The following is a 71853-nucleotide window of genomic DNA, read 5'->3' on the forward strand; positions in this document are numbered from 1 at the left end:
GGTAACAGCACCACCTTGGAGGTAGAGGCTTTCAATGTCAAATCTCTCATTGCCTTTGCGCGCATAAAAAATCCCCTCAAATACGACGATGAACGTACCTTTATTGGTTATCAATTCTATCATATGGAAGATCCCTATGGCAATGCCACAAAATATGCCTATAAACCATGTGATGATGAGTATGTATCCAATGTTTAGACATTTTCTTGGCTTGGTATTAAATTCCCCCTTTTTTTTACATATTTTCCTTACTAGTTGGATTGTGGGTGAACCTACCAAGGATCCCGTCTACATTTTCAGTAAACTCAAACCGTACACCCAGTACGCCTTCTATGTCAAAACGATGACAATTTCCACGGAGCGTCGCAGCGGTCAAAGTGATATTAAACATTTCACCACACTATCGTCGCGGCCATCGAGAGTGCGCAATTTGAAATTGTATGCCAATTCGAGTTCTGATATTGTCATTAGATGGTCACCACCGGCTACAGCCAATGGCAAATTGGTTGAATATAAAATACGTGCCATCTATGAAACGCCGGTAACACAATTGGAATCGCGTAATTATTGCAAAGATCGTAAGTATTGGAATTGAAGAAATTTTAGAAAATTTCCAATATCTGTATCTGTAAAGTTAGGGTCGATCGAATGTGGTGTCTGATGATGGTTCTAAAAATTGTTATGAACTAATATAAAACAACAACAATTTATCGAATTCTCATTTTCACAGCCCTCAAGGTTGCCAACACTGAAGATATCATTCCAAAGACTACAATAACAGAGAAGCCACTACATATATCGGACGATTGTAAATGTCCCAAAGGTGGCCAGAAGGGGCCAATAATTACCGATGAAACAGAAATACATGCCGATATCGAATTGGAAAATGCCTTACAGAATTTCATTTATGTTAAGTGAGTTGTAACATGCCCCCTCTCTCTCTCTCTCTATATATATATATATATATATCCCATTATTATAATCAAAATTGTTTCCCACCATTTTATTTTTTTTTTTAGAAAACAAACTAACAATACCACAAACAATAATAGCACGGGCACAAACAGTAATAGCAAGGGCACCAAGAATAATATCATGGACACCAAGAATAATATCATGGACACCACTGAAATGGATCTATTAAATCGAAGTCGTCGTGATGTTATTGAAACCTTGGAAGCGGATGATAGTTTTATATTACGTCACATACGTGAAGCACCCATTAAAACAACCAGCAGCAATGATACCCAAGTCGCGGCAAATAAACCACGTATGGATCCAACCGGATCATATTATGAATATTTTACAACTTCTGTGAATGCGACCACTTTCGAATATACCCTGACCAAATTGAAACATTTCACCTACTATAAAGTGGAAATCGAGGCATGTCGTGAAAGTGAAATAAATAATGATTCGGAAAATTGTAGTGTCATTGTGAATGAAAGTAAACGAACACTTAAATTGGGTAAGTTCAAAAGAGAGAATATTTTAATTGATTTTCATCTAAAAAAAAAAAACAAAATCTTTTTCCGATCTTCATACAGCCGATGTTGATCGTGTGGAGAGCTTATGGTGCAGTACAGAATCCACAAATTCGTCACGCACAAACGTAAGGCTATTTTGGAAACAACCAAAGAGACCAAACGGTGCTGTAGTATCCTATATCATCTACTATGTACTTAAGACGCGCGATGAATACGAAGAAAAGAAATGTGTTACCGAGGGGGATTTCATCAAATATGATTATGAACATAATGGCTATGTGCTGAGTGATTTGCATAGCGGCAATTATAGTATTCGCATTAAAACGAACACCTTGGCGGGTGAAGGTTTGGATTCCGAAACGATATATGTTTTCATACCGGTAATTAGAATTTGATTTTTTGTGGATGAAATATTTTCTATCATCATGGTTGTTTTTTCTTTCTTTTTCGTCTTCTTTTCAGGACAAGACCTTGGATCCAAGCATTATAGCTGGCATAGTAGTGGGATGTTTTGCCCTTATTGGTCTAATCACCGTAATTGTATATCTAATATTACGCAAACGTATTCTACCGCCAACCGACCTGAAACCGTTCCCCCCCTCTATGAATCCACATTATATAAGTGTAGAATATATACCCGATGAGTGGGAAGTGGCCAGAGAAACTGTCATACAATTAAATGCTTTGGGCCAGGGTTCGTTCGGTATGGTCTATGAGGGTATACTGAAGAGTAGCAAAGGTGACACTCCATGTGCCATTAAGACGGTCAACGATAATGCCACCGATCGTGAGCGAATTAATTTCCTAAAGGAGGCCGGTGTTATGAAAAAATTTGATACATATCATGTGGTGCGTCTTCTCGGTGTATGTTCGAGTGGTCAACCGGCTCTGGTCATAATGGAGCTAATGAAAAATGGTGATTTGAAAACATATTTACGTGCTCATCGTCCGGACGATAGAGATGAAGTGGCTGCGAGAAATCTAAGACATCGCGGTGCCATGTCGTCACAGCCACCACCGCTAAGTCGTATCTATCAAATGGCCATTGAAATTGCTGACGGAATGGCATATTTGGCGGCCATGAAATTTGTACATCGAGATTTGGCGGCCAGAAATTGTATGGTTGCCGCTGATTTAACAGTGAAAATTGGTGATTTTGGTATGACTCGAGATATTTATGAAAATGATTATTATCGCAAGGGTTCAAAGGGTGAGCATCGTATTCTATGGTTCCGAGGTAAAATAACTGAATTTAATGTGATCATTGCTTTTATTATTAGGTTTGCTTCCTGTACGCTGGATGTCACCAGAAAGTTTAAAGGATGGCGTTTATTCAAGTGCCAGTGATGTTTTCAGTTATGGTGTGGTATTATGGGAAATGGCCACATTAGCTTCCCAGCCATATCAGGTAAGTGTTACTTTTTTATACCTTTTTTATACTTTGTGCATATGTTTGTAGCAGGCAAAAGGAGAGGAGATATACACATGATTCCTTTTGTCATGAATTTGCTAAACGAATTGCGCTTTTTTTCATCTTTTAGGGCTTTTCAAACGATCAAGTCTTACGTTATGTTATCGATGGTGGAGTAATGGAAAGGCCAGAAAATTGCCCCGACAAATTGTATATGTTAATGCAAAAATGTTGGCAGCATCGAGCGACAGCACGTCCAACATTTATTGAGATCATACGCTACCTTTATGATCTTGCGGATCCGCATTTTCGTGAGGTATCATTCTATAACTCACCCGAGGGGCAAACCATATTGGAGAAAGAATTGGCTGGTGAGTTAAAAGAAAAAGAAAGATGTTTTTTGTTCTTAGAATGACAATAAAAACATTTTTCTCTCCCCCACGTCCCTCATTTACAGAACGCAATCAAAGATCTGGTGATGTTTTCGATGATCTCGACAATGATATGGAAGATGTAACAACACCATTACGTCTCGAAGAATACCGATTAAATACCGATAATAATTCTTCAATAGACCATCGAGGCGACTCTTCAATGGTCATCGACGATGATGCAGCCCATTCACCATACAGGTATGTTTCGCTTTCCTTCACATTTTGTTTCCTTTGATGTTTTGTCCTCTACAATGTCTATAGCATTGAATCGCCAATGGTAATCAGCAGTACACCAGATGAACAATCACGCAGTAGTTACAATGTACCGGGTAATTTATATCCAAATCGTCATTTACTCAATTCGGCACCATCTACATCGGCCGGCATACGAAAACTGGGATCTAGTTCGACTAGTCACAGTCAGTTGACACACCCGCACACACATCCACATCATCGTAATCTCTATCAACCGACAAAGTTCTTGCAACAACAACAGTCGAGAGTACATCGTGACTCGGAGGATGGCGATGCCTATGTTCAACCAGATTTTGATCCGCTCAATGAGGAGAAACGAGATTCCGATGAACAGGGTTATGAGATGTACGATCCCAGTCCAAATTATAGTGAACATGTACCGCATGGTGGTAGTGGTGCGGCGGGTGATGTGGATGATGATGAAGATGATTTTGGTAATCAATCGACGGCGGGACAAAATCTCTTGCAACGTCCCAGAGGCGGGAAACAAAAGCAACCGACCATTATGCCATTGTCCACATCAATGCCAGACGATGTTATTGCCCAACAGCAGGTACCATCATCGTTACACCCCTCAACTGCATCGGCAGCTTCCTCGAATGCATCATCGAAAGCCACAACGACCGGTGGCGGTAAGTACCCCAGCCTCAGAGCTGTGGCTGATTCGGCACGCAATCGTGTAATGAACATGAACAAACATATCTTTCACAAACGTTCCGGTAGTAATGCCAGCCACAAAAGTACAAATTCCAATCCGACAACGGGAGGGGCGGGCGGTAGTATTAGTAATTTGGCACGTACAGGTCGTGGCAAGAGTATGAGCGGCCAAAATCTGGGCACCATTGAAAGTGGTGGTAGTGGCAGCACGGGTAGCTATACTGGACATCCGCGTTTCTTTTCCACCTCCTCGGGTACCAGTGATAATACCAATTATCGACGTTTGGATGACGATGATACAAGTCGTATACGACCACGCCTACACTCGGCCTCGGCATTTATGATGGGATCATCACAACCGACCTATAAAATGTTGGATGAATCCCTTAACACCTCGGGCACAACATCAACCCTAAATACCACCCTGGGTGGTGGAGATACTACCAATTATGAAATAATGCAACCTGGTGGTAGTGCTACACCACTAATAGAGAATGAGACTGGATCCACGTATGTTATGATGAATGAACCTTCGTCGCAAAAGAAAATAGCTGATGCAGGTGGTGGCGGAGGAATGGGTGGTGGCATTATGGACATTGGCGATGTGGCAAACTATCAAATAATGTCACCGCTAATGCCAGGGAACTCTAGTAGCAACCCAGTATTACCAAGATCAGGATCAACGGCAGGCCAGCTAACACGACCTGTACTTGGCGATCGCCTTAATACCTTTGCCAATATGGCGACAACAGCAGCATCTTCATTAAATTATGACAGGCATCATAATGATGAGAGTAGTTTCATCAATAATGATTATGATGCAAATCCTCCCAGAACAAGAACAGCATCAAACGACATACCCATGGATGATTTATCATTAGTGAGACGTAACAGTAGTAGTAATAGTAATAATAGTAATAGTAATGACAGGACAACGAAAACCGATCGAAGTCGTAGCCAAAGTAGTAGTAGTGGCAAAAGTGCAACAAACACTGCCTCCCTATCGGTAACGCCTACACCAACATCACAACAACAACCGCCACTAACAAAGCCGTTAATTGATACATCGGCGACAGCAACAAACGCCGCACCATTGTCCTCGAAATTTTCACGTAAAGAACAATGGTTTAAAGAACAACAGCAACCAACGACCACAACACCAACTTCACAGCTACCCCCACAACCACCACCAAATGGTTTTGTGGGCCGTGAATCGTAAAATATAAATAACAACAACAACGAAAAAACATGATTAACCTTTTTAATCATTATTACAAATGAAAAAAAAACGAGATCAAGACTCGCGAATAATTTAAGGCCGGATTTTGTTACAAAATTGTTATGTTTTTGTTTTAGGCTTTAGAAAATACAAGGTCGTCCAACACATTTCTAAGAATTCCCTATACGCAACACATATAAGGGTATGTAATTATAAATACATTTGTGTGCTCGATATTTTTAAAGAATTTTTACAACCTCGACATAACCTCACATTTTTAGGTAATACAACAATTACCTATAAATGTGAGGTTATGTCAAAGAAAGAGTTTAAGAGATTTATAAATTACTCTTCAAAATAAATAGTTCAAAAATAGAAAAGTCATAGAGATGAAAAATCACACGGATAACTTAAAGTGCCTTTCCGACATCAGACAATTTAATTCGTAAAATCTCACAAAATTAAACGACACGAAAAATAAAATGTTAAAAAGGGAAAGCTAAACAAATTTCCACAAATACCCAGAAAGTAATTCCATATTCATAATCTTAAACAAAGAGTTATGTTATGTGGCAAATAACAATTGAAAATATTTTATTTTATAAACTCTTTCCTTAAGAAATGGTTATCCTTTAACAAGAATATACAAATTACTAAAAATATATCCAATGAGATCCCTCTCCAGTCTTCGAAAATGCGTACTGTTGGTTGGATACTTTCGAAACAAGCTACTAATTGTTTTATTGTTCGATTTTAAATTGATTCAGATGCCTAGCAAAACACATTAAAAACACGTTACAAAGTCCGGCTAAGAATAAACCAAATATGTATTTATACACACACACACACATAAAATCCATACAAGCAAACAAACATACATACGAATTCATTCACTTCTTATAGGAACAATAACAACAACCACAACAATTTAAACTACTGACTTAGTTGAATATACAACTGCGTTTGTAAATAATTGTGAAAATATAAAAATAAAACAACAACAAATGCCCTAAAATACTATAAAAAAGAATAATAAAATATTATATAGAAATATAAAGAATACGGAAATTTATGTACATATACCCATATACATATGTATATATATTAATATATACTAACAATAATTGCATTATTAAATTTATATATATTTTATATTTAAAGATAGGGGAAACAACAAAAACACAACATTTTGAATGTTTATATATTTAATAAAAAAAACAACAAAACAAAAATATAGAATATATTTCAAAATATACATACGTACATTATATATTACACACACACATACAATACATATTAAGAAGAAACCTAACAGTAACATCAACTTAATTATACGCTTACCATTATAAAGAAAAACCAACAAACGAAATATATTAAAAAAAAAAAACATAAAAAAAGAAAACGAAACAAAAAATATCTTTGGATGTAACAATAAGCAAGAAATAGGAAAAACAAACATACATACATAAACAGAAACACTACTAAGAAATTAAAAAATAAATAAATGCAAAATATACAAAACAAAGTGTTTAGGAGAAGAAAAAAGCAAAAGAACTATATATAATTGAATATACCAATAGGTTTATATATAACATTAAAAAAAATGAACCCTTCAAAAATATATTTATATATACATTTCTATATATAAATATATTTATACCTATATATACATAGTAATTATTTATATACAAACAAAAAAATCTGAATATATTTTATACAATTACAAATTAAATGCCAAAAACAAACACAAACAGAAATAATAAAAAAACACTACACATACACACACAACCGCAGAAGAGGAGACATTAACAAAAAACAAATATATCATTATTGGATATAAAAACAAACAAAATCTTATATATAAATCAATTTATATATATATATATATATATATATATATAGTAGTACCAAGAAATCTCCTCAAGGGAAAGATTATATACTCTTTATACAAAACAAAAATAAATATATATACTATATAAATAGCAGAAAAACAAGAAGAAGCAAACAATTCCATAACAAGTTCAAATGTTTTTTTTTTTTAACAAATAATTGATTTTGATTCTATAGAATAAAAATTTTGAAGTTTTTGTTATACAACATTTACAGAATACAGGAATAAATTATTGAAAGCTGACATTAAAAACAAAACTTTTAATAATAGAGAATAAGACACAAAAATGTGGGAAAACAACTGAAGGAAGACTTTATAGACGATCCGAGGCAGGCAGTATTGATTGGTGAACTTTTGCCTGTTTTTATATACCATATACCAGCTGATGAAAGTAGACTTTGAAGGCGAACTAAAGTTTGCCTTTAAATACAATCTGAAGGTTGCCATTAAAAACGTGGGAAATCATTTAGTCTTCATAGACAAATTTTAACCGGTAGTGTCTTTATAGACCGACTGAAGAAAATCTTTATAGCCACCTATGTATTTTCTGATTAAGAATCTGATAATTTCTTCAGCATTGATTTCATTTTAAACTTTGAAAGAGGCATGAGATCACTGACCCCATGGAGTTGTTACATCCTGGTGCCTTTATTTCAACGTAGGTTTTATGAGCCACTTCAAAAGACTCATCAACTGATTGCTAAATCTACTGTGTGACCACCGCTTCTATTTTTATGTCCCCAACTAAGACTAACACAATATATTTCTAAAGAAAAATTTGTCCCCTAGAAACATTTTAATAAAATTCCTAAAAATTAAAAACAAAGAATTAAGTACAAGGTTGTTCTACAATAATCTCCCTTTTAAAAAAATTAAATTTAATTTCCAAATGTCATTAAACCTAACCTAGAAAACCTATTGGAATCAAAATCAAGTTCTTTTATATAATAAAAACTATGTAAAAAAAGAAAAACTTTTGAGCTTGTTCTACTACTTACAGTGCAATTCATGTGTTCTTTAATACTACTATATTGTTAAAACTACAACAACAACAAGAAAAAACAGTTATATATATTTATTCTGGAATTTGTTAACAATACTCGTAAATAGCTTGATCTATATAAATATTAAAAAATATATCTGATATCTAGAAAAAAATCTAACAACAACAATTTAATAATGATGTCTTCGTCTCATATATAAAAAAAATAATACATAAATAAACAGACACACACACACGTATACATTCTCAGACATAGCCACAAGTCATATACAACACCTAAAATACGTAGAGTATAAAAAAAAACAAACTAAACAAAGTTGGGGTTGGAGTTAAACAACACACGTATGCTTGTATATAGAATAGCTAACATATTTTTGGAAAATTGAATTTTTTTAAAGTGCAATATCTATTACTACAACATTTTTTTAAGGGGACCCGATATATAGCGTTTTTCTCGAAACGGTTGTTTTTTTTACGAATGGCGGCGGGCACGATCATTCAAAAACTATTAATCTAATCCGTTCCAAATTTTCAAACACGTTATTATGTACATGCATAGCTATCATATGAACCAGGATACATTTAATCGCTCAAGATCTTCCTTAATTTCTAATTTCATTTGTAGTCAAAAATATTGAATTTTCCAAAAAATCCAATTTCATAGGCCCTCTATTTTGTTAATTTTTTGCGACGTTAGTAAGAATGTAATTTTCTTTAGTTAGAAAAACCAAAAACAACAACAAAAATGATGTCCAATAATTTGCTTATCCTTTGCCAGCCGTTTTAAAATTGGGGAGGTTCCTCAAGGGAATAGAAAAGTCCTTATTTTGAATGCCGGGCATGATATCGGAATCCAAACATCGGAATCCAAAAATTCCAACGGTGTTACAAAGGGTACATGTCTGGTTCTCGTATGAACTAGGATTATTGGCTTCGCTCAAAAATCAGCAAAATGGCGGACCTTTAAAAAATATATTTTTGAAAAATCGCCTATTCTTTAACACAAACGAAGTTAAAAAATAAGGAAGATGTTGACCGATTGCATTTATCCTAGTTATTACGATAGCTATACACTCACAGGGAAACGTTGCAAAATTTGGAATCGATCGGATTAATAGTTTTAGAGTTACTGGCCCGCTATTCGCAAAAACGCTGTTTGGAGAAAAATGCGTTTAAAGTTTGAGAAGCCCTCTTGCCGCCACTTCATGCTTACACAATAAGTCGGCTATATCTTCTAGAGTTGTTGAGATTTTCACTTCATTCTTAAATTAGTGTAGATTCGAATTAAATCAAAATAAAAAATTAATTTGTTTTTAATCGAGAATGGGTTTTTTTTTTTTGTTTTAAAATTGCGTTGCCTTCCTAGAAATATGTATACAATTATTAGTCAAATTGTTTCTGTTTTATTTTTTCAAATTGTTATAGAAAACTGAGATCATAATCGTATTTAAAATTATATTTCGAATGCAAGCCTATTTCAATATAATTTTATTTGTAGTGTACATTTTGTAAATATCATATGAACTTATGGGGTATTCGATTTGATCCACATTTCGCAACAATTAATTTGTTTATAAAACCTAGATCCAATCCGAATTCCGTTTGAAGTGAATGGAATTTCTGAAATGATACATTGCTCATTGTAAAAATTAAAAAAAAACCTAGATCGAGTTCTATAATGAGTTCACTCTATGATAATACATGGGTCCACAAATTGCCAACATTAAAAAAAAAAAAAAAAACATTTAAATTTCATATGGAGAGCATCATTGAGCATCGGACTTAGTCCAAATATTTGCACACCGTAATATAGTACTGGTAAAAATTATTGCAGTATAGAGTTATTAGGATAAATGTTGTTAATATCTTCCATAGGCTGAGGGTATATAAGTTTTTCGGCAACACACACTGATGCTTTTTAGCAAGGTTTAGTTCATTCCAATAGGACCAGTTTTAAATGCCTCTTTATTTCTTTTTTACAACACCCTAAATTCTAAAATATAATGCATATAGCTATTCGTTTAACTCCATTAACTCCCCAATCAAATAAAAAATGGAACAACTAACCTGTCTCTCATCAAATACATACAACCCATATACGTACATGATATCAAATTTTGAGTTTGTTTTAAAACAAGCAAAACAAAAATAATATATATAATTTTATATAACAATTTTATAGTTTATTATTATTTAATGTTTAATATTTTACAGTAATAATAATTTGTTTTGTTTTTACGCATTATTACCATCTAATATATAGTACATCAATATTATATTGTATGTATGTGTTTTGCCTTTGTTTTTGTCGTTTCTTTTTTTTTTAGCTACAAATACAACACATTTTTTATTACATTAGTTATATTAATTAAGGATGCTTATAAAACTAATAAGATAATTATTAATATATAATAATAATTATTTTTTAGTTGAATACTAGTACTAATTAAAGTAAAATACGTAATTATTATTATAACACGAATAATAATAATAGTAAGTTAAACTAATTAACAAAACTACAACTAAACAAACCTAACCTAACCTACTACATACATAACATTACCAAATACAATTTATACAAGATTTCTACTACTACAGCAGCATACACATACAGTTTTCTTTAGTAAAATTTGTTTTTTTTTTATTACATACATAACAAAAACAACTAAAAATGCCAACTACAATAAACAAAAAAAGAAAATACAAATCAAAGTTTGTTGTTATATCCTACAAAATAATCCAAAAATTTCACAATTTAGTAATTGTAACGGTTTTACTGGCAAGTTCTCGAACAACATTAAAATATATATTTTATTAATTTGCTATATTTTTCTTTTTTTTTCTATTATTATTATTATTTTTTGCAAGCAAAAACTGCAAAGAATATTTGTTAAAATTACTCTTAAACTATTTTTAAAGTGTCACTTAAAGTGACAATAAATTGTAAATTTTGTATAATTGAAGATTTGGGAAGAAAGCTGCTAAAATTAATATTTATTTTTTATAATATTTTATTTTTTTCTGTTAAGTTATTTAACCCGTTCCAATATAAACCGTTTCAAAAACTTTGTTTAAATATATTTCTTTAGTTTTTTTTTAATAAATAAACCAAACACATAATTTTAAATATTGTTTTTGTAGTTGAGACTATTGTGGAATTTTTATTTTGTTTTTTCCCTTTTTTTATTTCTATAACAACAAACTTTTCCAAATAGCATAATTATTTTAATTTGCAATATTTATTATTAAATAAATATTTTACTTTCTTTTTGTACAGTTTAATTACCAAACTCGAATATAAACTATTTATAGAAACAAAAAAAAAACTATAGCCATAAACTAACAAATTTGTATAATGTTTATGTGTGTGAATTTTGAAATTAAAATATTTATTAAAAATCCTTGGGGAACTAGTTTCTTAATTTAAAAGAAAAAAATCTGTCCTGTTTTTGGAAAACTTGGAAACTTAATTTTCTATTCAGAGTTCATGGGAGCATATTTCCTATTCGTATGCCATAAAGTAGGAAATATATTGGCCATTTTGAATGAATACTTTTGTCTAACTATATAAGATTACAGTTTCTGATGTAGATTTGTTTCTGCAAGACATTTTTTCGGATTAAATTCCGAGGGTAATTGTCAAAACCTATTTCCTATTCGTATGCCATAGAGTAGGAAATATATTGACCATTTTGAATGAATAATTTTGTCTAACAATATAAGATTACAGTTTCTGATGTAGATTTTTTCTGCATGATGTAGATTTGTTTCTGAAAGACATTTTTTCGGATTAAATTCCGAGGGTAATTGTCAAAACCTATTCGTTTTTTTACATCTAGTTTCCATTCATTTTAATTTTTTTTCTGCACACATAAACATTCTATACAACTAAAATGCCAATACAACCAATATATATATATACAATATTTAACTAATTATTAGAAAGAAACAACAGCAACAACAACAAAACAAAATCAAATCCAATAGTAAAACAACATTAATGAAACAACTACAACAAAAATACAGCAACAATTCAGAGTACAAACAAACAAATTATTTTTGATATGTATGTAGATATCCTTTTTTATTATTATTTACACCGAACAATATAACTCCGCTAACAACAACAAACAAACCGCAGCAATTTATTTAAAAAAATATATATAAATTTATTAATTTTATTTACATTGAAAAAAATCATATAATCCATTTGTGCATATAACTTTCATTTGTATATAGAAATAAGCTTTTTTGTACATATATATATATATATATATATATATATATATATGTACATAAACACAAATCACTCACACACTTTCTCTCTCAAATTCACATAATAAACATTCTCCCTAACCACATTATTGTAAAAACAAATTTTGAAAATCAACTCTACGCCATTTTTGGGTTATATTCATTCGAAAGTTTTCAATATTTAATGCCAACAAGGTGTTCAACAGATTTACCTAAATTTTGTTGTTGTTATAAATAATTGCAGGATATTTTTTTAGTTTCATAAAATATATGAATAAAGATGAGGTACACACTTTGGTCTACGACCATAATCGATTATCGATTGGCAGTTGCCTTCACTCGGAGACCTTTAAACAATGGAATAATTTCATATTTTTCTGGAAAATAAGATTAAACCGTAACCAAGAATACAAATCTTTCACATTGGAGCATTTTTTTTTTTTTTTATTCAAATTTATTATTTTCAAATCCTCCCAAAGAAACTGAAGACTCTGTCTGAATAGGAGGTATTGCTAATTTTTTTAAACCCTTAATCAATTTAATAATCGGAAATCCTTTGTATGGAAGGTCTTTTGTACATAGATAAATATATTCTGTATCTGGAAAAACCTGCACGCTGTTTGACCTGATACCAATATTTGTACGATTGGCTTTAAATAGATATTTTAGTTTTTCATTGAGTGGCAAATTTCCCTGTTAAAAAATATCTATGTCGATCCACGTCTCCTATAGAATATCATCTATAGATAAAAATCATTCGTCTATACATTGAAGGACCTTTTTAGGCTCTCAATTTCTATATTGTGAATTATATCTAGAAAAGAAATACGACCTTTTCTTTTTTATGTATACATGGCCCTCTAAAGATTTTTTCTTTTTTATACCCTTCACCACACTGATTGCGACAAAATTTTGCACAGCGCACTGAATCAGGTCCATAATTATGTATGCGAAGTTTTGTTAGATTTAGATATAGCTCCCATATACATATAGTTTCGTCCCATTTTATGTGAATGATGCACCAAATATATATCTTTCGATTTGTATGAAATTTGACACAGCGCACTTAAATGAGTCTAGAATGACGTGTGCTAAGTTTCGTGAAAATCGGTTGAGATTTAGATATAGCTCCCATATATATTTTCGTCCGATTTTATGTATATGGTGTACCTATATATATTTCGATTTTTACGAAATTTAGCACAGCGCACTTAATTGAGTCTATCTCCCATTTATATTTTCGCCCGATTTAATGTAAATGGTACACCAAAACCCCTATAAATTTTCCGATTGGCACGAAATTTGGCAAAACGTACTGAATTAAGTCCAGAATGATGTGTGTTATGTTTGGGAAAATCTAAAGATGTTTGTTGTATCTACAGAATATTGTATATATTAGCGCCTCTTGTATGAGCTAATATATACAATTACCTAATATATACCATACAGTGGTGAAGGGTATCATATAGTCGGCCCCGTCCAACTTTTTTTAGTATATATTCCCTGAATATTCATTAATTTCGTGGAAATTATAAATTATTCTCTTTTCAATTAATTAAATTATATAAATAATTAAATGCAATTGCTACAATATTCTGTATTTTAAATACAGCATAATAATTCTGCTTAATGATCTGCTGGATTTTCAATTTCATCTGGACCTTAATGATTAATGTTTAGGACAATATGTGTGGCACACATCAAGTTTACTTTTCAATAGTCTGCTTAATCTAATTTAAAATTGTAAATGTCCTTATATTTATAACAACAACAATATTAGTATTGCAGAAAACCTCTCAACAAAATTAGACCACAAATAAAATATACAAACTCTAGATATGATATATGAGATTTATGCTATAGCCAATTTTGTTAGGAATGGACTTTTGCAAAAATTAAAAAATATAAAATAAAAATTTTAAAAAAGGAAAATACAATCAAAATATTAAAACCCTACCACACAAACACTAAACGAATGGCTGATTTTTTTTAATAGAGAGTTAATAATAACAAATCCAATTCAATGTAATAATGGGTCTGCATAATGATTTTTTAATGGAACTAGGAACAGATACAAAAATTAATTTAAAGTCCACTAGATAAATTGTATGGCACTATAGTTTTTTATATTTATTTTAAAGTCAGCCTATATAATATTATACACACACAGACACCTATACAAAACACAATCACACACAACGGTTAAAAATATACACACACACATATGTTTACTATGCAAACAATAGATATTTTTTTATACTAAAAAGACTGAAATATATAGTTCCTTTGTTTTTATGTAACTTTTTTTTTAAATATGTAACGAAATTAATATATAGTGTATTTGCATGTGTATACATAGATAAAAATATAAATTGAATGGTTTTGGATTTTCAATATAATTTATTATGATAAAAGAAAAATTTAAAAAAATTATGAATGATGTTTAAAGTGACTTTTTATTTTACAATCCAGTAATAGCAGCGATGCAATATTCTATGAAAAATGTTATATTGTAAATAGAAATAGAATAAATGCTAAGCTGCGAAACATTTCAATAACCTATATTCCGTAGACAAAAAGCATTAGCATTTCTACTATTTTAAATTCAAGGGGAACGCTTCAAATGATAGGCTTCGCTAAATAGAAAATGGTTTAATTGCCCTTTATATATATATATATATTCTAAATCTTCTATAGACATTTTTATTATTGATTGTTAATTATCTTCTATAGACAAACTAGACAAAAAAAATATTCTAAAGAAAAAACTCATCAAGACGAGGAATCCTGTAAATTTAAATCATCCCAGACTTTTCACTTTCTAAAGCTATTATAGCATGCAAATACATTATGTAAACCAAAAAAAAAATTAAAAAAGTTGGGGAAATACACAAAAACATTAACCTAAAAAAATAAAAAATAAAATAAATAAAAACGAAACTAAAGAATTTTTTTCTTATTATTATTCTTAGACTAGAGAATAAAACTTTTACTTTTTTTTTCTTTTTAAACCACTTTTGTTATTTTTTTCTTTAACTTTCTTTCTGTCTATATTACGATTTTATTATTATTTTTTTTTTCCTACTAAAAAAAGTAATAATAAAAATTAAATATATTAAACGACAAAGTAGACGTTTGGTTGTTGTTTTTTTATATTAACAAAAAAATTTAATTTGTTTTTCTTTTTGTATGAAGAAGAAGAAACAAACAATTTTATATATATATATATTTATATATTAAAAAATAGAAAATAAATTATACATGTAAAGCCAATGTGTTTATATATACATACATACTTTGGTAAATAATAATAATATTTTAGTTGTAAATTAATTATTTAATAATAATAATGTCAAAAAACAACCTTCTAGTTTGTATTTTGCCGTAATAATAATAATAATAATAATAATCTATACATTAAAAAAATGCATACATATATATTTTGTTATTTTATATTTAAATATTTAAATTTAATGAAAAATAAAGTGAATTGTGTTTAGAGTACATAACAAAAATACTATACTATATATATAAATATACATCTACGTTATATAATTATATATTTATATTTAAATATATTTTGTTTCTTTCTTTCTTTCTTTGAAAATAAAAATGGAAACATTTATATATTATTTTATGCATTAAATTAAAAAAGTAAAGAAGATAAAAAACAAAGGAGAAAAATCTATAAAAAATATATATAAAACATGTGTTTTATTTATCAAACAAAACATTTTATCGTTAGATAAAATAAACTTGGGATAAAAACCTGCAGTCTATATAGACAACGAACTGAAGCAAATTTGTAAAATGATTTTATAAAGACGAGTTCATACATAGGCTGTGGATCTATAATATAGACAAGCTGCTGTAGCCAGACTGGGCAGTGAGTCCATGCTATAGACGAGCCGTTGACTGATTTGCCAAATAAGTCTATTTGTATATACATGAGCTATAGCCACGCTGTCCAGTAGTCAGCTTATTTATATAGATGGGCTGTAGCCAGTTGGACGATGAGACTATGCTGGTCAGTGAGTGTATTTGCTGGCCAGTGAGTGTATTTGTATAGACGAACTATAGGCCAGACTGGCCAGTAAGACTGTTTCTAGAGACGAGCTGTAGCCAGACTGGCCAGTGAAACTTTTTCTATAGACGAGCTGTAGCCAGGTTGACCAGTGAGCCTATTTCTTGAGACGAGCTGTAGCCAGTCTGACCAGTGAGTCTATTTCTATAGAAGAGCTGGAGCAGGCTTGCCAGCGAGCCTATTTCTAGAGACTAACTGTAGCCAGTCTGGCCAGTGAGTCTATTTCTATAGACGAGCTGCAGCTATACTGGTCAGTGAGTCTATTTCATTAGACGAGCTGTATGTAGCCAGACTGGCCAGTGAGTCTATTTCTATATACGACATGTAGCCAGACTGCCCAGTGAGTCTATTTCTAGAGACTAGCTGTAGCCAGAATGGATCAGTAAGTCTATTTCTAGAGACGAGCTGTAGCAACACTAGGTTGGTCAATAAGCCTATATAGAGAAACTGTATGCTTGGCAGTGCATCTATTTATATAGACAAGCTGTAGCCAATCTGGCCAGTGCGTCGACTTATACAGTCGAGCTATAGTCATCCCGTCTATAGATATAGACGAGCTAACCAGTTAGCCTATAATACAGATGAGCTGTAGACAGGTGAGTAAATTAAAATAAAATATTTTTTTTTTCATTTTCAGTATTTATTTGCAAATCAAATCATTTTCATATTTTCTTTTCCTCCTAATTTATTTAGTTTTCCAATTGGGCCAGGTCTTAATTTCATTCCACAAATTGGTACCGGGACATTCAGTGGCACTAACCTGACGATGACCATACAAAGTATATTTGGCAATAATTTGACCCCGGGAAACAGCTTCGGCCAACAAATTCTTGGCGGCCTTAATTTGGGCAGCAGTGGGCTTGTCATTATTGTAGTTACCCATAAAAGAAATACCCAAAGACAGCGAATTATAACCGGAAGCATGAACACCAACAGCATTCCAACCACGTCCCTCATAAATGTTGCCATCACCACCAATCAGGAAATTATAGCCAATATCAGCCCAACCCTGAGTTTTTTGGTGATAGCTTTGAATATTCTTCATTTGGGTAATGCACGCGGATTTGGTGGTACAATAAACACCGGCAGTGTGATGGATGATTACATACGATTTACCATTGGCCAATTTATCCAGAGTGCTGGTTGAGGGAGCAGCACCCCATTCCTTGCGGGAAATGATGGTAAGGCCGAGAGCGGCATTGGCACAAAACAGAATGGCGAAGAGGCCCAAAAGGAACTTCATAGTTGTTTTTTGGGGCAAAAGAAAAATTTGAATATTTCTCCATTTGCATTTTCGGTCGTATTTATATGAAGGTTGCCCAACTACCTCAATGCGTCAAACGGCAGCACGTGATTGTTTATTTTGATAAAGTGAGAGAGTATTATTTATAGCTTAAATATTTAAAAATAATTTTTTTGGTGCTTCATAAATATTCCAATATGATTTTAATCAACTCAATATTGGCGCCTGATAAACATACACCCAATGAGATTATCAAATGTGGACATACTCGAATAAGTGTGCCCAGTAGATTTTTTGAAGTTTTAAATTAAGACTTACGACAGTGATATATTATTTTAAAAACTGATTTTATTTTATTTTTTAATTTATTTTTTTATATTTTTAATTTTAAATTTAAATTATTTAAGTCTTCTACATACCAGAAAATGTAACCGACTTTTAAGATAGAGCTGAAGTGGGAACAATTACTATAATAGGACGTATTAAAATTTGGAACAGACAATTGTTCACCATCTTAGAGAAGAGTGTAGTTATTGGAACTAAATATATAAAATATTAATTTAACCCAAAAACATACCCCTCCCCTCTACAAGATTGATCTTGAAATATTACATTTTCCCCGCAAAAAAAAACAAGATTACTAAGTCCACAATTTCCCGTGAAAAAAATCACTTCGGACATCATAAAATTATACTTGATTTTATGATTCAGAATCATAAATTGCATTCGAAATTTATGAGAAATCTTTAAACGAATGTGTTGTCTTATCAGATTTCTGTTCGCTTCATGAGTTCTAATATTAATTTATCAAATAATTATTATTTTTAATATTCATTTTTTTCGTTCAAATCATAAATAACAACGGAATTAGTTGGTGCTGTCTAACTGAAGTACTTTGTACTTATTTTATGTTTTAGTATAAAAGGAGCAAATCAGTGCAACTGGAGAACAATTCAAGTTTTTCTATTCCCAATACAACAATGAAGTTCTTCTTTGGTCTCTTGGCCGTATTGTTCTGTGCCGATGCCGCCTTTGGCCTTACCATCATTTCACGCAAAGAATGGGGTGCTGCTCCTGCCAAGAATGCCTTGGATAAATTGGCCAATGGCAAATCGTATGTAATCATTCATCACACGGCCGGTGTCTTTTGTACCACCAAATCGGCGTGCATCACTCAAATGCAGAACATTCAAAGCTATCATCAGAAAACTCAGGGTTGGGCTGATATTGGCTATAATTTCCTGATTGGTGGTGATGGCAACATTTATGAGGGACGTGGTTGGAATGTTGTTGGTGTTCATGCTTCCGGTTATAATTCGCTGTCTTTGGGTATTTCCTTTATGGGTAACTACAATAATGACAAGCCCACTGCTGCCCAAATAAAGGCTGCCAAGAATTTGTTGACCGAAGCTGTATCGCGTGGTCAAATTATTGCCAAATATACGTTGTATGGTCATCGCCAGGTTAGTGCCACTGAATGTCCCGGTACCAATTTGTGGAATGAAATTAAGACCTGGGCCAATTGGAAAACCAAATAAACGAAGGGAAACAAATAAATATGAATTGATTTTGCTAATAAACATTGCAAATGAAACAAATTTTTCTTTTTTATTTAACTAAGTCAATGAAAAAATTATCGCAGATTTATTTTACTATTTCAATATTTAATGAGTACGACATTAAGAGTATATCCAGAAGGTTCGAAATCGCCATAGGTCAAGTTTTTGAGTTATGATGTTAGTTACTGCAATTTTACCAATTCCTTGATTTTTCCTAACGACCTGACGTTTTGGCAACCGCAGCGCCATCAATTGATGCAGTCGATTGAAATGGCGAAAATGAAAAATTTATGCCTATGGTTTTTGGTGCCATACATTTCGAACTAGTTGAGGTATTGTAATAAAATTGGTGTCATATGAAAGCTAAAAAGTCCAGCCATTTTGAAATTTATTCGTATTTTCAAATATATAAAATGTATAGGAAAATTTAGTTAGAAAGTTATGATTTAAAATAGCATGAACTAAGTTTTTTATCTAAGAATATGACAACTCATTGTAAATCGAAAATATGGGGAACATACCAAATTGTGGACCTATAAGGACCATTCTATAAACCGATTTATGTATAATCTGAAAACCCCAAAACGTAGACCTATATCATTGTCGTCAGGTTCGAGTTTTTTATCACGATATCCCTAGAAAGCGGTATGATTACAACAGATGGCTAAGTCATCTTAGAATTCCTTATTTTGTACTATGTGGGGCAACCCCAACACACGGTACAAATCAGTTAACTATTTTAATACAAAAAGGGGGTTATATGGGGACTACCTCCAAAAGGGGCAAATATATATATTAATAATGTTTGGAAGGGAGATTACCATATAGAACTACAACATATCAAATTAAAGCCAAATTCGATTGAAAACCCGAAATTTTTGGGATCACTTATATGGAGACTACCCGAAAAAATTTACTTACCCATGTTTATAATTTTTAGTGGAGAGATTTGATACCCAATAAAAACTCAAAGTACTACACTACAGCCGATTCGATTGAAAAGCGCGCTTTAGATTTGCCAAAATAATTTGGGGGATACCTTATATAAGGGCTACCACAAAAAATTTACTTATATTTATAATTTTTAGTGGAGAGATTTGATGCCCAATAAGAACTCGAAGTACTACATTACAGTCGATTCGGTTGAAAAACACCCTTAATAACTGCCAAAATACTGAAAATTAGCGGTACCCTTATATGGGGTCTACCAAAAAGCTGGACCTATACTTATATTTTTAGTGGAGAAATTTGGTACCCAATTAGGGGCTATGCCAAAACTTGACCGATCTGCAGACAAAATACGTCTCTAAAAAAAAAAAAACGGAAAAACAAAATAAATATACCCTTCATATTACGGTGGAGGGTTAAAAAAGTTGACCTGAAATGAAAACCCACACAAAAATCGCTATTATAAAATTGTTTTTTTTTTTCATAATAGCAGCTGTAAACTTGTCATGTTACATTAAATTTGTGCATAAAACAATCCACCTATCAATTTACCAAACTGTCTAAAAGTATGCTATAAATTTCTTTACAAACATCAGCAGTCATTATGAAAATGACAAATTGCCGTTTTTAAAAAATTAATTTTTGTGTGGTTTTTCATTTTTAGGTAATAGGTGCCCAGCACTGAACAGTAGGTATATTTCGGAACATTGTTGAATTCAAATGCGAATAACTCAGCGATTACTTAACCGATTTAAAAAAATTTTGCACAAATGGTTCGCGGAAATTCTAAAGTTTTATTCGATACTGACAATAGATATAGAAACTTATGTTATATAAGAGAAAATTTGCATTATGTGAAAGTTAAATGTAAACAAGGTAGCATTATCTTTTTTTCGATTTACACGAAATTTAGCCTCATCGCAATATTGGTTTTTGGAATCGATTAACAAATGTCCTTCTGTCTGGCTGGTGTGCACGATAATCGTTTTCATCCAAACTGTCCCAACAATTTGTGAAAATGTTAAAAACTTGCAAATGTCATATAAAGCTAACGGATAATCCAATGCCATCGAAACTTTGGACATCGTAATATTTTTTCATTATGTAGGCTATGTCCGATGATGGGACCCGTCGGTCCACTCCTTCTGGTACCTCCCCCACAATGCGTCAAAATTTTGACAATTTGATTATCCAATATCAAGTGAATGAAATGATTATCCGATATGATTCAAACTTTGCAAATCGTAATTATTTTTTCCAAACCTAAACTAAATCCAAAGATTGGACCCAGCAATCCACTCCTACCTTCTAAAAGAGCATATATTTTATATAAAGCGAATGTGTGAAATTCCCTAGATCTCCGTAAATCATAGGCTGAGCCGTATAGCACCAACTGTCACATTTTTATTTTTTGTGTTTTTTTCTTTCATATTTGTAGCATAATCTTTAGAAAAAAAAACATTCATAATTTATGTTTTTATTACATTTTTTTGTTTTTGTTCTTTTTTTTAAATTACAAAAATATATTGAAATAAATTTTGAACGAGCACAATTAAATAACAGGTTGTCTTCATCATCATTATTATTAGATAAATATATTTAAACACACATTTCCCAATTTTGAAAATGGGGACATGATTTCTTTCCTTCTTCTTGCTTTGCTTATCTTAAATAAAATATTGATGACATTCCTGGAATAATTATTTATAATCAGTTTGTTTAAAAATAATAATAAAAAAGAATATCTTTGCACATTGCATTTTTTTGTTTTTGTTTAAACGTTTAACAGCCACTAAAAAAAGAAGCATTTCTAATAAAAAATTAGGTTCTGAGAGAAATAAAAAATAGTATTACAATTAAATAAAAAATAAAAATACAAATAATAAAAAAGAGAGTAATAGGAGGAGAATCAGGCGATTAGTTGGCGGTGGAGGAGGAGCAGGGACTAGCAGCTTTGCGTTTTTGGAGAGAGGAAGAGGAGGAAGAGAAGGAGAAAAAATTGGATTGAGGAGTTTTCTTTAAACAAATACAACAAATTTTGTGGTGAATGTACATATTTAACGCCAAAAAATCTCAAAGTACATAAAGATATTTATAATATTTATATGTATTATTTATATATATACGTAGGTATTATATGTTGATGTGTGTAGAATTGCCGTCTTCAACAAAATGTCTTCGAATGTGTTGTTCTGTTTTGTTGTTGCTTGCTTAATTGTTTGATTTGTTTGTTTCGTTTCATTTCATTTTCTGCTGTTTCTAGTTTGTTTGCTGGCTTCTTATAAGTTCTGCAAAAATGACAATAACTTCGTCTCGTAATTCTTATTGGATTCCAAATTACGCAACGAATGCCGTTCATCGGGAAATATATGCAGAGTATAGGGCTTATTTGCTTTATTCAAGGCATTGATTAGCTGCGATGTATGGAAAAAATGTACATTTTCATCGATGAGGCCATGAATGAGCAATAGACGATTTTCTCTGTAAAAAGAAAAAAATATTATTAGTAGGAAATTATAATTTTAGCGGGGTGGTTTTTGTGATTAGAATCAAAAGAAATAGTGGCTGCTGGTTTTTGTAAAAAATTGAAAACAAAAACAAATTCGTTTAATAATTAGTTTAAATCTGTTAATTCAGAACGAGAGTTATCAACAATTTCCTGTTTTTTTTATATTTATTTATGTTTTTATTGGATCATATAAAAAATATAAATAAACGGCTCAAAATTCACTCGTAAACGTTCGTATAAAATTTTACAGCAACGTTTTATTCTTAAATTTTATGATTCAAATTAATTTATGTTGTAAATCATTCCAATTCATTCGAATTAGAATTTACCAAAGCAAATTTTGTTTTTATTTAGAATTAATTGTAAATTATTTACAAATATTAGGGGGTTGTTAATTTGTAACAATAACATTCACAAAAAAATGACTTTCTAATTTGATATCATTCGACTTAAATGCTATTTTTTTTCTTAAATTTGGTTATACTTACTCATCAGGAAATAGGGGTATATAGTTGAGCACCGAACCAGCCGCGTAACCCGATTTATTATTTTGTGGCAAATCCATATATCGCTCTGTATAACCGGTATCATAATATTCCCAATTTGTGACTGGTGCACCAGCAATAGCAATTTTAAATATGTTTGGATAATGCACTAAGCCCATAAGACTTAAATAACCACCTGCAAAAAACAAAAGAATAATAGTTTAATAGAAATAATTAAACACACATATTAAACCAATAAGGAAAAATATCAAAAGTCGAACGGAGTCGGCTACATGAAACCCTTCACCACTTTGGGTACATACAAGAGATGATAATGTGTACAATATGCTGTAAATAGAAGAGACATAGCATCTTTGGAAGACCATTAAAATGGAATCGAGAGAAAAAAATTTTGATCTACATAGATATTTGAACCAATAAAAATACTATACACATAACCATTCTGAAATCTATGAACAATTTCATATCAATCGGGAAGACATGGATTTTAAATTGGATCATAAATGCGACCTGTACTTTGTTTACAATTTAAGAGCAACAGACGACAGGCATAAGTCGATTCAGAAAGTGATTCTATGCATATTCTTAAAAGGAACCATGTGCCTATCACGTTTCCTTTTGATGTAGCGACCTAGCACATAGTGCCAAGGACTACAATATTATACCTACTCAATTATCGTTCAATTTGCACGAAATTTGGCATAGCGTACTGAATTGAGTCTAGAATGATGTGTGGTAAGTTTCTGAAAAATCGGTTCAGATTTCGACATAGCTCCCCTATATATATATATATATATATAAATTTGATGTACAAAAATATTTTTTTTTTAATTTGCGCTTTTTTAAAAACAAATTAATTGTAATTTTTTTAAACACATTTTATATATAACTACTTACCATATGACCAACCATGTATACCAACACGATTCATATCTATATATCCCAGTTGATCAGCCAATATTCGTAATGCATGAACTTGATCGGCTAATTCCACTTGACCCATACGGCAACGTATATGACTTTCAAATTTAATACCACGATGTCGGGAACCTCGTGAATCTATACAAATGACACAATAGCCTTGAGCGGCAAGCATATGCATACGTAATTGATGTTTTCCCTACAAAAAAAAAAGACAAAACAAAAACAAAATTATGAAATGATAAAGAACGACTAGGCATCATGAAATTGAAATCAATAAAATATGTATAAATAATATTATTTCGTAGTAGAACCTCAAAAGCACTTGTTTCTCGTATCACATTGTACTTTTTCGCGCATAAGGTCATTGTGCTCGACTTCAATATACATACATGAATACAATTGATTAGAATGTATTTTTGCATTTCAAAAATAAAGGCCAAAAACCTTTGTTATGATTAAGTTTATTGATATAATATCTTTGATATAGAATATCACACCATATACCAATTATAGGACAACCAATGCTCACTTTCTCATTTTATTCAACTTAATGTTTATTTGAATTTCTTTGTCATATAACGACCTTACCTTAAATGTATTATTAACTGTTTGCACTTCTGGACCACCATAAACATTCAATACAGTTGGATATTTAACACCCAATTGAAAATTATGCGGTTTGAACACCATGGCATATACAATCTCTCCCGAAGGCAGTTGTGGCGAATAGATTTGTGGACAATACTGGGGTTCAGGTTTTCCACCTTCATGTAAATAGCCCATCAATGATAGTTGTATGCCATTTACACCACCATTTTGACATGTTTGCACTAAACGCATAACTTTGCACGATGGCAAACGTTGAATGTTGCAGTAAATTTGCAACATTAATTGACAAGACTGAAATGAGACAAATAAATATTCTCTAAATCGCATAAAAGATGCATATGAAACTAAAGTTACATACATCATCAAATTCTACCACATATGAATAGCCAGATTCTGTTAATTGCCGTATATGTTCAGGCCTTTGTAAACTAACAACATAGAGATGTTTTTCTAAGGGCGTTTCTCTTAAGCCTAAAAAGTACACAAGCTGTTGTTCTTTATCAACCCATAAATTGCGACCAAGCACTTCCCATTCGCCGGAAGTTAATGCGACCTGTAATAAAGTTTAGAAAATTTTATTTCTAAATAAAGTTACATTAATATCTTTATTTTTTGTTTACTTACTTTATTAATAATTCTTGGGTGTAGCGTTGCTCCATCCATAATATCGGCTTGATTTTCTGTATTTGCACCATGGAACTTTAAGCGTTGACTATTATCGTAAGAAGAGCTTGCCGCTGAAATGTTTTCATTGCAGCCATTTAGGGACTTTGGACAAAGGCTCGATGTAATTAAATATAAATGGCGAAACCCCGTTTCCTCGGAGGCCCAAAGGAAGGTTATTGTGGTGTCGGTAATTTCAAGAAAATATAATAGATCATGGACATTAATCCATGATTCTGATTCTTGAGAATATATGACCTAAAAATTAATAAAAACAGAAAAAGTTCAAATAACTATATAGTCAAATAAAAATATGATAGAATTATTTAATATACAATACATGAATAAGTAATATCTTATTTTTTGATTATAAAAAAGTACATTCAAATGAGGCAAAATTAAAATAAATGAAAAAGTTTTTTCTGTTTTATGCATTTCCTTTTAAACAAAACAGTATAATGCATAATTCCCCCTTACCTGCAAAGGAGATATCGTCCGACAAAATGGACTCTTCCAGCTATGATCGGTGGAGCCCGATGGTGATGATGTGGAACTACTATATGTTTCACAGAAATTATCTACTGGTATAAGTATTAAGTCCAAACGCTGCTGTTTGCGGTCCATTCCGGCCATCCATACACTTGAAAATAATAAAAAAAAACAATATTAAATAAATTTCCAAAATTCTACATACATATGTCCTTCCACTTACTATTTAGAATCTGGAGTCCAACCAACTCTAACTATATACTCTAACCATGGCAGTACACCTGTCAAGGAATATGGCAAGTCTTTGATGCATACATCGCTTATTTGCAAGGATTCATTTAAAATGAATTGAACCATTTTCAGTTTGGATTTTGCATTGGCGGTGCCGGTGCGTGGAAATCGATACTCTTCCATTTCACCCGGTGCAGCATGGGCCGATGGGAAGGTATATAAACAAACATCCGATTCGTCAACCTCTTCATAAACAATGCGGTATATGCCGTCTAACGGGAAGAAAAATAGAAGATAAATTAAAATGCTCAAATTGTTTTGGAAGTGTTTTACCATCAGAATGTGGCTGCCACCAATAACCCTGATAACGGCTAAACTCCTCTTGCATAACATAGGATGGCAGACCGGCACTAAGAGGATCATCGGCAAAGGAGCGTCGTCCATCGTGGGCAAACGTTAGACGTTCCTCATGACCACTTAGTGTATGAGTTACCCAAATGTCACATCCGCTTATATATGCTATTAAATCGGAATTTTGTGGGCATATTTGTGGATCCAATGCCGCCCATTGTGGGCATGTGCGCAATTGTATGGGGAAGAGCGGGCTGTTCTGTAATGTTTACACAAACATCATATATGCAGTAATTTATTTTATAAAAAAGAAATGACAAAATGGAAATGTATTTACTTACATTATATCCAGTATCCAAACACTGATACAAATCATTGAAGCATGGAAACACTATTTTGCCACTTGGTTTGTGCAATTCGTATGAAGTTATGCCCCAAGTCGAAAGACGTTTGCGTTCCTGCATTAGCTGAAATTCCCTTGACCAAACATTCATACCGCTCCCGCCGGCCGTGGCCACATTAGACAAAGGCTGTTGCAATACCACATTCCATTGAAGTCTACAACATAGTTAAATAGATCTCGTAAAAACCGAATTCTCATTCTCAACAACAACAGACCCACACACACCCACCTTTTGCCAAAATTACCATAACCTCCCAGAAATCCCGATTGCATTGTGGGCGATGATGCATGTGACGATGGCGGCGGTGATCCCATTCGTATGCTGCCACTATCATTTGGACTATCTGGCGAGGCCAAGTCGTCGGTATTATTTGTCGTTGTCGTGGCATTGGATAAATTAATGTCTGTATACAAGAGTGTTGTCTCCCAGGCATTCGGTGGTGTACTCAAGAAATAGCAACGCACGCGACCGTCGGAAAGTGTGCGAAATTGTATGCTCGAGGGCACCATGCTGCACAGCTTGGACATTTGTTTTCGTATCTCATTGACGGTTGCCTTTATTTCAGACCAACTTTTCTTGGGTGTGGGCGCAGGGATGTGGCTGTCTTCACCATCGTCTTCCTCGTCGTCGTCCTCGTCACAATCTTCATCTTCGTCATCAAGTTCTCCATGCGGCGGAGTGGTGCTGGTCGGTGAACTGAGATGATTTGAAATGGCCGAAGCAGCAGCAACCACCACTTCTGCCGTAGTTGCAGAAGCGGCCGCCGCTGCAGCTGTTATCGGTGATGTCAATGAATTGAAAGCTAAACCAATAGAGGAATAAAACGCATTGGCCGTAGAACCTATACTTGTCAAACTTGCAATGGAACTGGCTCCACCCAATGCTCCACTAACCAAACTTGCTGTTGAAATGGCGGCACCACCACCGAGGCCTACCGCTGCCGATGAGCTGCTGGAGCTGGGAGTGCTGGCAGCACTTTGACTTTGGCGATCGCCCGAAACACGAGACGTAAAGCCATCTAAAAGGTTGGCAAACGAGGAAGTATTCCTTTCGATGGGTGTTGGTGGTGATGTAGCCGGGGCAATTGCTGACGTAGTGCCCTGGCTGTTATTGCCGCCGACGCCGCCGCTACCGCTTTGTATTGCATTAATACTTCCTGATGCAGAACTGCTGTTGGTAGTTGATGTTGACGACTGCATACGATTTCTCTGCTGTGTCATGGTGGTGTCCATAGTTTGCTCCTCTACTCACACTCGAGCGCGCTCACTCCACAATTTTTCCGTCGTTAACTCCACACAAAACTTTCTAAAAATATCCGACCAGTGGCAGCATGGATTTTTTGCAAAATTGTTTGCAATTTTTGAAAATTAAAAATTTCAATTTTTATGGCGACAGTGACGGGAAGGACACTGTATTTCACTTGTGTGTTGGTCTAATGTAACCGTTGTTGTTCCTGCCCTCTCCTACTACTGCCGATCTACTGACTGTGCCTTATTCTATTATTCTATTCTGCTGCTGTCTTTCTAGTGTTTCCTCCCTGTGAGATTCCTTCTTCCTGTCAGATTCGCAATTATCATCATATTGCAGACCGAAGATATTTGTAAACCGATTTACTTCCTTTTTCCTTTGTTTTCAATCAACCAATTTTTGCAAATTTTCGTCCTACTTGGCTCGGTAGTGCTATCCACTGTAAAGAGATTACACAAAGTGTTATCCGCGATAAAATGATTACACGTTTTGTTATTCACTATAAAATGATGCCCGTCGTGCTATCCACTGTAAAATAAGAGAATGTTTATTTACCAAAACAAGGGGACTCTAATAATTGCTCCGGTCCCGTACTATTTTAATAGAAAAATTCTGGAATGGAATCTTTGTAAAAATTAAAAATAAATAAATTGATTAGATCAAAATAAATTTAGAAAAGGTTTTTTTTTAATACTGTGGGCCCTTAAGAGTGTATTTTCAAGGAACAAATGGAATAAGCTTGAATTAAAAAAAATCAAAGAAGGATATAAAAAATCTCAAAGGATTGTCAGCACTATAAGCATGGATTTCTTGGAGAATTTTTCTCATGGATTATCAGCATTATAACTGTGGATTTCTTAGATAATTGCTCTGATGGATTGTCAGTACTATAACCGTGGATTACCAAGATTATTGTTCTAAAGGATTGTTTATAACCGTGAGACTAAGACAGAGAATTTTTCTCAATTATTATCAGCATTATAACCGTGGATTTTTGTCTGCATCTTTAACATCAAATACAGATTTTATACCCCTCCAAAAATTGGAATAAACTAAAATTCTCAGATTTATTCATTGATTCTGTCCAAATTTTCATTTTATAAAACTACCTGTGTATGACCAGATTTATTTATTTCGGCAATATTAAAACTGGTATTTAAGTTTTCAGTGAGTAAGCGTTTTATTTCCTCAGTAGTTACTAAAACACAGCCGAGGTCATTCGACATCTTCTTCAAAACTCATAAGGTATTGAACATAAAATTATCATATGAAAATATACCTTGCTTTATGAAAAATAAATGTCACTTTTTATTGTTACCAATTTTTATTAATTCAATTATATATAGCTCTGTCAATAGTAGTACACTTTGGTAATTAATATGAGTCTGAGAAACATTTCTAAGCAAACATATATTCATCTCATTGATGATTGCATTTTATTAGAGAATTCGTAGTTAATTATATCGAAGATGAACTATCAATTATTAAATATTTAGTTAAATTTTCTTTTCAACGATTATCAATCTTGCTTCTCATAAACATACTAATTATTTTACTTGCCAAGTGAACTTAGTGTGTGTGTGTGTGTAAAAAGCAAACTTAATTTCTAAATATATAAATAGTTAATTTTACAGATTCCATTAGGGAGAGAAAGAGGGATAGTGGGGTTTCTTTCCTCTGTTTTATAGCGGTATGTAGGTATATCAAGAGTATGATCACAAGTGAAGTGTTGTTGAACTATGAAATTAATTCGTCTAGAGCTTTATTTTTATTATTTTCATTGCGTAATAAAGCTTCGGATATTTTTGTTTCATCGAAACCCAAATCAGCCAATTCGCTTAAGGGTATTAGATGTTCAATTATCTGAAAGTTAAAAAGAAAGGGAAAATATGAATATTCTAACCCGTTTCAAAACCTTCAAGAGTCTACTATTTATTCATATATATTTATTTATTTGTTTTGATATACCTTTTTATCATCAGCCCCCAGTAATTGAACCACTCTAGCCACACGAGATTTAGGGAAACCCATACAACTAATTTGTTCGGCAAGTTTTTTGGCATTGGAATCCAATTTACAGAATACATCATCCTCCACCACCACTACATTCGTTGCATTATTTTCCGTAAGCGTTGATACTGAAAATAAATAAAAACAAGCATGAACGTATTATTATTATTTACAATATCATTATACAAAATATTTGTTTGTACCACTATTTGTTGTTGCATCATTATCTAAATTGTGGCTACAATTCCTGGTACGCCTTAACTCCGAATTGCGTATTTCATCTCTAAGCTCTTTAAGAATATCGGGAACACTTTTCCATTTGTTGGTGTCCTGTGATACCAAATCAGACGTTTGGCTAGCATTAATACCGGACGCTGCATATACATTGGCATGCTGGGGATGTATACTGTTGTAGTTATAGCCAACATTACCAAATGCATGTACCGTATGATAGTGGGTTGGTTGATTTTCGAGACCAGTAATTTGCTGATGATGCTGCTGTTGTTGTTGGTGAGGAGATAGTATTGTATTGATATTGTTATAGTTCAACGCCGCTGCATTGTAATCATTAAGTTTGTTTTGAGCTTCCTGAGCTGAATTTAAATTACCAAGGTCATAGCTAAATTTTGGTAAATATGTTGTTGGTTTTACTTTGATTGGAATGTTTTCACTAAGGAACATTTCGTTTTGAAGATTATTCTGGGCTCCAGTAGTTACCGCTGTACTTTGCATGTTTTCTGCATTCTCTTTTGCCACATCTGGAGCGGCCGAGTTTGATGCTTCAACATTATCATCTTGTCCATTGCTGTCCGACTTCAACTGAGTATTATGCAGTACCTGGGCCAAAACATCTAAATCATTTATAGTTTTCAATTCTATGTTGTCGAACGGTGACGATGTATCATCCTCGAAATCTTTATAATTAAATGTTGACGACGTTGACTGAACTAGGGAATTTACATTGTTGGCGATACTATTATTGGTGTTGTTGGTTGGACTATTATAATTGGACAATACTGTGGGTTGTAAGATGTTGTGGAAGCTGTTGGCCGATTTGGTTACACATATTTCCGGAAAGCTTTCTACAGTCACTGCGGTTGGGGTTCCGTTCGTTTTTGCTGTTGTCGATTCCGTCGTATCCGCCTCAGCTTCACTGCCAGATGACGACAATTCATCGGCACTTGGATATGAGACACACATTAGCAAATTTCTTTGTCTTTTTTCATCCTCTTGTCGTTGCAATTCCCGTTTTGTTTTACGTTCCAGTCTAGCATTCTTATTACGCTGTCGTATCCGTTTCCATTCACCGATCTTCGTCAGAGCCTTTCGCTCCAGTTGCAAATCATATTGAAATTGTGGCGAATCTTTGTAATAGTTTTCTGGCAAATTCAATTTGTTTACTAATGACTGGGGTAATTTGTAGATTTCTGGTGGTGGTTTATATTTTTCTGCTATCTTAACCGGAACACCTTCCATGTAGTTGGCATGGCTCATAGTGTATTGTTTAATACCGGATGCAATAATCTTTTGGTGATTTTTCTTCGGTGTATTTACAACAAATTGAATCGGAAAAAAATAAAAACTTATAATTTTTTCCTCCGATATAGATTTTAGCTGTGAAAAGAATAAAAAAAATCTGCAGATAAAACAGTGTTGCCAAGCCTTCATTTCAATAATGATGAATCACGGAAGTGCAATGATGGAATATATATGTTTAAAATATTGGACATTATATTTATATTAAAAATAGAAGTGTAATATGTTTTAATATATGTTTAAATTTATTACTTTTAAAAAATTGAAGAATAGTTATTAAAAATTTGCAAAAAAATATATATATATAAAAATATGAAATGGCAACACTATCATATGTCTTCTTCTTCAGACATATGTTGTAGAGTTAGGTAGTTGCGGAATGAACTAGTTCATTTGAACTATTCAGATAAGGAACGCTAAGTACAGTTCTTTAGTATCTCCCAGCAAGCATTTTCTATCGTCATTCTATAAACTGTTCGAGAAGAAATGAACAAGCAATTGTTACTTCTGTAAAATATCGCCTTTGTGACAACTGAAAGTTTTGATATCGATAATGGTTATGTAACAAAGGAGTATCATCTAGGAGTTTAGAAAACGTTATAATGAAAATACTCCCTCGTTACGCTTTTACTAATCTGATACGCTTTCGCTAATCTGACATCGTTCCTTTATGTCCATATTCTGCATTCGTTCTCGTTCATTTTTCAGATGCTTCACATTGTTAAAACTATACATTTTGAGCTTTTTTTTTCACATCCATCTATTAAGCAAGTCGTAACTATATTTGCGGACAACACAAAAACAACTATGAAAGGGAGAAATTCAATGGAACAATCTAGAAACTGGAACTAAATGGAGGAAAGGAACTATTTATGGATATAGTTAAATTTTAAAAAGATCGAGAAAGGCCGATGCTAGTACTGCTACGTTAACCAAGAAAAAACATATCCCCATAAGTAGGCTAAAAATAACTACCTCTGGAAAAAAATTTCAAAAAATCTGATCATTTTTATCCCTTCACTAGAACAGGGAAAAGAAAAAACTCTCATGATTCGCGACCATGTAAAGTAGGCCTAATAAATGTAATGCAAGTCAAAACACGATCTATAAAAACCTAACTATAAACAAAAATCTTCCGCACAGTATTCACAGACCATATAGACCAGACCATATATGTTATTTGAAATTCCATGGACGCTAAAACGAATTTGGAAAAGGCTTTGGCCCTGAATCGTCAATTGCAGCAACAACTCTATACAGTTCGTGAAAAAATTGAAAAACTTTTAAAAAATGTCAAAGAAATTTACGAAGCAAACGAAGAACTGGTTCGCAGTAGCGTTACATCCTCGAAAAAGAAGGGTGTTGGAATGCGTGGAGCATACTTGAAGGGTGGAACATTCTACTTGAAAGGTAGTATGTTCTTTAAGGATTTCGATTGTCGCAATTGTCCCGACAATGCAGATTATCATGCTCGCCGACGGGAAGGTGAAATGTTTCCCCGAGATTTGGATTTGAAAAGCCGACACTTATGGTCGTATAAGGATAAAAAGGACTTATTGGATGCCATAAAAGAACAGGTTGGTTTAAAGGATACAATAATGATGTAATTTAAATTAATTCGTTATTGTTTTAGATAATTGAACACTTAAAGACAATTGGCCGAACCACAGACGACGTTGGCAAAGAAATGAATAGTGAGAAGCTAATTACATTACTACAAATGGTTTCAAGCGAATTTCGCATTGATTGGGATGTTATATCCAAACATAATCTGCAACATCGCCATTCAATAACAAGCTGTGAGGCCATATGGAATCTCTATCTTCATCCATCATTGAAACGTTCATCTTGGACCGATGAAGAAAATAATAAACTTTCCGAGATTGCTAAGAAATATAATTATCAAAATTGGCAAGCTATTGCAAATGAAATTGGTAGAAGATCCGAGTTTCAGGTAAGTTAAAAAAGTATATAATACGTATGTAATTTAATTAATATAATTGAATCCTTTCAGTGCTTTGTGCAATATCAGAATTATGTTGTCTATATGACATATGAAAAAACCTGTAAATGGACCAAGGAGGATGATGAACGCCTAATTGAGGTCATCGAAAGAAATACCATAAATGATCAAATCAATTGGAGCAATGTTATGGTGCACTTTCCACATAGGGCCAGGACAACGTTACAGTGTCGATATGCATATTCACTAAATCCACGGATTAGTAGAAGTGAGTACAAACTAGAATACAACATTATACCAATTGTGCTTATATGGAATATTAAAACTGGATTTGGACAGAACTAAATTAACACCACAGATAGTTATTGGAATTCCAATGAAACCTATATATGTCTGGGAAGTCCATAACTAACAAGATATTGGCTACTATTTACTATTTAAAACACACAAGGATTACTATGAATTCCTTGGGGGCACTTTATAGCTCCCAATATGGCTGGATCCCAGATCCGAAGATATGACCAGGTCCAGATTACAATGACACTAATTATTTAGAGAACTTCGTTTACCAGAGGATATTTAAAATATTAAACCCATCCGGGTTTTACTTAGTTCAGTTATATTACAGGGGATCAACAGACCGAAGTCGGACAATAATTTTAAATGAAAATTTGTCCATAGGAAAAGTTTCAACTTTGATGCACAATGTAACATATAGTCCTGATAGGTTTAAAAATACAAAGTAATAATGGGCTAATTAAAAAAAAATATGGTCCGATATTACAAATATTTGACTGGTGGCATTTTCTAAGTATGAAGCAAACAAAAAAATCGCTGTAATCAGGATCAAAATAATGATTTTGTGTTAAAATTTTCGATTTTTTTTAAAGAGGAGCTCCTAAAGAAAATTTTTTTGTACAACTTTTGTTATTATCATTTCTTAGAACCCTTTACACCCGAAGAAGATCTTTTGTTGCTGGCAGCAGTCAAAGAATATGGCGCCAAATTTTCCTATATTCCTCGTACACTTTTCCCCAATCGCACAACCGTACAGCTGCGTTCACGTTATCACAACGTGTTGATGCACAGACACAAACAACAACCTTGGACACTGGAAGACGATACAAAATTAATGGATTTTGTAACTCAACATGGTCCAACATCTTGGAAGAAATGTTCAGAATATATACAAAATCATTCACGTATAAGTTGTCGTACACGATTTATGGTAATAAAGAGATTTTTTGAAAAGAATCCTAATGCCAGTCTCGCCGATTTGGTAAGAATAAAGAAAAAACGATATTCTTATGTCGATACGGAAAATTGGACAGAAAAACTGCGAGAGTTACAGGAAAATCCCGATGAACCATTGGTAAAACCTTTAAAAAGACAGCGACAAAAGAAACCGAAAATTAAAAAAGAACCAAGGGAAAAAGTTGAAAGGAAAAGGAAGCGGAAACCAAGACCACCCAAACCAAAAAAACCACCAGCTGTAAAACCGCCGCCTGAGCCAAAACCAAAAAAACGTCGGCAGCGGAAAATCTATATTAGACGTCTGCGAAAAAATGGTTTGATTTTGTATAATAGCGTAAAATATGCATACGATTATAAATTGGGTGTAGATCCGGTTACAATCAACTGCGGAAATTATAGTAAATTACATTTTGTACGTCAAGCATTGCAATTAAAGGATCGCGACGATGGCAAATATCATCGTTACGAAGACCCCATACCCAGACCAATACGTTATAGACTTAAGAATGCCCTGGAATCAAAGAATAATAATAAAGATATCGAAATACCCAATGGATTTTCATTGCCGACAAGTTGGTCCACAGCAATGGCATTTCGTGCCTTATGTATACACACAGCACGTTCTGATCTTGAAACTGTACCGTCACCTAATACGGATGATTCAAACGAACACATACAACTGTTTCGTCAGCGTTTTCGTACATTATTCTATACTACGGGTTTACTGAGTCGTATACATCCAAAAATGGTTGGTATCGGGGACTCATTGGAACAGGATATTCAAAATACATCACTTGAAATAATTAACCCAGATGATTCAATAGATACTTCGCTAAGGTCAACAAATGATGAAACATCATCTCAAGTAAATAATCAAGATGTCGTTAATGATTCATGTGATAAACGTAAAACTGCTGATTGCGATGATGATGATAACAATGGAATTGAGGAACCAATTTCCAAACGCATGAAAATTTCACCACAAAAGAAGCTGTCATTGGTTGATCAAATATTAAGCATTAAACGAAAAGAACCAGCACCGCCCCTAGAAATATAACATTGTTAATGGATTAAATACATGGTATAACTATAGTTATGCCATGGATTAAATTATAATGTTATGTATCTTGTAATGTATGAAGGACTGAAATAAATATAAAAAATCGTAAATCTATGTTCTATTTTTATATAAAGATGGAAAATGTGCAATATACCACAGATCTTTGATTTTTCGTAGATTTTATTTCCCTTCTTATTAATATTCTTATCATCTGGTCTATCCGTCGGGTAGACGACATTTGCGAGAGAAATTAGGGGGGACAAGTCTTGGGGTGTTATATAAAATGTTCATCATTTTCACTGGAGAAACAGCGCTAAACATGTCAGTGGTGAGTCCGAATTCAATTTTATGTTTAAACTAGTAAGCCAAGCAGTTTAGTAGGAAGAAAAAGTTCTTCATACTCAGCAATTCTTCCTGTTGGATAGTAAGATCTATCGGCTTACATTTATTCTGTTTAACTCAAATATAATCGCCTTTTACAAGACAGATATTAAAATAGTAAAATAAATCTGCGATTAGATTTTCTTAAAACAAATTGAATAAAAAAAACACTTTCTATTTTCAACGTTTCTTAGCAAATCAATTCAGTTTTATTGGTTTCCCTACATTTATTTGGTTTTCCAATTGGCCCAGGTCTTAATTTCATTCCACAAATTGGTACCGGGACATTCAGTGGCACTAACCTGACGATGACCATACAAAGTATATTTGGCAATAATTTGACCACGCGATACAGCTTCGGCCAACAAATTCTTGGCAGCCTTAATTTGGGCAGCAGTGGGCTTGTCATTATTGTAGTTACCCATAAAAGAAATACCCAAAGACAGCGAATTATAACCGGAAGCATGAACACCAACAACATTCCAACCACGTCCCTCATAAATGTTGCCATCACCACCAATCAGGAAATTATAGCCAATATCAGCCCAACCCTGAGTTTTCTGATGATAGCTTTGAATGTTCTGCATTTGAGTAATGCACGCCGATTTGGTGGTACAAAAGACACCGGCCGTGTGATGAATGATTACATACGATTTGCCATTGGCCAATTTATCCAAGGCATTTTTGGCAGGAGCAGCACCCCATTCCTTGCGTGAAATGATGGTAAGGCCAAAGGCGGCATCGGCACAAAATAAAACGGCCAAGAGACCCAAGAAGAACTTCATTGTTGTATTGGGAATAGAAAAACTTGAATTGTTCTCCAATTGCACTGATTTGCTTCTTTTATACTAAAACATAAAATAATAAGTACAAAGTACTTCAGTTAGACAGCACCAACTAATTCCGTTGTTATTTATGATTTGAACGAAAAAAATGAATGTTAAAAAAAATAATTATTTGATAAATTAATATTAGAAGTCATGAAGCGAACAGAAATCTGATAAGACAACACATTCGTTTTAAAATTTCTCATAAATTTCGAATGCAATTTATGAGTCTGACGATAAAACGTATGTACATCAAGTATAATTTTAGGATGTCCGAAGTGATTTTTTTTCTTCACGGGAAATTGTGGACTTTGAAATCTTTTTTTTTTTTTTTTTTTTTTTTTTTTTTTTTTTTTTTTTTTTTTGGAGGAGGAAATAATTATTGCGCAGAATTCCTTTATCATTTCAATGTGAACCTTGTTGAAGGGAATATTTTTTGGTTAAATAAATATTTTAAGTATTTACAGAAGAGGACTCCTGAAGGAGTTCAATAACTACAAACATCGCTAAGATTGTGAACAATTGTCTGCTCCAAATTTGAATACGTCATACTAAAGTAATTGTCCTTACTTCAGCTTGTCTACATAAACAGACTCACAGATTAGAAAAATAAAATCTGTTACTAAAATAATTTATCAATGTCGAAAGGCTTAATTTAAAACCTCTAAAAATCTACATGGCACACTTATGTGAGTATGTCCAAATTTTATAATCTCATTGATAATTTATGAACAATCTCCGGGGGTGTGGTTATCAGATCTCAATATTGAATTGATTAAAATCATATTGATATATTTATGAACTACAAAAATTAATTTTAAATATTTAAGGCTATAAATAATACTCTCTTACTTTATCAATCACGTGCTGCCATTTGACGCACTAAAGTACTTGGGAAACCTGCATATAAATACGTCCGAAAATCACTTGAAATAATTAACCCAGATGATTCAATAGATACTTCGCTAAGGTCAACAAATGATGAAACATCATCTCAAGTAAATAATCAAGATGTCGTTAATGATTCATGTGATAAACGTAAAACTGCTGATTGCGATGATGATGATAATAATGGAATTGAGGAACCAATTTCCAAACGCATGAAAATTTCACCACAAAAGAAGCTGTCATTGGTTGATCAAATATTAAGCATTAAACGAAAAGAACCAGCACCGCCCCTAGAAATATAACATTGTTAATGGATTAAATACATGGTATAACTATAGTTATGCCATGGATTAAATTATAATGTTATGTATCTTGTAATGTATGAAGGACTGAAATAAATATAAAAAATCGTAAATCTATGTTCTATTTTTATATAAAGATGGAAAATGTGCAATATACCACAGATCTTTGATTTTTCGTAGATTTTATTTCCCTTCTTATTAATATTCTTATCATCTGGTCTATCCGTCGGGTAGACGACATTTGCGAGAGAAATTAGGGGGGACAAGTCTTGGGGTGTTATATAAAATGTTCATCATTTTCACTGGAGAAACAGCGCTAAACATGTCAGTGGTGAGTCCGAATTCAATTTTATGTTTAAACTAGTGAGCCAAGCAGTATAGTAGGACGAAAAAGTTCTTCATACTCAGCAATTCTTCCTGTTGGATAGTAAGATCTATCGGCTTACATTTATTCTGTTTAACTCAAATATAATCGCCTTTTACAAGACAGTTATTGAAATAGTAAAATAAATCTGCGATTAGATTTTCTTAAAACAAATTGAATAAAAAAAAAACACTTTCTATTTTCAACGTTTCTTAGCAAATCAATTCAGTTTTATTGGTTTCCCTACATTTATTTGGTTTTCCAATTGGCCCAGGTCTTAATTTCATTCCACAAATTGGTACCGGGACATTCAGTGGCACTAACCTGACGATGACCATACAAAGTATATTTGGCAATAATTTGACCACGAGATACAGCTTCGGCCAACAAATTCTTGGCAGCCTTAATTTGGGCAGCAGTGGGCTTGTCATTATTGTAGTTACCCATAAAAGAAATACCCAAAGACAGCGAATTATAACCGGAAGCATGAACACCAACAACATTCCAACCACGTCCCTCATAAATGTTGCCATCACCACCAATCAGGAAATTATAGCCAATATCAGCCCAACCCTGAGTTTTCTGATGATAGCTTTGAATGTTCTGCATTTGAGTAATGCACGCCGATTTGGTGGTACAAAAGACACCGGCCGTGTGATGAATGATTACATACGATTTGCCATTGGCCAATTTATCCAAGGCATTTTTGGCAGGAGCAGCACCCCATTCCTTGCGTGAAATGATGGTAAGGCCAAAGGCGGCATCGGCACAAAATAAAACGGCCAAGAGACCCAAGAAGAACTTCATTGTTGTATTGGGAATAGAAAAACTTGAATTGTTCTCCAATTGCACTGATTTGCTTCTTTTATACTAAAACATAAAATAATAAGTACAAAGTACTTCAGTTAGACAGCACCAACTAATTCCGTTGTTATTTATGATTTGAACGAAAAAAATGAATGTTAAAAAAAATAATTATTTGATAAATTAATATTAGAAGTCATGAAGCGAACAGAAATCTGATAAGACAACACATTCGTTTTAAAATTTCTCATAAATTTCGAATGCAATTTATGAGTCTGACGATAAAACGTATGTACATCAAGTATAATTTTAGGATGTCCGAAGTGATTTTTTTTCTTCACGGGAAATTGTGGACTTTGAAATCTTGTTTTTTTTTTTTTTTTTTTTTTTTGGAGGAGGAAATAATTATTGCGCAGAATTCCTTTATCATTTCAATGTGAACCTTGTTGAAGGGAATATTTTTTGGTTAAATAAATATTTTAAGTATTTACAGAAGAGGACTCCTGAAGGAGTTCAATAACTACAAACATCGCTAAGATTGTGAACAATTGTCTGCTCCAAATTTGAATACGTCATACTAAAGTAATTGTCCTTACTTCAGCTTGTCTACATAAACAGACTCACAGATTAGAAAAATAAAATCTGTTACTAAAATAATTTATCAATGTCGAAAGGCTTAATTTAAAACCTCTAAAAATCTACATGGCACACTTATGTGAGTATGTCCAAATTTTATAATCTCATTGATAATTTATGAACAATCTCCGGGGGGTGTGGTTATCAGATCTCAATATTGAATTGATTAAAATCATATTGATATATTTATGAACTACAAAAATTATTTTTAAATATTTAAGGCTATAAATAATACTCTCTTACTTTATCAATCACGTGCTGCCATTTGACGCACTAAAGTACTTGGGAAACCTGCATATAAATACGTCCGAAAATGCAAATGGATAAATATTCAAGTTTTTCTTTTGCCCCAAAAAACAACTATGAAGTTCCTTTTGGGCCTCTTCGCCATTCTGTTTTGTGCCAATGCCGCCCTCGGCCTTACCATCATTTCCCGCAAGGAATGGGGTGCTGCTCCCTCAACCAGCACTCTGGATAAATTGGCCAATGGTAAATCGTATGTAATCATCCATCACACTGCCGGTGTTTATTGTACCACCAAATCCGCGTGCATTACCCAAATGAAGAATATTCAAAGCTATCATCAGAAAACTCAGGGTTGGGCTGATATTGGCTATAATTTCCTGATTGGTGGTGACGGCAACATTTATGAGGGACGTGGTTGGAATGCTGTTGGTGTTCATGCATCGGGTTATAATTCGCTCTCTTTGGGTATTTCTTTTATGGGTAACTACAACAATGACAAGCCCACTGCTGCTCAAATTAAGGCTGCCAAGAATTTGTTGGCCGAAGCTGTATCTCGTGGTCAAATTATTGCCAAATATACTTTGTATGGTCATCGTCAGGTTAGTGCCACTGAATGTCCCGGTACCAATTTGTGGAATGAAATTAAGACCTGGCCCAATTGGAAAACTAAATAAATTAGGGGAAATAAAATATTTAAAATGATTTGCAAATAAATATTAAAAATTAATAAGGTTTTTGCTGTTTTTGTTTTACTCACTTATTAGATTATCTATAATCACTGATTAGCTTCTCCATATCTATAGGCTGGATGGCTACAGCACTTTTATATAAATAGATGCAATGGCCCGATTGACTACTGCTCGTCTATGTAAATAGACTCACTGGCAAATCTTGCCTATATAAATCACTGGTTCACTGGTCTACAGCTTGACTATATAAATATACTCACTGGTCAGCCTGGCTGCAGGCCTCTTTATACATAGACTCATTTGGTCAACCTGTCAAAAGCTCTATACCATGGACTCACTGGTCAGCCTAGCTACAGCTCGTCTATACTATAGACCCAGAGTATTGGGAAAATTGCAAAAACTTTTGAACGAATTCTGATATTTGGAAAATTTAAACGGTTATGAGCAGTTTAAAGCTCTGTGATCCGCTATGTGGAATATTTAAAATCCCGACCATAAGTAGTTTAATACTTGCATACTTAGCTGTCTTATGCCAGAACGGTTGTTCCATAAGCCAAGCTTACAAAAGATTTCAAAGCGCGTCGGTCTTGTGCGCATCTCATGCAATTTGAAATACCATGTTTCGAGATGTTGTATTCTGCTTGATCTTTCCATTGAAATACCATGTTTCGAGATGTTGTATTCTGCTTGATCTTTCCATCGGATTTGTGGCCTTCCCCTTCTGCGTAAACCAACAGCTGGCTCGCTTTTATATGCCTTTTTATTGAGGGCAACCATTAAAAGGCATATAAAAGCGAAAAAAGGTCACAACATGACCTAGCCAACGTAGTCGCTGCAACTCGATCCGTATGACCAACGTAGCCGCTGCAGCTCGATCCGTCTGTCGCTCTCCGATGGTATAGCTCATTGGTCCATTCGACGGCGATATTCACCGTCGACGCAGATCGACCCATAGTTCTTCCGGAGATTTTTCTCTCAAACACTCCAAGAGCTGTCTCTTCTGCTTGCGCAAGTACGCATTTTTCAGATCCATACCACAGCACAGGTAGTATCAGCGTCTTGTAGAGTGTGAGTTTGGTCTTGCTTTTGAGTTGCTTACTCAGACCATAATAGCATCTGTTGGCCAACACTATTATTCTCCGGATTTCAAAGCTGATGTTATTAGTTTTGCTTTTGCCGGTACCAGGGTATATAAAATCTTTAACTACCTCAAAGCTGTAGTTTTCACAGTTGGTCTGAATCTACTGGACGTATTGCGCGTTGATACCATCAGCTTGGCCTTGCCGCCATTTACTGCCAGTCCCACTTTGGTAGACTTCTTCTGAATTCGTACAAAGGTGGCGGCCATGCCATGCCTTTAAACCTGAGCGGATTGGGCTGTCGAATGCGTCATTGTGGTCGACGAATAGGTGGAATGGGTCGATGTATTTGGTTTTTTTCAGGATTTGGTGCAGTGTGAAAATCACTTATTGGTTCTTGGGTAACTTCATCACCGCTACTATTTGATACCATAAAATCCCTCGGTTTGTTGTTTTACTCGTTGGTAAAATTTCGGGACTTCATTCTGACACATTTTTACTTGCTTCATTTATAATATTATTGTGTTTTAATCTTCAAACATTCCTTTATATTCTGTTTAGTATAACTTTTTTGTTTTATTTAACATAACAACAATGATGAGATACATGTTTTTCTTATTTAGTTTTTTTTAGTTGTGTCAAATGTTAAAAACTAAATACCATTATTATTTTCTCACAAGAGTATTTAGTGATAGATTGTTAGGTTATTCTAAGTTTTTTTTGTTATCTTTATAGCGGTTGTTATTTGAAGCAACAACAACAATAATAAATATATCTGATATATAATGTTAGGTATGTTTTTTTATATATATGTATGAATAGAATCATTTTAGATATTTGTTTTTTTTTCTAAATAATAATTGTTATTAATTCTAGAAAAAAATGTATAGATGGAGGTTTTCTTAAAACTTATAATGCCAACAACAAAAACTTTGCCTTGCATAGTTATTTGGCGGCGGGTTTTCTTTTATCGTAATTTTTTTTTTTGGAGGAAACTATTAAGGGTGGGGAGGAAGTGTGATTTATTGAAAGTTGCTAAAATCTGTTTTCAGTTTTATTGTTGGTTTCTGTTGTTTCTCAAGACCACTACGAGCCTGTGCCGTTTGTTGTTGCACCCGGCTGGCAATTGCGGCAGTTTGTTGTTGACAACGAACGGCAGCTTCCAGCTTTTGCCGTAGTTCCGGTGACTGACTCATTAGCGATTTAAATTCCTGGGGATATTTGGGGCCAATTTTCATCAACCACTGCAAAGACTGTTCGTGTAATTGACGTTGATATTTGGGTAAATTGCGTAGCTTTGAAGGTTCGGCCAAGTAATTGATTAGCACCGGTACCAACAATGTTAACATTTGTATTCCTAGATAATGGATATTAAGAAAAAATTAATTAAAAAACTTAGCAATAAGAAATTTAAGGGACAACAATAATTATATTAACCACAACAGAATTCATTCACTTAAATTAAGTTTTTAAAATGCTCATGAGTTATGAGATGCTATAGAAATATATATGTATGTACGATGTATATAAATTTACCTTGCATAAGATTTCCTATGTTTTTGATGGTTATTTTTTGTTTGTTTCGTATTTGAAATATTTTGAAATGTTAAGGACGAAGATGTTTTTTTTAGGTTAGGAAATAGAGATGGTATTGTTGTATATAGACATAAAGAGAATTTGCATGATGTTTTTGGTATGTGTAAGAAGAAAACAAAGACAAACAAGAAAGAAAATACAAATGATGTTATATTTATATTTTGTAAAAAAAAATTTGTTTTTAGTTTTATCGAATTTTAAGCCAGATTTTATAAATTGTAATTGTTTCCAATAAAGGAAGGAATGAAACGCCAAGATTTGTTAGAAACAATTTAAGATTAGGTTTGTACCATAGTTTTTGCCTCATAATACACGATACAAAATAACAAATTGTAATAAATTATTTTTTTATATTTTATGCTATTATTATTATTATTACTTATTATCGGCAAAATAATATACCCATTAATACTTTGGATCCATGCCGGGATGTTCTTCCGTATAATATCCTGTTCTGTGACATATATAAATATATATATATATAGTACACTGTGCTAATGGTGAGAGTTTACTTCACCATTTACATAAAATCGGACAAAAATATATATGGGACCCATATCTAAATCTGAACCGATTTCAACAAAACTCCGCATACATCAATCAGTACCTTATTCAGTACGATATGCAAATTTTCATTTTAATCGAACAAACATTGAGAGTTCAATCTTTTTTTGCATTTCCATTCCATCCTTTGTGGAATAATTTTCTATATATATATCACACAATAATGATTTGTCATACTAACTACTAAGACGTTTTTCTACAAAACAGAAAATTCCAACATTATTCAATACAATTGCTGATATACTTACGATTTTGTGGTTCAGCCAATTGTATAAGAGCTTCCACCGTTATTATACTCTCGAGGATAATTTGTAATTCCATTTCTGTGCGTGGCTGTTTGGCTGTCTCCACGTAGAGACCCTCGATGATGCGTGGCGCCAAGGCATGTATATAGGGTGTGGAAACTTTCAATTCCGAATTGGAAAATATCAGACGTGCCGATTGTATACATTTCAATTTGACCGACATATTATCCGATTGTAAATACTGGCGGAAATGATTAATGCAAGGATATTGTAGGGAGGGTGTGGAGACCACCGTGTCCGGGGTGTGCAGTATGAAAACGGCAATAGCTCGCAACATTGTAACTTCGTCCATTTTACGATCATCGTTATCACCACCGGCCGTTTTGGTCAGATCTACAATTGTGGCCAAAGAACTTTGTAGCAGCTCTTGCCATTCACTGGCCACGCTGGAATGGGTGGACCATTTATCTTTACATATTGCTTCTAGGGTGTGTAGGGCCGCCTGAATTGCTACTGTGTTGGCCAAAATTGTTGAATCGATTACGGATTTGTTGGCAATCTCTTTGATAATTGATGTGGTCATATATAAAATTGTGGGGAGTATTGCTAGGGCTCCTTTGGGAGAACATAGCTGGGTAAGTTCCCCTACACATTCCAGAGCACTGGCCACCAAACGACCATTATCTTCGGCAAGTTTGTTGAAGAAGGATTGCGAACTTAATGCAGTTTTGGCTATTAGATCTTGACGAAATTGTACTGTATTGGCGGCTCCCGGGTTCATGGTGGGAATTTGTCGCACAAACAGGCATAGACAAACTTCCAATACAGCGTAGATGTGAGAAGAACCGGGGGTTATTTCACCCGACGCCCCACCCTCGCCCATTTGATCAATTTGTTCTTGCAGAGAAATGTTGTCGGTGTTCTCGTTGTTTTTGTTTTGTTCCAAAAATTCATCGCGACGTTCATCCAATTGCTCCTTGGAAGCCCTAACAGATTGCTTGAGTATTTCAATACACAGCAGCTGGACAAACAAATCATCACTGGTTAGAATCTGGCGGTGTAGAACATTGCACAGTTCAATGGTTAAAACTTTATCCTTGACCAATTGCCGGCGTGCCCATTTGGAATCGAATATCGTATACATCGATTGTAGACAGCTGATGACATTTTTGGGTTTCTCTGAGGTTCGTGCACTACACAATGCCTCCATACATATGCCAAAAATCATATGAAAACGATCTGCCGACAATGAGCCATGCGATATGTTGTTGTTTGTTTCATATGTAGAGCTATCGGAATTATCCGTTTCTGTGGAATTTTGAGTATTGGTTTCTAAATGCAATTGGAATCCTTCATCCTTTAGCCATAGGGATGCGGCATATAATATTGGTGGCCATGATGCCAGATAATGAGGCTTCGAGGAGTTAATGGTATCGGGGGTATAAAATGCTCCACCATCATGTGGTAATTGACTTTGGAATTCTGGTGGCAATAGCAATAAAGCATGATCTTTCATAGCAGCCAACCAATGGGTTGAGAGGTTATCCAATTCGGGCTTCACAAGCGACAACAGGCTTTCACAGTTCTTATCGAAGCCCATGGCATCTTCGTCGTCAATGGTTAATGTGGGCACAACATTTGAAATTGTCAATTGTTTTTGTAACAATGCTGCCGGTGATGAACCATTGGATATCATGGCAACAATATAGACTTCTGCCCAGGCTTTCAAAATGCTTAGTTTTTCCAATGTTGTCATGGATTCATTAAATAATTGGGTACTATTCGTTTTGGTGTGCAACTTGTTGAGAGAGGATACTAATAGTTGATGAACTCTGCGCAAATCATTGAGATCGCGAGCAACACCCGATCCAATCCAGGCGGAACATACTTCACAAGCAGCTGCTGTGACATGTGATGGTGTATCTGGGGCAAATGCTGGTCGTAATGCTGCTCCAACCTAAAGGGGATAACAAAATAATAAAAATAACAATTCGTTATTCATTTTTTCAAAGATTTTTAATTTTTGGTGTTTAATAAAATATATTAACAATTTGAGTCGTCTGACAACATACCTGCGCCTGAAATTGTTCTAATAGCAGATGTCCAGGAAACTCCGGTTCGGGAACATTTGCAAAACGATCAATGATCTCCTGTAGGGTTCTTAAACCCTCCAAACGTAACTGATCCGAATCCGAAGTGGCTGCTATAAATGACATACGTATCAGCTCTGACAGGTGCAGAATTAAATAATCTCCACTTGATTTGGTCATTTGCATTTCCTTGGCTTGCAACAAATCAAAATGTATCGGTGAATCTGATTCACATGCTGACATTATTTTACGCACAGACTGGGCGGCAAATACTCGTGTTGTCCAACGTGGTTGCACTGCCGGATGTGTGGAGGCATTATCTGAAGCATGATATTCTGTAACATCGTCGGCATCATCTTCATCGTCGTCATCATCATCAACATCTTTATTGGCAGCGGCTGCATTGTTACCACCACTTGCCGCACCGGAGCCGGCTGATTTTGTATTACCACCATCAGCCTTGGAAGACAAAGCTATATCATCGGGCAACGGGGAATTTTCAACGGCCACAGTTAAGACATTTTTACACAAACTTAGCCATGAGCTGAGATTTTCAGCAGCCATTAACTGCAGCATGGAGGTCAGCGTGTCATGAATGTTCTTCAACATTTCAATGTCCGTTTCAGAATCTAACATTGCAAAAATTATACCGGGAAGACCAAATTCGGTAATGACTAGTTTTGGACAATCATCGGGTTTAATGGATAAAGCCAAGTCGCAAACTTCTTTGGCCTCACGATGGGCCAATTGTCTTAGGCAAGATATGGCTGCCTTGCGTTGGGTCAAATAATTGGAGCAGAGATTGCGTACCAGGGTTGGGACCAATGAGGGCAGATGGACACTGCCGGGGGCAAAAAGATGGACCTGTTGTATACAGCCAGTTGCTTCGGCTTGTACCAAAGGATCGGTATGGTTATGCATAACTGAGGCAGCACAAAGGAATGATTGACGCATTTTAACAATGGCCTGAGCATTGCCCTATACAAGCGAAAAAATTAATATTTTAGTACTATATATGGAAATCGTAAAAATAAATTCCACTCACCTGTAACTCTGGACCCATTGTGGTAATTAAAGCATTCAAAACCCGGCCAATACATTGATGTACATCCACATAGGATTGTGGCACATTTAGCAACAGCTTGAGACACAAAGTCAATGTGCCTTCCACATAGCTACGGAACATGGGTCCCCCAGAATCGGCTATCAATGCCAAGGCGTGTAAAGCCCATAGTTGTACGACCGGTGATGAGATATCCTGGGCCAAAGCCAATAATATCGAAACACTGGTATTCAAATGCTGCGATGAACCCATACCACCAACATAACGATGTAGACAACCTAATGACAGTGAGTGTCCCGTACGTGTTACCACATCCCGTGCCGATTTTAATTTATCAAATGAAATTTGTGCCAATTCCGCAGTAAAACGAGATTCTCCCACTACTTGGGCTAAACGACCCAAAGCCTCAGCTGAAGCACAACGCAACATTGAATTTGAACTAATTAGACCAGTTGTTACCAAATTGGTGAAACTTTTGCGTACATCTTCTTGGCCAATGCCAGATTTACTGTCGGTCAACACTTTAAGGCCGCACAACAGGGCTGTATAGATATTCATTTGGACAGCTTCTTGGCGGCTACTCTTGGCCTGTTTAATGCATTCGGCAAAATGATCCAGCATCTGTAGACGATGTTTATTAGCAACTTTGGGAAATATCAGACCAAACAAGGCGATGGACATGTCGATAATGGCCACACCCAGGGGTAGGGGTCCTGGGCATTGATCTGCCTTATAGCCATAGGCACCATTTGTTGTTATCGTTGAAGTGTGGTTAACGGTGGCACGATATAAACAACATGGATCATGTTCCAAGGCACCCGAACCTGCTGCACTATTTGGTTGTAACTAAAGAGGAAAACAAGGAGAACAAAAATGGTATTTTTTCGAATAAAAATTGTAAATAAAAAAAAAATACAACGCAGCATAAACAGCACAAAGAAACCAAATGAAAATGAAGTATAAAATAAAATCGTTAGATTGTAGACAAAACTCAAAGATAGACTCAATAAAAACAAAACAAAGCGGGAAAAGTTATCGAACCAGCAACAAGTCTGAAGAAAACAACTTACATGATCACCATCCCATCTACGATTCGGTTCCATCTTTCATTTCATTCGGTTAGAATTGTAAAAAATTATTTTTTTATTATCATTATTAACATTTAAACAAATAAAAAATACCGATTGTTCGGTCCGGCCGAACATTTAATACCCTCCACCACCATTGAAATAATTCGAAATATTTTTTGTAAATATGGATTTTTTAAATTATTTTTTGAAGATCTTAATTTTTGAAAATAATACTCAAAGACGTGGATAACTCTCTTCGATGTCAGCAGGATTATTTTGGAGAGTTGCGGACAAAATATACCTTCGGGTGGAGGATATATATTAAACAAGCATGGTATGCGAAATCATTTCCTCCCCATGAAATCGGAGGGAAACGATTACACATTTCATCAGTTTGATTTAATCCAATATTTCAATACCTGATCTTCTATAATACGATGATCCGTTTCTTGCAGCCATGTACCCAAAATGACAGAATCTTCAGCATGGCATAGATTTCGCAGTTGAGAATTTGTTGTATTTGCTGGATTTTCGGCCAATGTGAATTCCGATATGAGCATTCTCAGTAAATGGGTATACGATGATTCCATGGCATTAGCTGGTAACTGTGACAGGGTTTCGTACAAACGTAAACGTACCATGGCAGCTGGGGCCTTCAATTGAGTGCCATAACTTTTTAATACTGAAGAAAGGCTATTGAAAAATAGAAAATGAAATTGAAATTTAAAAAAAAAATACATTTGAGGGCATTCAGCGCACTACTTACTTTACCAACATGGCCAAAGCACTTTCAATGGGTGTCATCAGACGTTTTGTAATATCCTCACTAATCAAATCGGGACAATTGACCAAAAAGCTGTGCATTACCGACAATGCACCGGCACGTCCTTCCAGTGTAACTTGCCAGGTAAATGAATCACCACGAGCTTTTTCCGATTCCAATTCTTTATTGGAACGGGGGAATGAATGACGCCATAGTAGAAGTAAGCGTGGCAGTAAACCTTTAACTACCGGTGAACCCAAAGTCATTATGGCTCCAATCAACAACCAACCAGCCTGGGTACGATTCAATGACATACGACTATTTTGGGAGGCGGAACGTAACAACTCCTCAGCAGCATTAAATACCACTTTACCCTTAGTGTGGGGTATGCCCAGCGGAGAATAACGTACACTACCCAAAATGGCAGCCAATGCACTGCTATAACCAGCAATGGCCTCAGGCGATGAACGCATCTGTTCCAATGCATCCACAAAACGATCTATCAAGGGTGTTATCATACTCGGCACTGCCACACAGAAGCAGCGTAAACACCAGGCCGATGCCAATCTTGCTGCTGCACTGGGATGTACCAATACGGCACAGGTGGTATCAATGGCATTCAGTGTTTGATCGGCCAATAGATTTTGTGCTGTTGTACCCAAACCCAATACCAAAGAACCCAATTCCTGCAGAGCACATACCAAAAAGTGTTGACTGAAGAGGGTTTCTTGATTCGAATCTTTGGCATTCTCGGGATTGAAATCAATGGAATTCATTTGTTTGGCAATCATGTAGACCAGCTCCTTACACGCCGAGGTTTGGGCCTTTTCACCCAACATTTTTCCCAGTACGGAACGTAAAATGAAATTAATACATTTGCGCGAGTACACCGCATCCACATGAGATGAGGCTGCTTTGGGATTGGCCACCAAGTCAAGGATGTGTGATAGGAACACGGTGAGATTGCGTTCAAGCCAAACACTACCCATGTACTCAACAAAGACCACATAGGCATGTGTAACACCCACACGTATTTCACGGTTTACACTGGAACTACCTTTGATTATCTCGCCCGTACCCTTAAGAAATGAACCACCACCTCTTAGAAATCCAGACATTAGAATATTTAAAGTTTCATCTAGGGACACAGTACGCATTGCAGTCTTCGACTGGGAACTTGTCTGTACGGAAAGTTTCTTTGCATTCGCGTCATTTTGTTGTTGTTGAGTAAATGCCAAAAGGGTGCCCAATAACTTGGCCACGGCACAGCGAACTTCATAATTACTACCATCGAATGAACGGAAACACAATGCTGGTAAATTTTCCAATTCTGTCTGATATAGGAAAGGGGCATGCTGTATCATTTCTAAAATACAACGGGAGGCTGCTACCCTGACGGTCATAACACGATCTGTCAGGCAATGTTTGGTGGCCTTGTAGATATCTTTGTGGACATTTGCAATTGCGGTGCCCATGCCGGCACACACCTTCTCCAATGTTATCATAATTTCAATACGGGCCTGTGATTCAGCGTTGCGTAGGGTGCGCAAGAGTAGGCTGACGGTTTCTTCGTATGAACGACCCATCATGCGTCCCAACTTTTCGTACATTGAACCCAAAACACATATTGCAGCTCTGGAGAAAATATAAAAAAAATATTGGTGATTATTACATAAGGAAACCATTTTTGAATACTTACAATTTTGTGGGCAAATAACTAGGTGAATCATCCTTATTCTTTAAGATGTCATTGCACACATTTGCCGTATCGAACAACAGGAATGTATCACCCACCGAAAAGAGCGTAGCCAAACAATTGGCCAATAGTTTGCGTGTTGGTGGCCCAGGCGAACCATTGATTTGTGCTGTCAGCTGCTGCACCAATTTCTTTTGATTTGTCTTAATCTCATTGCGATCTATGGTCAGCAAGGTCTTTTCCAAATAACTCAACCATTCGAATATGAAAACGGAACGTTTCGGTTCCGGTAATTGTTTGAGGGCATCTTCATTTAGGCATAAACTATGGGCAAGCTCCATAATGTCATTGATATGCCTCTTAGAGGCAGCAACACCACCAGCTGAATTAGCCTTTAGTTGATGATCGGTGGCGGCGGCGGTATCAAATAGTGTAAGTGATCTAAAAAGGGGAAGAGGAAGAGAAAGAAAATGTTTCATTATTTTCATTTCATTACCATGAACAAATTCTTTGTATTACTAATCCCACTGATGTGTGTGAGTGTGTGCGAATACGAATGAGGAGCTCATAATTGACTGCCTATATTGAAAAAAAGACAAACAAGAGTGGTCATCAGCGGAATACATGACGTGATGCAAAATAAAATATAAATATTAAATATGCTTAAGTGTGACCAATTGAAAAGTGTGACATCTCACATTAGGGTGTATATAGTAAAAAGGGAGATAGTGAAATTTATTTCTGTTTTTCCATTAATAAAAAACCAATAAAAATATGCTTAAAGAAACCTCAGAAAACTTATTTATGATATTTGGGTTAATGAAGAACAAATCAATACAAACTTTTGTTAACTAGAAATGGGTTTTTCGAATTAAGGTGACCCCCCATTCTCGGGGCCAAAATTGTTTTTGATTTAATTCGAATCTACACTAATTCAAGAATGTCCCTACAAAATTTCAAGTGAAAATCTCAATAACTCTTGAAGATATAGCCGATTTATTGTGTCAGCATCAAGTGATGGCTAAAGGGCTTCTCAAACTTTTAACACGTTTTTCTCTAAATATTTTTTTGCGAATGGCGGGCACGATAACTCAAAAACAAATAACCCAATCGATTCCAAATTTTTACACGTTTCTCTGTGAGTGTATAGCTATCGTATGAACTAGCATAAAGCCAATCGGTGAAGATCTTCCTTATTTTTTAACTTGGTTTTTGGTCAAAAATCGGCGATTTTTCAAAAATATTTTTCCAAAGGTCCGCCATTTTGTTAATTTTAGAGCGAAGTCAATAATCCTAGTTCATACGAGAGCCAGACATGTACTCTTTCTAACACCGTTGAAATTTTCGGATTCCGATGTTCCAGTGTGCCCGCCATCAAAAATAAGGACTTTTCTTTAATCACAAAAAACAACAACAAACATTTTTTGTAAATTATTTTTCTTCCTTTTTAAATCTTCAAATATATATGTGCAAAGTTACACACCGTAACAAGCATTGGTATTGATTTACCAGCCCATTGAAAATCTTAAAAATAAAAAATCGAGAATGGGGGGTTCCCTTAAACGAATGCGCCGTCCTTGGTATTCAATAGCCACATGTTACATGTTCCAAACCCACATTCCAATCTAAGTGGCTGCATTTTGGGATTTCATGTTCCATGAGATATGAACGATGTAGGCTTCTCAATTTGGGTATTCTGAATTGTTTTTTAATGATTGTCTTGGGTATGGAAAATAACTACAGAGTCTACACGCCCTCTTACCTCCCTCTTACCTCCTCTATTTTGAGAACTAATAATGAAATCATCTCACATAGAGGGATTTAAGGGATTTCGCCTTGGTTTCAGGCGAGTGGAAAGTGGTTAGATCTTACACGTTGGTCAAGGAAAGGTCTGTGATAAGGGGTAACCGATATTGAATGCCGAAAAGCACATTACGGCATCGTAAGTTTTCTCCAGCATCCATTATCGTATAATGTCCAATCGCGTATTATTTCAGAACTTCCAGAATGCGGGGTATTTGGAACATATCCAACATGTGAACTTCTGCCTTATGACTGTTGTTTGGGAAAAGAATTTACAAGAGGTCATAAAGAGCTTCATAGGCGTGGATTTTTAAAGAATTTTCCAGAGGCCATAAAGAGCTAAATAGGCGTGGATTTTTAAAGAATTTTACTGAGGACAAAAGAGCTCTATAGGCGGAGATTTTTAAAGAATTTTACTGAGGACCCACAGAGCTCTATAGGCGGGGATTTTTGAAGAATTTTACTGAGGACATAAATAGCTCTATAGGCGGGGATTTTTGAAGAATATTCTACAGACCATAAAGAGCTCTATAGGCGGGGATTTTTAAAGAATTTTCCACAAGGCATAAAGAGCTCCATAGGCGTGAATTATAAAAAAAGTTTCCGGGGGTCATAAAGAGCTCTATATGCGCGTTTTTTAAAGAATTTTCCAGACGCCATAAAGAGCTCCATATGCGCGTTTTAAAGAATTTTTCGAAGGCCATAAAGAGTTCCATGGTCGTGGATTTTTAAAGAAGTTTCCAGAAATCATAAAGTGCGCCTATGGAGCATGTTTAAAAAATTTTTTAAGGCTTACATTTATAAAGAATATTTTCAAGGTCACACAAGGTTTATGGTGTGGTTTCTTAAAGAATATTTTAAAGCTCATGTTGGACTCCAAAAGGCGTGGATATTTAAGGAATTTTTCAAAAGCCATATATGCCTCTAAGAGCCTGGTTTTTTTAAGAATTTTTCAAAGGAATCCAAAGGCATGAATTTTTTTAAGATTTTTTTTATAAATGGCATATTGGCCTCTAATAAATATTTCATTAAGTTTGTAAGAAGCGGATTTTTTTTAATGAATATTTGAAGAATCATATGAAGGTTTAGAGGGTATATTATTTTTTTTTTTTTTATTTTTTTCAAAGACATCTCAGAGATCCAACGGTGTGGAATTCAAAAATTCATTGTCATGGATTTTAAATGAATATATTTCACAACAATGAACAATCCTCTCGTTATGCTTGACATTGCTCGTTCCTCCGTTGGGCAAATCATATAAAAGATCATTAAATGCATCTTCGAATTGCTTCCTCATTTTCTGGGTATATTATAAGAATACTCGCAAGAAAGAAATTTATTCGAATGAAGAAGAGAGATCGTCGAGGTACTAAGGTAAATAATAACGACATATCGGTTACAACGACTTATCCAAAAGACCCGAGAGACGTTATGACTTTGTTTTTGTATCGTTTAAAATGACATATCGCATACAGCGACCAATTTCGCCGGTTCCTTGATCATCGTTATCAGCGATTTCGACTGTAATTTAAAACGACTTATAGCTTATGGCGCCCAATTTCACCCGTCCCATTATCCAATATCGACATATCACACATCATTCTAGACTTAATTCAGTACGCTATGCCACATTTCGTGCACATCGAAAGATATATGGGACTTTGGTACACCATTTACATTAAATCGGACGAAAATTTGTATATAGGAGCTATATCTAAATCTGAACCGATTTTCACGAAACTTAACACACATCATTCTTGACTCAATTCAGTACTTTGTCAAATTTCGTGCAAATCTAAAGATATATAGGGACTTTGGTTTATAAATTGTACATCCCAACAGACACTACCCTGTAATAGAATTCCAAAAGCTATTGAGTCATTTAATTTTTTTTCAAAATGGTTTTTGTTAAAATGCCTATAAGTGAATAACACAAAACTGTGGAACAACGAATATATGACGCATTTATTATTTTATTCGCTCACATTCATTCATTCAATTATTCGGAGCACAAAAACTGTGCCAGAAAATTTAATGTATTCCGTACAATATAAAAATTTTGCACTTAAAATTCCATAAAGAATAAGGAGAAACCTTATTCTTTTTTGGATTTCTTTTCCATTAACATTTATGTAAACACACACACACACACATTGAATACACTTGCACTGCACTACTGCAAGGGAAGATGATCAACAGGTTTTGGCAGAAAAAAGGAATCTTTTTTTTTTTTTTTTTTTGGAACAAGCAAGAATATTGCTTCTTTGTTTTTAAACGTATTGAAGATGACGATTCTTTCTTTCCCTCTCTGGGCCTCCATGTTAGGATGTAATATTTTTTCAACCAAGACCTGACGCGTGAAAGTAAACCCACAAAATATATGTATTTGGAACATTTTTTCATGTAGAATGAAATTCCAAACTCCTTTAACGTTGTCATACTACTTGATCGCTTGTATTTTCTTTTGTTAGTTTTTAGCCATTTTGGGCCTACCTACCTTCTGGCCTCATTGAAGACTTTATGCAAAAAGTGAGGTGTGCGAACAACATTTGTTTCTGCCAAATTTGCCATTGCACATATTTGGTTAAAAAGAATGTTGTTGTTTGAATGACTTGGTGGTGGTGGCGGCTGTTGAATAGTAGTACATCGATTGTATGCTATTTGGTTAGGACCACTAGTAGTAGTTCAAGGTTGATGCACATAAATATAGAATATTCCATATATGAAATGTTAAGTGGTGAACACACACGTTTTATTATAAATTTTTATTTTGCACTGAGCCTTCTTTTGTTTTCGAAACAAAAAGGCAATGATTGATTTCCTTTGTTAACTGGCCTTTCTTTTCATCCAGAATAAAAATACAAAAACATAGAAATCAATAAGCCATTATTTGCAAGTTCAAAGGCTATGACATTGAATTTATTATTGAGTTGGGTCTTTCACATATATATAACCATTGAAATTGATATTTCTTCTTCAATTTTGGTTTTTTGCTTTTAAAACATTGAAATAATTAAACAATGACTTAATTTTGTTTAAAGCACAGCAACAACAACTACGTTTTTTTATTATCCACTCAAACAATTTTGTTTACTTATGGTGCTCGGTTCGACCGCCGCTGTTCGCTTTAATGTTCACTCGGGGTAAGGCGAAACGCCACTATTCTTCTAGCTTTTTGACTTAAGGAAAAAATGTACAGAGAACTCGCGCGGCACAGACAGACAGACATACACTAACCAACCACATCGTGTAGAACACACATGCTATGTGATGGTAATGCCGGTGCCCACTCACTCACTACTCGTTCACAAGTAAAAAGAAAAAATATTTATTATTATTTTGCCTTTTCTCATTAATGTGTCCAATATTGGGATGACAGCCGACACACAGGGGTTGCAAGGGTAACAAACACACATCGGGCGTAGGGGTGGAGAGGAAGTAATTCAAAGGTTAGGGTGTGTTTTAAACAATTGATGCTTTGCAAAAAATAAATGTGAGCACACACAAAACACATTTTAAAATACCGACTGAAATGCATTTTTATTGTTTTTTTTTTTTTTGAGATAGATGGTACAGATGATACCATTTGACAGAAGTTCTATGGGGTGCAATGGGAAAATAATGCAGACAGGTTGGAGAAACATAAAAACTAATGTCCCAACATTGATTTGGTTACCAAAAATTCCGTACAAAGTGGCATATCGAGAATTAAAAGAAAAGTTTATGTTTGGAAGTTATCGCCAAAGATAAATCTGTAGACCCGTTTGAGATGCATTGCCTTTATTTACATCGACCAATTGCCTACTGTATTTAATTTTGAAAAATATTCGAATTGTACTTCCATTACAAATCGGACGAAAATATATATGGGAGCTATATCTAAATCTGTACCGATCTTCACGAAACTTAACACACATCATTCTAGACTTAATTCAGTACGCTATGCCAAATTTCGTGCAAATCGAAAGCTTTATAGGGACTTTGTGGCACCATTTACATAGCATCGGTCGAAATCTAAATCTGAACCGATTTTCACAAAACTTAGTACGCATCGTTCAAGACTCAATTCAGTACGCTGTGCGAAAATTAATGCAAATCGAAAGTTATATAGCGAATTGTGGACCACCATTTACATAAAATCGGACGAAATATATATGGGAGCTATATCTAAATCTGAACTGATCTTCACGAAACTTTGCCTAATCTGTTTAAAGACTAGCCTAATCTGTTTAATTGTGGAAAATCAAGTCCCTTAAAAGAAATTTCCTTTACCATTTTGCACACAAAACCCAAAGAATTTTTAAATTTTCAATTTGGTTCAGATTTTTTTTTCCAATATAGAAAATATTTATCCTAAATTTATTACTTGGATTCACCATTATCATCATGATCATCGTTTGTGTTTACTTTTTCTTTAAATTAAATAAAAAATCTATTTCTGCTGTTTCTTCTCTTCGAAACTAATAAATATTCAAATATACATTTTTTGTTTGCCAAAGGTGTAACGAATACGATCGATGGTAAAGCACTTTTTTCTCATCTCGAAATTCATCTCACAAAAAACACACACTTTCTATTATCTTTCCATGATATTCGTATCTTCTCATAATTCTTAGTTGTTGTTGGATTTGTATACTTTGGAATATATTTTGGTTTGTATTCCAAATTGTTTTTTTATTTATAACAATACAAAATAATCAGTAGTTTTGACGACATTTATAAAATTTAAAAAATAAAATAATTAAAAAAATAAATCATGGTAAAAATGGCATGGCTGGTATATATTGCAAAGCTTTAACTGTGGCACCATCCGGATTTTCCAGATCCTTAACTAAACCCCGTATACGAGAAACCACATCACTGCGTTGTATATCACGACGATCAAGCATGCGTTGAAAGAGTGTGTGCAGCTGGCGAGCAGAAGACATTTTTGAGAGTTCATTTAGATCCTGTAGCAAATTATCCGAATATCCTTCATATTTACTGAGATTTGAGGACTTGGCATCACGTTTGAGGAGATCATAGACCAGCAGGAATTCAACATATGGCTTTGTGGGTGGTATACGTTTTTTGCCGGCCGTCGAAGTTGTAGACCAACGATCCATGGCTGTGTCCGAATCAATTGTGGCCCGACCATAATTGTCATCATAGAGCCGTAGAAAATTATCCAGAGATTCTACATCATTATTGAAATCATCATGATTTGGTTCGGTAATAATGTCACGTATCAAGGAGAGTGGTAGATTTGCCAGACCATCTGGTTTCTCGGCCATTTCATAGAATATTTCATAGCCTTCAGGTTCATGTTTAAGTTTGAGGGGATTTTCTGGAGCATATAAGGCTGGCTTGTGGGCTGGTGTGGGAGGATTTGTGGGGGTTTCGGTGGTAGTTGGGGCAACTCCACCCCACCAGGATGGAGGATTCCACCAACCAGTAGTTGTTGAGCCCGGTTTATTGGTTGTAAATGGACGGCGAGTTGTTGTAGTTGTTGTTGAAGAACTATTCATCGCATCGTCTGCCATAAAAGGTGGCTCCACCGTTGTCGACGACAATGGTTCATACTGTAAATGATCAATGTAGTAGGCCAGAGCCTGCATCGATGCTGGTAAATAACTATCCAGTAGATTGGCGCCATAAACAAAGATCTCAAGCCTTGTCGTCACAAGGTATATCAATATAAGTTTCCACAACATTTTATGTTATTAATATTTTTTAAAACGTTGTTTTAAAATCCCCGATATTGGTTTAATGGCGTACGATTAATACGTCATACTAGTGTTTGTGGGTGTGTGTATGTGCGTGTGTTTTTTTTTCTTGCGCTAAAACGACAACACACTCTGTCTCTCTGTGGGCCCGATATATTTTTAAACACAACTCTTCTTCCCTTCAGAACTTGAACTTGACTAAAAAACAGATTTGGCTTAAAGCGTCGTCAACTCTACATCCCAAAAACTATAACTAAAAGCAGACAGCTCTGCCTGCTCTGTGGTGTTGTTGTGCGGTGGTATTCTGTTGTTGTATTTCGTGTTTTTGTTATTTTCCATAATCGACAATAACAAAAAAATTAAGCGACCTCTTCGTTCTTTCTTTCTTGGAATAAATCACAAAAAAGAAAAAAAACGAAGAAGCAAAGAAGGAAAAATTTACGAAAAAGAAAGGTAAAACTGCATTCCATCTTGTTGGCTTCATCTGGTTCGGATGACGATGAGTGAGCCCTACAACAAGTGGGGGTATACATTGTAAAACATGACAACAATGCAATGAGTCAAACAACATGACTAGTTAACGTTTGCTTTTTTAAGTAAAAGTTTTTGAGGTAATGACGATTGTGATGGTGTTGGGCAATGACGACGTCAAAATCTATTTCCCCTAAATACGGCGACGGCGGCGTTCTATTCTGAAGTAGTCCAATGCTTAATGAATATGCACAGCGTAGCGTTTGAAATTTGTCGTCATGCTATCCCTCGCGTCCGGAAGACGCAAGAAAGGTGAATACACTTTTATCGTTGTTTTATTTACTTTTTTCCTCCGTACCGTAACCAAAATAAAAAAATAAAACGGTAAGCCCCAAAAACGTTAACGTTTAGGTGTTATTGGTCAGAAAGCATTTTATTGTGTGTGTATGGGTTTTGGCTTAGTGCGGCCATTTGACCACTAGTCAGATTTAAAAAAATATATTAGGTGTTGGATTTTGTTATTACCGTTTGTGTCTTGTTGAGGGACAAAACTAATCAAGGAATTATAGAGGGAGAAGTGACATATATGAATGAACCATGATAGATATACTAATCTAATAAAACACAGGCGAGCGTTGATGGTTATGCACACATATTTAACACTGGGTACAGGGTATTATGTCTCTGTACATACATATGTCTGTAACAGGCAAAAGGAAACGAGATACGACACATGGTTCCTTTTCAGAATATGCATAGAATCACTTTCGGAGCCGATTTAAAGTAAATATCTTTCGATTTACACGAAATTTGACATAGCACACTAAATTAAGTCTAGAATGATGTGTGTTAGGTTCGTGAAAATCGGTTCAGATTTAGATATAGCTTCCATATATCACGAATTCCACAAAAAGGTCAGCCGCATAGGTGAAAAATCAATTCGTTAAGAGAGATATGAAAGTATATAGGAAATATTCTTTGCAATCCGGACAATATATTTTTAGTTGAATTTTGAAAAATAATGGTAGGTTTTCTTTTTGTTGTCCCATTTTCGCGTGGAGGGTAACTTGGGCATATATTTATTAGTTTTATAGTGTCATTTGTCGTAAGTGTGAACGCTGTTAGCTAAAACAATATCAATAATAAATATAAAATTCAAATAAAGTAATATCTTACTAAGAATTTATATATATATATATATATATATATATATAAACCTATATATATATATAAAAGCAGAATCCCGTGGAAAGTGCAGTTAAATAGTGTAAGAAAATATGTAACGCGTGCGTGACAAAATTAACATATGTTTCTATACAGACTCTAATATGAGAATTTTTTTGTTGATAATGCTGTTATGTGTGGATCTTGAGATTACAAACTCAAATAAAACAAAGTTTGTCTTCTAAGTCCATCGAATAATTTTGTATCCGTCACGCACATGTTACATTCTTCCTCAATAAGTTGATTTAGAACAGGATTTACAGGCGAAAATTTCGTCCATAACTGCATAATTATTTACTAAAGGTCTTGGGGCCACACAAAAGCTATAATACCCTGACAACATAGTTGTGTGGGGTATAAGAATTAGCATTTTTAAAACATTCTCTTTTGAATTTAATTTTTTTAATACATGTGTGTGTAACAGTGCGTTACGAGTGTAACATGTGCGTGACGGTGTTCAAAGTTAAAAAGTATATGTTAGAATTTTTTTTTCTAAAAATAATTAAATGTCAATATAATCTTGAATAACCCATTATAGCTGTAAAAAAAATTCGCAATTCTATCTCCAGCCAAATCGCAGAAATTTCGTATCGAAACTGATATCCAATTTTTAAAGGGAAAATTTTGTAACGCGTGCGTACGCTAAATTTTTCTTAATAACTCCGAAATTTACATACATATTCATAAAAAAAATTAGCAGGTATTGTAAAAGGCGTAAAACTATTTAATAAAAATTTCGGAAACAAATTTTTTTTAACTAAACAAACGATTATATTTCGCACGCTGTAACAGTGCGTGACATGGAATTCGTAATATACTTTCGTCCGATTTAATAGAAATGGTGCACCAATGTTCTTATATATCTTTCGTTCAATTTCATGTTAATTTTCTTTCGAAAAGGCGACGTCTGTTAGGATACTATGTAGAATATACCCAAAGTGGTGAGGGGAAGTGGGTCCCCCTTCATTTCATATCGTTTATAACCACATATCGCTTACAGCGACCAATTTCGCCGTTCTCTTGGCCGTCGTTAAAACGAATTTCAACTGTATAATAAAATAAAATGCTTTTTGCGGAATTTTGAGACCCATATTTCAGAAAAATTTACATCCACAAAAAAGAATATTTTCAAACGGGCCTTAAATTAGATTTTTTAGAAAAATCTCCGCAACAAAACCTACCGGTGATAAAAAATTTCAAAAAACGAGATGAGCCTCTAATTTTTAGTGAAGTCAATTTTAGTCCTAACAACGAAATTTTTTTTTTTAGAAAATAAACATGAGGGCCTAGTAGATATTTCAAATGTTTTACTAAGTTTCTTATCAATTGGAGGCAAAGAGAAAGTATTTGATAGGGTCAGAGAGATTATCGCAGACAGGTATATCGCATACAAATTTTCTATCAAAAAATTTTCAAGTTAGTTTCATGCTTATTAAAATGTATAGAATTACAATCGAAATCGCTTCTATCGAAGGTAAAGAAACTGGCAAAATTGGTTCCTATAAACGAGCCCTTATGAACCTTATTAAAAAAGGGTATACTATTTGGAATCGATGTCGTTTTAAAAAGGTAGCAAAATAGTTTTTAAGCAAAGAATAATTCCAACACCTAATATTAATTTTATGTCCAACATGAAGACAAAAGCTTTCAAGAAAGTAGCTATATTAGGGAGTTAAATAGTTTTTTTTTATTCTGCCAAGAACCTGATTTAATTACAACAAAAAAAAGACTTTTTTGTGTTCTGGGCACAATATTGAAATTGGAGATTTATTTCATGGAAATTGTCACCACAAACAGCAATGACACAGGTACAACACAGCCATACAGCAAAATGTGACCAAAACAAAACAGAGAAATAAACAAAGTAAACAATAAATAAATAACAAAACAAAATAGAAAGACAAACTAGAATATGGCCCATATCACATTTAACTATGCCAGCCAATTGATTTCATATTTTCTGGTCCAAATATATCATCATATTGATGATTTTGAAATATCTATTTATATATATAGAAATAAATAAACAGAAAATATAGATCATCATAAATCCCCCAACAAAATAGTTGGTGGCACTCTGTGGAACACACACACAGACGGATAGAGCGACAGGTTCAAATATACAAGGTTGGTTTGTTTGATTCTGCCGATAAATATAGTGATGAATATGTTGTGTTAACCTACCATAACCCGACGGCGCAAGCGACGGCGTAAAAAACGTCGTCATTGAGCGCAGACGTTGGTAGCCCTGACAGCGTTTGTCATTTTCTTTGTTTGTCATTTTTGACAATTCGTAATTGGCGCATTGCAGCCACCTTCAAAATTGCTTCATTGCAAAAAAATATCCGAAGGAGCAACACGAACACCAGTCAGAGAAAAGTAAAAAAAGTGTATAGTGATTGCAGTCATTGCAATAGTAAAAAAGTGCATAAAGACAATTTTGCACAATCGAAATTGTGAATTGCTTATCATAAAGTTTTATTGTGAAGTGTTCAAAACACGTTCAATTTCTTAAGGAAATTTTTCTATTAAGGTGAGCTTTTAAAAAGAATTGTGAAAATTTTAAACAAAAATTCACACCAAATTTTTGGTTCTTTTTCTAGAAGTCCCGTTGGTTAACGGTACCGCACAGCAATATACGTATGCTGGGTACACGTTACCAACGTGAACAACACGTGCTTGGTGATATTCCATTGGCGATATTGAACCCTAAGGATTACTCCATCAACAATTCTGTTTGTTTTTTTTACAATTCCTTTACACGGCACAACGTTCCAGAGCCGGATTGCTGGCTTTGCTAATCGTCTGGATTTTTCGTGTGCTTTTGTGGATATTAAGGCAAATTATATCAGGCTTCCAGTACTCCGGGCATATAACCCCAACATCTCATTGCTATCAATTTTCAACATTTTGGCCAATAGTGAATCTTTTGGAAGCGACTATTAAGACCATTGTTCAACACAGTACCCAAAATTATTGATCACCAAAATTCTTTCAATTTTCAACAATACCGCATTGAACATTTAAAGCTGTTAGTGCCGGCGTTCAACAAAATCGTAAGCTTCAAATCCAACGTGCTATAAAGAAGAAACGGAGTAAGTACGTCAACAAGAGCCCGTGAATATTTGAAGCTGATAAAATCAGAGCAAGGGTAGCCATCACCTCCAGTCACAGACGGGATGGTGTGGACCCAGTTTTTTTAAAGTTCCTCGACGGTCAGCCGAGATATTTCTCAATTATTTTGTTGTTTCTTTTGGACAAATTCCAAAATTCTTGTTTTTTTGTTGCAATTCAAATAATTTTAAATTGTTTTTAAAAATTATATGAGCCTGTACCAATGTACAAATTTAAAAATCTATTCATATGTACATAATTCCTTTTTTATTTCTTTAAAAATACGTCTATAGGTATAAGAACATTATATATATATATAAGAACATATATACATATATAGGCATACATATATATGAGTATATATATATATATATATGAACATATACATATGTATATATATAAATCAATATAAATATACAAATATTTCATTTTTTTATCATCATTTAGAGTCAATATTGTTAGTTGTTAATCCCATTAGTTGAGAAAAACAAAATCAGCCCTTATTAATTAAAAGGACTATATAATAACCCCTTTGAGCTCAATAGGTGTTAGGTATTATTTGGATTATTAATTTAGTGCATATTGGCACCGAAATGGGATTGACAAACAAAAATTTAAATTAATAATTTTTGTATGTATCCTGCTGATTAAATTGTGCCTTTTTTTTTTCTTTGATTTTTTCTTTGATTGTATAGATTTTGATTCCACTTATGGATATAATTAGATTTAAGTAAATCTAAGTATAATCTTTAAGTAGAAAATGTTTATTCTTAAAATGAATATGTATTTGAATAATGAATTTAAAAGAAAATAAAATGTGTTCTAGTTAATTAATTTAAAAAAAGGATATGTAAACAGGGTACAGCCGACAGAATTTGGGGGTCTTCAAATGTTTTGAAGCCCATATGGGGGTTCTTACAGAACCCATGGGAGGGATAAGAGGTACCCATTGTCATCTAGGGGTACCAACCACAACAACAACAATATTTTGAGTCCGCAACAACGTCAAACTTAATCGATGGTATTTTCTTTGTGACATATGAATTTTTTTGTACGTAGCCGTGTGTGGACGACTGAGTATAGCCGGTACACAATAAAAGAGTAGGTCTCCTGTCATCATGGCCAAACCAATCTACGGTTTCACACACGCCCCTGAACGTTACAAAATGGCGCCCAACGTAGAAGCCAGGTTTAATCCTGGTTTATCATAATATGTTTTTTTTTATTTTTGATTTTTATTGATTTCTTTGTATCTGTCTTGAGTTGTTGTTAGATGACAACACTCAATAGCGATTCAACGAAATTAATTATAATGGTTTTCTAGAATTTCATCTTATAGAAAGATATTTTATATGTCATTGGAGTATTATATATATGATAATATCCAATTTGCGATAAAATATTATATCAAAATACTATATCTAAATACAAGTCATTGAAGATATATGATCATTAGTCATTGTCATGTATGGACTAAGACAATTTGCGATATTTCATTTGGTTTGTGATTGTATGACATATTGAAGATATTCACTTATTTTTTTCATTTCCTGGAAGGAAAATAATTGTGTTGCAAATAACTAATCATAGCTATATACTCATTTTATTGTTGTTGTTGATTTTTATGGCTGATACCAAAACTGTTTATAATATCCTTTTGATTTTGTATGAGTTGATTTTCTGAAGAAGAAAAGAAACTAAATGTTAATGAAACATTTTGATCATATTTGATTTTCAAGTTTAGATTTTTTTTTGTGGTTTTGAATTTATTTGAGAGCTTCCGATTTTTGTGAATCGGTAATCAGTTTTGACTCTATTTTTTTTTATTTTTTTTAAGCTTCTGCTACGGACTTACAGTAACGCACCTAGTAGTTTTGGTTTTCAATTTTTTTTATTTTTTTTATTAAAGTTCTATTTTTCGGATCAAGTAAATAATTACATAGTTTAGATTTTCAAAATTCTTTATTTGTTTTTTGTTTGGCATCATGCAACAAAGCAATGGAGCGAAGCCAAAAACTTATGGTATTAGTACCAGGTCCAATAGCCGAACAGGACAGGCAATCCAAACGCAAGATGATGTACCCTCGGGTAATACTGCCAGTGTCGAAGCTAATAATCGAACAGTATCTAATGAAGTTGAAGATTCGCCAAATCCAATTAATTTAACTGAAGATGGTAGTACGATCACTACGCCATCGTTTAGTCCCCTGACTATTCGAGGTAACAGTGGTGAGCAGGTTGAAAGAATGAATAGTACAGGAATTGTTGAGGTAGTTGAGTCTGCATTGGAAGCGACGCAAGCATCGATGCTTGAGATGATGAGGAAGGAGATGCAGAAAGCTGTATCCATAGCTGTTAAGACCGCCCTTTCGCAAACATCGAGTCCACATGCAGGTCCTTCATCCAATCCTGTAGCCCAGAGTGTCGATTGGCCGCATGAATTGCCATCAATGCTAAACGCACCTGTTCATACTAATGCACCAACCGCTTCGAATATTCCAAATGACGATTTTCTTAATGTTGAGAATAGGAATTGTTTCAGTAGACCCAAATACCCATACATCAGCAAATGGGGTATAAAATTTGATGGTACTACAAAAACTCCACAGATTGAGGATTTTTTATTCAGAGTTGAGAGACTGCGGAAGAGTTATGGTTTTTCAGAGCGAGAATTATTAGAAGGTTTTCATTTGTTGTTAGAAGGCCGTGCTAACCAGTGGTACTGGGCTCAAACTCGGCAATATCCAGACATGAATTGGAAAAATTTTAAATTGAATATGACTCGCGAATTTCAGCGGTACCAATCAAACTTGGATGTATTGAGGCAGATGATGGATAGGAAACAAGGTCGCGATGAAACTGTGACTCAGTACATAGATGCCATCACTATTTTGCGCACTCAATTAAGGCAATCACTCCAAGATTATGAGGTTATCGATATTATCAAGGCAGGATTAAAACCCAGAATCGCTCATCTGTTGTTTAGTGCTGATATTTATTCTGTGGAACAGCTCCGCAATGAATGTAGGAAGGCTGAAGAGTTTCTAGACAGAGAGTCAGTTGCTAGGATTAGAACGAATGCACCACCTCGCATGGTTAATGAAATTTTCGATTCCGATTATGAAGAAATTACTAAGGAAGTTGATGAGTTGAAGCTGCGACCGAAGGTAACTAGTTTCCCCAGAGCTGAAACTTCTCGTTGCTGGAACTGTGGTGACAACGGTCATGTTTTCAAACAGTGCACTAGTTCACAACGATCTTTGTTTTGTTTTAAATGCGGCTCACCAGGAATAACAGCTCCTCAATGCAATAATTGCAAGAAAAATATTCGGCCATCCAATCCTTTTAAATCCGAATCAGTTTCTACACAGACCGTAGACTGACTAGATTCAGACCATATTTCTATAAATCCACCCATTGTTGACAACTTAGTAACTCCAAAACATTCCGAACCTCTAATTATATCCAAACCTGATTTGACGTTACCATTTCACGTGCGTATGGCAAATTATTTAAAGACCCGAGAACGAATTTTTAATGCCGAAATTTCTGTAAATACTGGTGTTTTTGTTTCCAAACGTATCTTGAAGGCACGTGAACGATATAGGCTTAGACGTTTCAAAAGAATATCGATTTCTTCTGCCACATTCTCTGATTTTAAATCCAATGATCCTCGACCTTTTCGAGAAGTTCTTGTTAACGGCATACCAGTGTTAGCTCTTTTTGACAGTGGAGCCACTGTAACTTGCTTAGGCAAAAATTGTTTTTCGTTGATTGATGATTTAAAATTGAATATTAATCCGGTATATAAGTGTAGTGTTGGTACAGCGAATGGTCAACGAGTTTCTTGTTGTGGAAAAGTTAGTGTTGAGCTCTCGTACGATGGTAAAACGAAAACCATGGAGGTTTATCTTGTACCTGGCTTAGAGAATTCAATGTATTGTGGTATAGACTTTTGGAAAGAATTCGGTGTAGCACCAAAACTTATTAGCAGCTTGGAGATCAGTTCTAAAGAAGTAGATTCAGATATGCATATATTGTCCGATGATGAATCAGCTTTGCTTGAGAAAGCCAAAGAAAGTTTCCGTGATTTCGATAAGCATGGTCTCGGAAAGACAAATCTGGAGGAGCATGTGATTGATACAGGGGATGCTGTCCCAATAAAGCAGCGACATTATCCTGTTTCTCCAGCTGTCGAAACTCTTATATATCAGGAACTTGATCGCATGCTGAGTCTAGGTGTTATTGAACCAAGTACAAGCCCATGGAATTCTCCAGTCACCTTAGTGCGTAGAGGCGAAAAAAATCGACTATGTTTAGACGCCCGTAAGTTGAATGAAGTCACAGTGAAAGATGCATACCCGCTACCATTTATAGATGCTTTGTTAGGTCGACTTCAAGACACATATTATATAACGAGCATAGATTTGAAGGATGCCTTCTGGCAGGTCCCTCTGGCAGCAGAAAGCCGTCCGAAGACTGCGTTCACAGTGCCGGGGAGACCACACTATCAATTCACTGTCATGCCGTTTGGGTTATGCAATGCAGCCCAACGGTTATGTCGGTTAATGGATAGAGCGATCTCACCGGAACTGAAGAACAAAGTTTTCGTATACCTCGATGACTTGCTAGCAGTCTCCCCAGATTTTGATTCACATATCGAACTGCTTCGTAAGGTAGGTGAAATGTTGTCCAGAGCGAACCTGACCATCAATTTGAAAAAGTCTAAATTTTGCCGCAGAGAACTTAAATATTTGGGGTATATAGTTGGCGAAGGCAAATTAAAGCCAGATCCATCCAAAATTAACTCAATCACTGACATTCCGATTCCGAAGTCCACTAGAGACGTTCGTAGGTTTCTAGGGATGGCTTCTTGGTTCAGGCGCTTTATTAAAGATTATGCTGAGATTACAGCTGCTTTAACCAGCACCTTGAAAAAGGGCAAAGTTTTTTCTTTCGATCAAAATGCTATCGAGGCTTTTAACAAATTAAAAGTAGCTCTGACTACAAGTCCCGTATTGAATCATCCAGTTTTCGACAAAAGATTTTATGTCCAGTGTGACGCCTCCAATTTAGGGTTAGGCGCAGTGTTGTTCCAACTAGACGCTGAAGGCTTGGAACGTCCCATCGCCTTTCATTCCGCCCAGTTGACAAAAGCCGAAAGAAACTATAGTGTCACTGAGCGAGAGTGCTTAGCCGTGATCAGTGCAATAAAGAAATTCCGTCCATATATTGAGATGATGCCGTTTACTGTTGTTACTGATCATAGTGCGTTGAAATGGCTGATGGGACAGAAAGATCTCAGCGGTCGTTTAGCGAGGTGGAGTTTAAAACTACAGGCTTTTAATTTCGATATTCAGCATCGTAAGGGGTCGCAAAATGTAGTTGCTGACACTTTATCCCGCTTACACATGGATGAAATCAACATGTTCACTGATGAAAAACCTTTGATTGATTTAGACTCGCCCGAATTCAAGAATGAAGAATATACACAGTTGGTTGAAATGGTGCGTGAGAACCAAGACAGTCTTCCCGATTTAAAAATTTCAGATTCATTCGTTTATAAAAAGACACTTCCGTCTGATGGCACACCGGTGCATGAAAATTTCATTTGGAAACTTTGGGTTCCATCCGAATTGACCGAATCACTGATAGAAAATGCTCACAAATCAATAGTTAAAAGTCACTGTGGTATTGGTAGAACTATAGCGGCACTTCGACAATATTTTTATTGGCCGAAAATGGCAAAGCAAATTCGCGATTATATAAACTCATGTGTTTTGTGTAAAGAAACGAAAGCTCCAAACAAGGTGTTACGACCGAAAATGGGAAACGAGACCGTCACTGATAGACCTTTTCAGAAAATTTTCATTGATTTTATAGGACCCTTCCCGAGGTCTAAGTTAGGTAACGCATACGTCTTTATCGTATTAGATCACTTAACAAAGTTCGTTCTTTTAAAGCCTTTAGCGAAAGCAAACTCTCGAAACGTCATTCGATTTTTGGAAAGTGAAGTTTTCCATAAATTTGGAGTACCACAAACCGTCCATTCTGACAACGGAAAACAGTTCATTTCTTCCGAATTCACTTCATTTTTAGATCGGTACGGATGTACTCAGATCCGAAACGCGGTGTATTCTCCACAGGCGAATGCATCGGAGAGAGTCAACCGAACAATTATTGCGGCGATTCGAACTTATGTATCCGAGGATCAGAAGGATTGGGACCGATATTTATCTGCGATTGAGTGTTCACTTCGATCCACAATCCATACATCCATAGGATGTTCACCGTATTTTTCACTTTTCGGAACACACATGATCACACACGGTAGCGCGTATACATTAGCGAGTAAGCTAGGCACATTAGAAGACGGATCGGTTGAAATTATCCCGAAACACAACATACACGATCTAATCAGAGACACGATTAAAGAGAAACTCCACGATTCTTACGAAAGGTCAGCGGCACGTTATAACACTAGATCACGTGAAGTTAGCTTCAAGCCCGGACAGGAAATACTTCGACGCAACTTTGTATTAAGTGACGCAGCCCGCCATCTTAATTCAAAGCTTTGTCGGAAGTTCGTCAAATGTAGGGTAGTCAAAAAGGTAGGGACCTCACTTTATGAAATCGAGGATCTGCAAGGACGTAACATAGGGGTCTATCACTCGAAAGACCTCCAACATATAGTTCCCATGAAATAGTTGCCCGGCTGTTGTTGAATTGTATTAGGGTCGCGGTTCTTCCCCACTTCAGATTTTGAGAAAGGTTAACGTCCCGAATCAGCGTTACTCCGACTGGTCTTCGTAGACTGTTCGGGTTTGTTGTGTTAACCTACCATAACCCGACGGCGCAAGCGACGGCGTAAAAAACGTCGTCATTGAGCGCAGACGTTGGTAGCCCTGACAGCGTTTGTCATTTTCTTTGTTTGTCATTTTTGACAATTCGTAATTGGCGCATTGCAGCCACCTTCAAAATTGCTTCATTGCAAAAAAATATCCGAAGGAGCAACACGAACACCAGTCAGAGAAAAGTAAAAAAAGTGTATAGTGATTGCAGTCATTGCAATAGTAAAAAAGTGCATAAAGACAATTTTGCACAATCGAAATTGTGAATTGCTTATCATAAAGTTTTATTGTGAAGTGTTCAAAACACGTTCAATTTCTTAAGGAAATTTTTCTATTAAGGTGAGCTTTTAAAAAGAATTGTGAAAATTTTAAACAAAAATTCACACCAAATTTTTGGTTCTTTTTCTAGAAGTCCCGTTGGTTAACGGTACCGCACAGCAATATACGTATGCTGGGTACACGTTACCAACGTGAACAACACGTGCTTGGTGATATTCCATTGGCGATATTGAACCCTAAGGATTACTCCATCAACAATTCTGTTTGTTTTTTTTACAATTCCTTTACACGGCACAACGTTCCAGAGCCGGATTGCTGGCTTTGCTAATCGTCTGGATTTTTCGTGTGCTTTTGTGGATATTAAGGCAAATTATATCAGGCTTCCAGTACTCCGGGCATATAACCCCAACATCTCATTGCTATCAATTTTCAACATTTTGGCCAATAGTGAATCTTTTGGAAGCGACTATTAAGACCATTGTTCAACACAGTACCCAAAATTATTGATCACCAAAATTCTTTCAATTTTCAACAATACCGCATTGAACATTTAAAGCTGTTAGTGCCGGCGTTCAACAAAATCGTAAGCTTCAAATCCAACGTGCTATAAAGAAGAAACGGAGTAAGTACGTCAACAAGAGCCCGTGAATATTTGAAGCTGATAAAATCAGAGCAAGGGTAGCCATCACCTCCAGTCACAGACGGGATGGTGTGGACCCAGTTTTTTTAAAGTTCCTCGACGGTCAGCCGAGATATTTCTCAATTATTTTGTTGTTTCTTTTGGACAAATTCCAAAATTCTTGTTTTTTTGTTGCAATTCAAATAATTTTAAATTGTTTTTAAAAATTATATGAGCCTGTACCAATGTACAAATTTAAAAATCTATTCATATGTACATAAT

The 71853-nt window shown here is 34.7% G+C and overlaps 11 protein-coding genes across 11 annotated transcripts in view; 4 read left to right on the forward strand and 7 right to left on the reverse strand.

Annotated features, from left to right (window-relative positions):
* LOC133322177 (insulin-like receptor) overlaps nucleotides 1–5463 on the forward strand; it is a 12860-nt gene extending 7397 nt beyond the window's left edge. Inside the window, exons 8-17 of the mRNA XM_061531221.1 lie at nucleotides 2–179; nucleotides 256–578; nucleotides 731–914; nucleotides 1020–1468; nucleotides 1548–1867; nucleotides 1950–2697; nucleotides 2768–2895; nucleotides 3029–3269; nucleotides 3356–3530; nucleotides 3594–5463. Coding sequence (XP_061387205.1) covers nucleotides 2–179; nucleotides 256–578; nucleotides 731–914; nucleotides 1020–1468; nucleotides 1548–1867; nucleotides 1950–2697; nucleotides 2768–2895; nucleotides 3029–3269; nucleotides 3356–3530; nucleotides 3594–5463 — 4616 coding nt within the window. The remainder of the gene's footprint in view (nucleotide 1; nucleotides 180–255; nucleotides 579–730; nucleotides 915–1019; nucleotides 1469–1547; nucleotides 1868–1949; nucleotides 2698–2767; nucleotides 2896–3028; nucleotides 3270–3355; nucleotides 3531–3593) is intronic.
* An 11911-nt stretch (nucleotides 5464–17374) lies between these two features.
* LOC133322178 (peptidoglycan-recognition protein SC2-like) lies at nucleotides 17375–17938 on the reverse strand. The gene has a single exon (XM_061531222.1). It carries the CDS (start codon nucleotides 17936–17938, stop codon nucleotides 17381–17383), a length of 558 nt encoding a protein of 185 aa, XP_061387206.1. The 3' UTR covers nucleotides 17375–17380.
* A 980-nt stretch (nucleotides 17939–18918) lies between these two features.
* LOC133322175 (peptidoglycan-recognition protein SC2-like) lies at nucleotides 18919–19476 on the forward strand. The gene has a single exon (XM_061531219.1). It carries the CDS (start codon nucleotides 18919–18921, stop codon nucleotides 19474–19476), a length of 558 nt encoding a protein of 185 aa, XP_061387203.1.
* Nucleotides 19477–22691: 3215 nt separating this feature from the next.
* On the reverse strand, nucleotides 22692–28478 carry LOC133322176 (dipeptidyl peptidase 9). The gene is made up of 11 exons (XM_061531220.1): nucleotides 27360–28478; nucleotides 27069–27285; nucleotides 26710–26986; nucleotides 26369–26648; nucleotides 26134–26296; nucleotides 25618–25914; nucleotides 25352–25546; nucleotides 24973–25284; nucleotides 24358–24580; nucleotides 23443–23635; nucleotides 22692–22926 (listed from the first exon to the last, which is right to left on the reverse strand). Exons 1-11 carry the CDS (start codon nucleotides 28361–28363, stop codon nucleotides 22725–22727), a joined length of 3363 nt encoding a protein of 1120 aa, XP_061387204.1. The 5' UTR covers nucleotides 28364–28478; the 3' UTR covers nucleotides 22692–22724.
* Nucleotides 28479–30077: 1599 nt separating this feature from the next.
* On the reverse strand, nucleotides 30078–31924 carry LOC133322179 (putative uncharacterized protein DDB_G0275317). Its single transcript, XM_061531223.1, has 3 exons — nucleotides 30593–31924; nucleotides 30348–30481; nucleotides 30078–30242 (listed from the first exon to the last, which is right to left on the reverse strand). The coding sequence occupies exons 1-3, from the start codon at nucleotides 31881–31883 to the stop codon at nucleotides 30117–30119; spliced, it is 1551 nt and encodes a 516-aa protein (XP_061387207.1). The 5' UTR covers nucleotides 31884–31924; the 3' UTR covers nucleotides 30078–30116.
* A 1191-nt stretch (nucleotides 31925–33115) lies between these two features.
* Nucleotides 33116–36199, forward strand: LOC133322180 (uncharacterized). The gene is made up of 4 exons (XM_061531224.1): nucleotides 33116–33502; nucleotides 33559–33879; nucleotides 33940–34156; nucleotides 34833–36199. The coding sequence occupies exons 1-4, from the start codon at nucleotides 33116–33118 to the stop codon at nucleotides 36197–36199; spliced, it is 2292 nt and encodes a 763-aa protein (XP_061387208.1).
* A 611-nt stretch (nucleotides 36200–36810) lies between these two features.
* On the reverse strand, nucleotides 36811–37368 carry LOC133322182 (peptidoglycan-recognition protein SC2-like). The gene has a single exon (XM_061531225.1). It carries the CDS (start codon nucleotides 37366–37368, stop codon nucleotides 36811–36813), a length of 558 nt encoding a protein of 185 aa, XP_061387209.1.
* Nucleotides 37369–39213: 1845 nt separating this feature from the next.
* Nucleotides 39214–39771, reverse strand: LOC133322183 (peptidoglycan-recognition protein SC2-like). The gene has a single exon (XM_061531226.1). The coding sequence runs from the start codon at nucleotides 39769–39771 to the stop codon at nucleotides 39214–39216; it is 558 nt and encodes a 185-aa protein (XP_061387210.1).
* Nucleotides 39772–40766: 995 nt separating this feature from the next.
* LOC133322184 (peptidoglycan-recognition protein SC2-like) lies at nucleotides 40767–41324 on the forward strand. The gene has a single exon (XM_061531227.1). It carries the CDS (start codon nucleotides 40767–40769, stop codon nucleotides 41322–41324), a length of 558 nt encoding a protein of 185 aa, XP_061387211.1.
* A 2116-nt stretch (nucleotides 41325–43440) lies between these two features.
* Nucleotides 43441–51868, reverse strand: LOC133322174 (HEAT repeat-containing protein 5B). Its single transcript, XM_061531218.1, has 8 exons — nucleotides 51509–51868; nucleotides 49813–51444; nucleotides 49466–49739; nucleotides 49047–49079; nucleotides 47959–48822; nucleotides 46896–47891; nucleotides 44827–46780; nucleotides 43441–43775 (listed from the first exon to the last, which is right to left on the reverse strand). Exons 1-8 carry the CDS (start codon nucleotides 51844–51846, stop codon nucleotides 43441–43443), a joined length of 6426 nt encoding a protein of 2141 aa, XP_061387202.1. The 5' UTR covers nucleotides 51847–51868.
* A 6194-nt stretch (nucleotides 51869–58062) lies between these two features.
* Nucleotides 58063–59001, reverse strand: LOC133322185 (uncharacterized). Its single transcript, XM_061531229.1, has one exon. It carries the CDS (start codon nucleotides 58999–59001, stop codon nucleotides 58063–58065), a length of 939 nt encoding a protein of 312 aa, XP_061387213.1.
* Between the last annotated feature and the right edge of the window lie 12852 nt (nucleotides 59002–71853).

The sequence above is a fragment of the Musca vetustissima genome, unplaced genomic scaffold (genome assembly GCF_032173495.1).
Source record: "Musca vetustissima isolate MV318-11 ecotype Yass unplaced genomic scaffold, APGP_CSIRO_Mvet_v1 utg9148, whole genome shotgun sequence".
NCBI lineage: Eukaryota > Metazoa > Arthropoda > Insecta > Diptera > Muscidae > Musca > Musca vetustissima.

Coding starts and splice junctions, on each gene's coding strand:
- LOC133322178 (XM_061531222.1), bottom strand. CDS start 17,938: ATGAAGTTCCTTTTGGGCCTCTTCGCCATTCTGTTTTGTGCCAATGCC.
- LOC133322175 (XM_061531219.1), top strand. CDS start 18,919: ATGAAGTTCTTCTTTGGTCTCTTGGCCGTATTGTTCTGTGCCGATGCC.
- LOC133322176 (XM_061531220.1), bottom strand. CDS start 28,363: ATGGACACCACCATGACACAGCAGAGAAATCGTATGCAGTCGTCAACA. Junction 26,649..26,709: donor GTGGCAGCCACATTCTGATG/GTAAAACACTTC, acceptor TCTTCCCGTTAG/ACGGCATATACCGCATTGTT. Junction 25,547..25,617: donor ACCCAAGAATTATTAATAAA/GTAAGTAAACAA, acceptor ACTTTATTACAG/GTCGCATTAACTTCCGGCGA.
- LOC133322179 (XM_061531223.1), bottom strand. CDS start 31,883: ATGAGCCATGCCAACTACATGGAAGGTGTTCCGGTTAAGATAGCAGAA. Junction 30,482..30,592: donor TGATGCAACAACAAATAGTG/GTACAAACAAAT, acceptor CAACGAATGTAG/TGGTGGTGGAGGATGATGTA. Junction 30,243..30,347: donor TGGGGGCTGATGATAAAAAG/GTATATCAAAAC, acceptor TTTAACTTTCAG/ATAATTGAACATCTAATACC.
- LOC133322180 (XM_061531224.1), top strand. CDS start 33,116: ATGGACGCTAAAACGAATTTGGAAAAGGCTTTGGCCCTGAATCGTCAA. Junction 33,503..33,558: donor TGGATGCCATAAAAGAACAG/GTTGGTTTAAAG, acceptor TTATTGTTTTAG/ATAATTGAACACTTAAAGAC. Junction 33,880..33,939: donor GTAGAAGATCCGAGTTTCAG/GTAAGTTAAAAA, acceptor GAATCCTTTCAG/TGCTTTGTGCAATATCAGAA.
- LOC133322182 (XM_061531225.1), bottom strand. CDS start 37,368: ATGAAGTTCTTCTTGGGTCTCTTGGCCGTTTTATTTTGTGCCGATGCC.
- LOC133322183 (XM_061531226.1), bottom strand. CDS start 39,771: ATGAAGTTCTTCTTGGGTCTCTTGGCCGTTTTATTTTGTGCCGATGCC.
- LOC133322184 (XM_061531227.1), top strand. CDS start 40,767: ATGAAGTTCCTTTTGGGCCTCTTCGCCATTCTGTTTTGTGCCAATGCC.
- LOC133322174 (XM_061531218.1), bottom strand. CDS start 51,846: ATGGAGCTTGCCCATAGTTTATGCCTAAATGAAGATGCCCTCAAACAA. Junction 51,445..51,508: donor AGTTATTTGCCCACAAAATT/GTAAGTATTCAA, acceptor TATTTTCTCCAG/AGCTGCAATATGTGTTTTGG. Junction 47,892..47,958: donor CAATGGGTCCAGAGTTACAG/GTGAGTGGAATT, acceptor TCGCTTGTATAG/GGCAATGCTCAGGCCATTGT.
- LOC133322185 (XM_061531229.1), bottom strand. CDS start 59,001: ATGTTGTGGAAACTTATATTGATATACCTTGTGACGACAAGGCTTGAG.